The 72,089-nt window shown below is 36.4% G+C and overlaps 1 protein-coding gene across 1 annotated transcript; it reads right to left on the reverse strand.

Annotated features, from left to right (window-relative positions):
* Positions 1-28,668: 28,668 nt before the first annotated feature.
* Positions 28,669-32,937, reverse strand: LOC149139047 (uncharacterized). Its single transcript, XM_089450568.1, has one exon. The coding sequence runs from the start codon at positions 32,935-32,937 to the stop codon at positions 28,669-28,671; it is 4,269 nt and encodes a 1,422-aa protein (XP_089306694.1).
* Positions 32,938-72,089: the final 39,152 nt, after the last annotated feature.

The following is a 72,089-nucleotide window of genomic DNA, read 5'->3' on the forward strand; positions in this document are numbered from 1 at the left end:
GAACTTCTAGCCACATGCACCACCCTTGGTCCGCGCATCAATGTCAGTGCCATGCTCATCACCACACTGAATGTCCACCAGCGGAAGCAGAGGAGTGGCTCCATAGAAATTCAGGCCCAACATTGATGCATCCAGCTACTTGGTAGACAGCCTTTTTCTCAAGAAATCGACTCTCCTTGTTTTTTGCAATACGTTTTAATACATATTAGAAAGTTGTTAGTGTATGCTAATGGAATGATTGTCTGTGCATAAAATGGAAATCAGTTAATAGTAGAGGATAATCAGAAAGTCGATAGGATAAATGGATCATTATTTGTTGCAGTGTTGGTGTGCCTAAATGTTGGTTGTGCTCCAAATGGATTGGAACTTGGTTGTCTGACGTGATATTATTCATTATTTTCCAAAAGAAGCATTAGAATATCTGTGCAGCTTATTTCTTGGTTTTCATAAGAATTCAGAATATTGATAGTACAATGCATTTTTTCCCATCAAAAGCAGAAGCATTTTTTTTACAGTATTCATTCAATCATATTTATTGTGGGAATAGTTCTCACTGGCATGGAGAACTATCCTAAGTGGTCCAGGATGATAAAACAGACCCTCATTTTTAATGAGTTGTGGAAAGGAGTGGGTATTGGACATAGAGACAAACAGCCAGAACAACCTACCTCAGACAAAGAGCTCGCCATTTAGGAAAATAAGAACAACAAAGCCTATGCATTAATTGTAGCATCTGTAAGTGAAGAGGTGAGTCGCCATATTTCGTCGTTTTCAACTGCTTTCGAAGCCTTACAAAAGCTGAAAGAACTCTATGACTCACATTCTGCACTTGAAGTTGTTCAACTCATGATTAAACTCTTCACTCTTAAATTGCAAAATAATGATCCTCTTGCTCTTGCATTCGAAGTAAAGTCTATAATGCATGATATCAAAGCCACTAAGGTTGAATTCAATATTACTCTTATCACTTTCCTCAAGGCACTTTATCCTAATTACTCCAATTATCTTGAGTCATTGCAAGCAAATGGAAATCTTAAAGATATTACCTTTGACTCTCTTGTGAAAAAATTTGTTGAAAGAGAGAAAGCTTTTGGAAAGAAGACAGCCCATGAATCTTCTGAAGAGGCTATGTGCCTTGCTCATAAAGAAAAGAATCATGCTCAAGATTCTTCTAGAGGAAGAGGTGGTTGAAGAGGAAGAGGAATATATTTCAGAGGCAAGGGGGCAGACACTCTCAAGGAGAAACGTCAGATTTGCACTGCATATACTGCAAAAGAAATGGATCACATGATGCCTCTACATGCAAGTTACTTGAATCTGCTCACTATGTTGTGGCACAATGTAATATTGGAGTAAATGAAAATTTATTCAATGCTTCACTTGCTTCTTGGAAAAATGATTGGTTGCTTGATTCAGGAGCAACTTGCCACATGACTCATACAAAATATTTTTTTGAAGAATTTACTGACAATGTTGATGGAGCAGTCTACTTTGCAGACCAATCAAAAATCAAGACATCAGGGCTGGGCACAATCAGGCTTAAATTGCCTAGTCTTCCAAACTTTCTTCTGCATCATGTTCTATATCTCCCACAGCTGAATAGAAACTCGCTATCCTTGGTCCACATCTGCCAACAACATCACTACATTCATATGTTTGATGGAAAGCTTGAGGTGAGAAAATCATCTGACCACTCACTTTTCGTGAGGGGAATAGAAGAAGAAAGACTTCCCAAGCTGCAAGGTACCACTGCTCGTGCACAACATTTCTCATACAATTCTCATTATGAAGAAGGTACACTTCCATCAAGTTTATTATGGCATGCTAGATTTGGACATTTGAACTATGACAACCTCCACTTGTTGAAGAAAAATGGTGTTGCTAGTTTACCTACAATTCCTAGGAAATTTAAGCAATGTGATGCTTGCATTCTAGGAAAGCATAGAAAACAATATTTTCATGATACACATTCAAGAGCACATAGAAAACTTGAACTCATTCAATCATATTTATGTGGTCCAAATCCTATTCCTTCTACAAATGGAAATAAATATATGATGACATTTATTGATGACTACACCAAAATGTGTTCAGTTTATTTATTGAAGAACAAATCTGATGCTTTTCAAATGTTCAAGAACTTTCATAAATGGATTGAAAATGATGCACAAGCTCATATTGGGTCTATTTGCACTGATAATGGAAAATAATACACATCAAATGAATTTGAAAACTATCCTCGCCAACATGGGATCAAACATCAAACAACTGTGCCTTATAATCCCCAACAAAATGGTGTAGCTGAAAGAATGAATAGGACAATCTTAAATATGGTACACTCCATGCTCTTCTTCAAAAATGTAAAAATAATGTTTTCGGCTAATGCTGTTCTATGTGCTGCATATATAAAGAATAGATGTCCATCTAATGTTTTTAGAAACAAGACTCCATATGAAATGTGGTATGGGCACGTTCCTTCGGTAAAGCATCTCAGGGTCTTTGGTTCCACCTGTTATGCCTTGATTCCAAAGGTACATAGAAACAAAGTTGGTGCAAGAAGTCGTAAGTGTATCTTCCTGAGGTATTCAAACACCTCCAAAGCATACCATCTCTATGATGAAGTCAATAAAAAGTTTGTTGTATCTAGAGATGTAATCGTTCTTGAATCATCCAAAACTGACAATGTTGTTGAGCGGCAACTTGATCGCTTGGATAGATTCGAAAATGAAAAATCATTTGAAGAATTTGATAATCAGATTCCACATCTTGAAGGGGGGATTCCTATACTAGATCAACATGTAGAATCTTCTTCTGAAGAACTCTCTCCCCTACATGAAACTCCAACAACAGATGATGCTTTAAGTGATGTGATTGATAGAATTGGGAGACTCAATCTTGATTCAGTCCCAACTCAATCAATGGAGTAGCCTGGACCATCTAAGAAAGGTCCCCCAAGGTGGCTGACAAAGACACTTGAAAGTGTTAATTCTGATGAGGTTGGAAAGACAGGAACTAGAAATTCAAATCAGCAAAATGGAGGTGATGTAGATGACTCTAATTCACCTATTGATATGGAAGTTTCTTATGGTTGTGAATTGAATTTGTCTACAGATTTTGAACCAACTTCCTTCAAAGAAGTTGCTTCTCATGATGAATGGAAAGAATCAATGCAAAAGGAGTATGATGCCCTCATAAAGAATGGCACTTGGAAGTTGGTTGATCCTCCATTAGGAACCAAACCAATTGGCTGCAAGTGGGTCTACAAGAACAAGTATAAAGCTGATGGCTCACTTGACAAGCACAAAGCTAGGCTTGTGGCAAAAGGTTTTGCATAGAAGGAAGGGGTCGATTATGAGGAGACTTTTGCCCCCACAGCAAAATGGGCTACCATCCGGACACTCTTTGCCCTAACAGCTCAGAACGGTTGGAAAGTCCATCAAATAGATGTAAAAACTACTTTCTTGAATGGAGATCTAAAAGAGAATGTTTTTATGTCCTAGCTTGAAGGATTTGCTGTGAAAGGACATGAACATGAAGTATGCAAACTTGTGAAATCCTTGTATGTCCTCAAACAAGCACCGCGAGCCTGGTATGAAAAACTAACTGAGCATCTTCTGAAACTCAATTTCAAACATTATGATCTTGATGATGCAACTTTATTTGTCAAGAAAGTTGGCAAAACAGTTGTATATCTTGTGGTATATGTAGATCATCTTTTGATGACAAGGAACAATGAAAGCTACATTGCATCCATAAAGAAGGAATTGGGGAAAAGTTTTGAAATGACTGATTTGGGCTATGTTCATTACTATCTTGGTATTGAAGTAACTCAAAATCCGAAGTCTGTATTTCTTTCTCAAAAGAAGTACATTGGAGATCTGTTGAACAGGTTTGGCATCACGGAATGCAATCCTCTTACTACTCCAATGGAACAAAACTTAAATCTCACATCTATTGAAGGAAAAGAATTTGAGGATGCAACAAAGTATAGATAGCTTGTAGGAAGTCTCAACTACCTAACTACTACCAGACCAGACATTTCGTTTGCTAATCGAATCCTCTCCAGGTTTATGCAAAAGCCTTGTGAGGGACATTGGTCGGCTGCAAAAAGAGTTCTAAGGTACTTGAAGGGAACTCAACAATTTGGAATCAAGTATACACAGGTAAGCGACTTCAGCTTGATTGGATACTCTGATTCAAACTTCTATGGAGACAAAGAAACTAGGGTATCTACTTCAGGATATGCTATGAGTCTTGGATCAAGAGTTGTCTCCTGGAGGTCACGCAAACAATCAGTGCAAGCAGATTCCACAACAGAAGAAGAATACGTGATAGCAGCTGAAGTAACAAAAGAAAATTCTTGAAGATTTGCAGGTAAAACAAGTACAATCAACTCCACTCATGATTAACAACACCTCTGCAATAAAGTTGGCCAAGAACCCAAAGTTCCATGAACAAACAAAGTACATCAATACTAAATATCATGTGATTCGACATCATGTTGTGGCCAAAACAATCCATCTCCGCCATTGTTCCACGAATGAGCAAATTGTAGACATCTTGACCAAAGCTCTTGGAAGAGAAAAACTTGAAAGATTCAGAACGATGCTTGGACTCACCAGCATCACTTTAGATTAAAGGGGGGAATGTTGACACCCAATCATCAGGATTGTGTGAATCACTGAAATTGATGCAAATAAATAATGGAGAATATGAATAATCACTGAAATTGATGTAAATAAATAATGGAGAATATTAATAGTCACCAGGAGATGAAATGAAGTCTCTCCATCATATATATAATAAGCACCAGCCTAAATGAAATAAATGAATTGATTTGGTGAAGTTACTTTGTGGCCTGACACCCACACACATATGTATGTCTATTACGTTTTCTATATCAAGTTATCCCCTATATCACTTCTTCCCATCAGCATAGGATCTCTACCTCACATGGCACGCAATGTATCTTCACCTTAAAAACCCATCAAATTAGGTTTCCGTTTGTCAAAACTTGGAAATCTGTACGTTTTGAAAATTTAAAATAACAAACAATTATGAAATATTTTCCTTGGTAACTGCATGTCAAAGGACATAGCCATCGCTAGCGCTAAAGCTGTATTGAAATTTCCTGTCTCACCGTACAAAAATTCATGAAACGATACAATGAGAAAACCTGCATTCTCCACATAAATCCGACTCTGCTTCGACGAACTTCCGACAGACGTAGATAGATCACTTTCTAAAATATTAAACAATTAAAGAAACGCCGCAAAACACCTCTTCTTCCTTCATCCCTTTCGCCCGACCCTCGATCCGAAACAGAAACAATAGTATTTTTAACGTGAAGCCTTAGTTACAGCCCATGGACAACTTCGATCCTGGTGCCAATCGAGGTCAAATTGGAATCTCTATTAATGTTCCCACTCGCTTCACAAGGTCAAAATCCTAACAGCTAGTTTCGATGCAAATAATAATCTATTTAATATGAAGCCCTAGTTACAGCCCGTTGTACCCTAATTACCAGCTTCGACCCTCGTCCCAATCGAGGGGAAATTGGATTCTCTTTAAATATTCCCACCACTTCAATTGAATTTTTCACTGCGGGCTACCTGAAGCTTCGCAAACGCGAAACGTAATACACAATTGTCTCTCAGTCAGGCTACTGCCGAGGAGACCGCGTTCAGGATTGAGGCACTTCTTCTAAGCTCGACTGGTCAACCGAAAACTCTAGTTAACATCCTCATCCGCCTTAGACAACTAGTATACAACGAGATTTTCGAAATGGCCTTTCTGGTTCGGATCCGGATAGGTAATTCTGTGAGAGTCCCATGTCTGTTCGATGCATAGATTTTGATCCGAATTACAACGCGTCAAATCTTCATTCGATACTTGGCCATCAACGGGCTGATACCGAAGTAGTAATGCCTTCAGCAATCCCAAAACCAAAGGCTTCTTGGCTTCCTGTCCTAAATGGACGCAACTTTTTTTGTTAATACATCATAATTTTTTATTTTTATTTCAGGCTCATAAACATCATTGCCAATCATATTCCATATTCCATTTTATTTCGCGTTATACTCATTTTCCCGCTATGATTTTTGCCACGATTTTTATGTTACTTTGTTGTGTATCAATTCTACAACAACGAAAAACAAATTCCTTTTTTAATTCAATATTAGGCTAATAAACTGTAAAAACCAAAAACAAGAGGACAACTCAAAAGATGAGAAGGGCCAATTAGTCCCTTACTCTTGCTCGCTAAAAAGCTCAACCCTAAAATGATATGAAATAGTCTCCAGACAGATCCTTAGCGATTTGAGTTTCACCGATGCTTGGAATTGTGAGTAGTCTCAAATACATCCTTAGCGATTTGAGTTTTACCGTTTCTTGGAATTCGGAGAAGTTAACCGTTGCGTACATGAGGAGGGAGAGGAAAAAAATATGAACAACTACAAATGACCCACGACCAACGGATATTTAGTTATCGAAACTACCGCTACCGTTGCCCATCCCAACTAACAAATTGTTACGGCAGGCTACTTACATTGCTATCGCCCGATAGCTACGCTACGTTAAGCTCTTACCTGTTTGGGATAACTCGACCACTTCACTTTTATACGGTTCATGAAACAAATTTTTATATTATTTCGTGTTAGTTAAGACTCTACTTTTGATTTGTTTTTTGTTCCAAATTTTCCTCCATATAGTTGCGTCTATATCTTTTATTTTAAATATACAGGTTATATATTGAGATATAATATGTTTTCCCTATTTATATGCTTATTTATATCTTTTATTTAAATATATATATTATAAAGTGAAATAATTTATTTTTTTAAATAATATATTTATGTGTAATAATATTATAAAATGTTTAGAATTTAAAAAACTATTATTGATAGTTTATTTCAACATCATTTCAAAGTTTCTTTGAAAATACAGATTTTCCAATTTTCAATTCTATATTTGAATTTGGTTATATTTATTTTGTAAAGAATATGTTAATTTAATAGGAGACATAGGTATGAAGAAGAATACTAGAAATTTTTGGGAGATTATTGAGTTTAAAATATTTCTTTTCATTATTAAATACAAATATATATTAATAACATAGGTATAATGTATTCAAATATTAAAAACAATTTAACTTATAATTTTTTTAATTAATAATTAATACTAAAAATTCAACTAACTAGTCACTCGGACTACATTAATAAATGACACTGTATGTTTTTAACACTAACCATTAATATCAAATATTATAATCTTTAATTTTGACAAACTCTAATGTTGAGATATTAGTCTTACTATCACTTAGTTGTTGGTCAGGTATCGTAACATTTGATTATGTCAAGTAAGTGTCATAGACAACTCAATTTTACTTGAGTTTTACTTTGAGGGTGTAGAGGTTTACTTCAGTTATATATTATTGATGTTTGTAATGTAATCTATTTAGCCATTTTTGAATATTGAGAAGAGCAATTTGTGTTCAAATTTTGAGTTTCATTCATTGTCATGGTATTAGATCTTAAACTGAGTAAGACTCTTTGAAAGAGCATGAGAGATAAAGTGAGATTGCATAAAACTCTTTGAGAACAGCATTTCATATGTGTGTATTCACAAAAGAAAGCAGAAAAGTTAAGCGGGCTGTGAGACTCTTCCTAGTACAGAAAAGAAAGCTGATGCGAAGTCATTAAAGAAAATGAATAAATCAAAAATGTAGATTATGAGAAGCCTGCAATTTTTTTTCATTGAAGAAAAAAAAAAATAATTCAAAAATCTACATTATAGGAAAAGATGCATTTTCTTTGGGAAAATAAAACAGTCCAGCTATCAAACGAGAGCGTTATAAATGCTCACCGGAAAGACGAGACGAGCGTTAGCGTTACAAACACCCAAGTCCATTGCAAGCCGACAAAATCCATTGCAAACGGACGCGTTAGTCTCAATTGAGGTAACGCCGCATAACATTGAATGCTGTTGCGTTAAAGAATAACGAGCTGTCAAAAGTCAAATTTCGAAATAAAGTTAAGTCGTAAAAAGCTTTTTATACCGTTCGATCGTATAAATCGTCGTATGGTCCTTCGTATTCGAAAGCTTCATGCCATTCTTTTGGGAAATAAAAAGAAAGTTTGTTATAAAAATATTTTCAAAGTTTGTCTTAATAAAAAAATTAAACAAAAAGAGTTTTTTTTAAAGAAAGTGCTGGTTATAAGAAGAATTTCTGGTAAATCACATATAGAAAGACCTTTGTCGACGCGTTTCGAACCAATTAGTGTGGTTCATCGTCAGGACAAGTTGAAGAAACAGAGCCAGTCTAGCATGTTAAATAGTCATAGTCTAACCAGAGACCCCAACGGCTACAAAAGATTAACGGTTAATTTTTGACTCTAGGACCCAGGTCAAATTTTCATTTATTAATTTAATATTATTATTATTATTATTTATTATTTTATTTATGGAACCAAGTTAAATTAGGTAAAAATAAATAAAATAAATTAATGGTTAGTTTTTTTAAAAATTCATTTATTTCTTTAAATTATTACTTATTCATATATATATATATATATATATAAATTAAAATAATAATATTCGGTAAAAGGTTAGGATTAATAAAATTATATAAATAAATACCAGGTTAGTATAAAAAGTTAATTTATTTGTTTATTAAATTATTCATTAATTATTATTTATTAATTATTATTATTATTATTATTATTTATTATTTTATTTATGGAATTAAGTACAAATTAATAAAATTTAATAAAAAAATTTTTTTTTTTTTTAATTTATTTATTTAAATTATTAATTATATATATATATATATATATATATATATATATATATATATTAATTAAAATAATAATATTAGGTTGTTAAGAGAAAATTAGGATTAATAAAAATAAATACCATACTTATGATGGTTAGTTTAAAAAGTTAATTTATTTGTTTATTAAATTATTTATTAATTATTATATATATATGTATGTATATAATAATATTATGATGTTAATAAAAATAAATAAATAACATAATTTTAATGGTTGGTATAAAATGGTAATTTACTTGTAAAAAAAAAAAACGAGGAATAATAATACTAATAATAATAGTAATAATAAAACATCAATAAATCAATAAATACTAATAATATATATATATATATATATATATATATATATATATATATATTGGTTAAGATTATATTTACTAAAATCAATTAGGAAAAAAATCAAACGGGAAGAGCGACATAGAAGCAAAGAAGGCGAAGGATTGGAAAAAATCCAATAGAAAACCAAAGATCAAGGAGGAAAAGGAATAAAGGAAGGCACCAGGGGGAACGACAAAAGCACAAAAGATAAAAAGGGGGGGGGGGAGGGGAAGAAACACTAAGACGAAAGGGCAGGGATCCAACATCTACTGATCTTCCAGCCGTCATCTCTGTTGAGATTGTTAGGCCTTCTTTCAATTTCAATAGCTTCCCTGAATTTACGATGACGGAACAGAGCAAATTTGGCAACAACCTTGGCCTCCTCTATACAGACTTGATGCTTTGTCTTATCCACATGCTCTGCTAATGCTGACGACTTGGTTCTCCCATGTCTCAGGTCAGTTGCATGTTCGCAAATTCTCTGATGGATGGAGCGCCATGTTTCCCCAATATAGGGTGTCCCACAAGAACAAGGGATCAAATACACACCCTTCATGTCTTTAGGGTCAACAGGATCTTTCACCGATTAGAGGGAATTACGAATGGTGCTGAGGGGCCTGAAGGTTGAGGGAATATCAAACCTCCTAAGGATTCGAGCAATCTTGTCCGTGGTTCCCTAGACATAGGGAAGATGGACACCTAGTCGGTGCTCCTTTGGTTATTTAATTTTGTTATAAAAAAAACAATGGAGATTTTTTTAAAACACAAAAATGCGTGTAAATTTGTATTTTAAGAAATGGCTTTTTTTAGGGCTTTGTCACATATCCCAATTCTGCTTGACAAAAATTATGACTTTTGGTTTCTGAGAATGAAGACATTTCTACAAGCCCAAGAGTGTTGGGATACACTTCAGACTGCCTATGTAGAGTCGACTCAAGAAACATGGATGACTATGTCCAATAATCAAAGGAATGTAGCTATCGAACTCAGAAAGAAAGAACACAAAGCTAAATGTTGGATACAAAACTCAACCGATGACTCTATTTTCGACAAGATAACTAGCACATCCACAACACATGAAACTTGAGAAATATTGAAAGTTGTGTATCAAGGTAATGACACAGTGAAGACAGTGAAATTATAGACATTCATATCATAGTTTGAAACCCTAAAGATGACTCACACAGAAAATGTGGAGCAATTCATGAACAAAGTCATGGGAATAGTTAGTCTGATCAAGCTTATCGGTGAAGTCATTTCAGATAAGCAAATTGTTCAAACTCCTTAAGAGAGCAGCGACATGAGGAAGTGATAGCAGTAGAGAGAAGAGGTGAGCCTGCATAAGAATATTTCAAAGAGAAGTAGAAGTTTGAAGAAGGTTGAATAAGTCTATGAAGAAGAAACAAGAGAAAGAAGAAGCCAACTACGACTATGCTAGAGAAGGCGATTGAAGAAAGTTCAGGTCAAATAATTTTTTTTAATTATTTTGATAATGATTTGTGTTATTTGGATACAGTGTGTTACTAATGTAGTTGATAAGTTTGAATAGTTGCATTGGTTTCAATGTCTCGCACACGTTTTTCCCACACATAGCTCCTCTTCACTAAACCAGTGTTCGCCGAATTATGTTGATGCCACTACAAATTCCGTTCAAAAGAACAAAGGCCTGAAGACCTGTCTTCATACAGAGGAGTGCACATAGTAATTTCTTTTTGTGGTTCCAAAGATCAACTAGTAGATATTTTCACAAATCCATTGGGCAAGAACGTATTCGAATTTCAAAGAGAAAAGTTAGGCAATCTAAGTGTTACTACATCTAACAGTTGAGACTAACGGGGGATGTTGAGTTATTAATTTCACAGTCATTTAGTTGTTGGTTAGGTGTCATCACATTTGATTCTGTTATCTCGTAGGTGTCATAGACAGTTCAATTTTACTTGAGTTTTACTCCATAGGTTTTGAATTTTACCTCAGTTATTTATTATTGATGCTTATAATACAGTCTATTTAGCCATTTTGAATATTGAGAAGAGAAATATTTTCTCGAACTTTCAGTTTCATTCTTTGTCACCTAAGCATTGTCTCTGAAATTAAAAATATATATACTATTAATTGGTTGGTAAGGATATTTGGTAGTTGATCTTTAGATCCACAAAATTGAAAGGAAATGTCACTGTTGTTGACAGGCTTGTGAATGAAGTGATAACGAGTATTAAGGTGCTTTCATTTTTTATGAAATGAATCTTTGATAATGTAATTTTTTTAACTATTGTCACAAAATATATAAGTTAGTTGCTTCTCGACATTTGCAAAATCTTTCAAGGTTCGTGAACCAAACTACATGACATGATGTTATAGTAGTTATTAAATTAATATGGTTATGTGGAAAATTTTGAGATAGCGGTCTACATCTTATATGCCCATGGGATCAAAATTGTGCGTAAATGAAAAGAAACTCCTCAAGTGATTTTCGTATCATTAATTGTACTACCAAACTCACTATCTACATAATCAAATCTACCTGCAACACACATCAAAATTCTTTGTGAAAATTTTGAGTGATAGTAATTAAACGAGACCATAAATATGGAAATATAAACATACATAACATTAGGTCTAGTTGCAGTAAAGTATACAAGGTTTCCTACAAGACTCTTATACATTAATGAACCAACTACTTCTCCTTCATCCTAGCTATCTAATTTTGTTCCTATTGCAATAGGTATTTCTACTAGTTTTCATTTTCCCATCATGAACCTATTTAAGGTATCCATGGTACTGAGTTGGTTTCTTGATTTTGAAATCTAAAATGTACTTTGTGAGACCAATATATGCCAGTTAAAACACTCTTTTCAAAATCCTTGAATTCATGTAACATCAAGTTTCGAGTATATATCATATCATGAAGATTTCAATAGACTATCAAAACCTTAGCTTGCTGATATGATTTTGTGTAGAGAACAAGCTCATTACTTCTCTTGTTGAACACATTTATTGGAAAATAAGAGTTAATTTGACTCTATCAATATCCTAGAGAAGGATTTCTTCAACTTGTACACATACTCTTGACTCTTGACTTCAAATGTTCTTGGATAATCTACATATTCCTATTCTCCTAATTTTCATTTTGAATGGATGATTTCATATCCATCTGATAAATTTTCCATTTGCTCTACGATGCCATAGAGGAAGCATTTCTATAGTATCCAACCTTGCTATTAGATCAAAGGTTTCACCATATTCAATAACAAGTTATTGATAAAACACTTTGGAGGCTAACCTTTATTTATATTTTCTTATATTGCCTTTCTCATCCAGTTTTTTCTTATACATTGACGTAAAACCAATGATAATCGTATATATTATGACATAAAAAAGATCTTGTATTGTATTCCTTTCAATAGCTTCAATCTCTTCATCCATGGCTTGTACCCAATGGTCTTCTTTTATTTACTCTTCAAACTAAGTAGATTGATAGGAAAATAAAGAAATGTGAGACTTCTAATCCATTGCATCACACTTCTCGTAGATTTCCCTCAAGATTCATCTCTTCTAATTTTTCATCGGGGCTACAAACTCACTATGAGAAGGAGGATAATTTATCTACTTTCACACTAAAGGTACTAACTCAGAACTAGAAGAAGAACCATTTTTAGCATGTTTTCTTTTTTCACATGTAACCTTGGTAATCCTGGTAGAATGACTTCATGGGAAAAACATTCCACCTACTCATATATTTTGATAGATGGATATTTTTTGGTCAATGTTTCATTTTCTCTATCAGTTGAATAATTTTCCTTGAAGATTTTGCATCTCTACTAGCAACAATTTTCTTAGTGACTTGGTAATACAATATGTAGTCTTTACATTTTTCATAGTACACAATAAGGATGTTGCTTTCAATATTTATATGAAAAATTCTTCTAAGTTGTTATGTGACATGAAAATAGGCAATAAAACAAAAAATTCTAAAATGAGAGACACTTAAACTTGTGTTACTCCATGCTTTTTGAGGTAGTTTAGCTTTCACACTCCTTGCTTAATATGTATTCAGTATATATACTAAACAAGGGACAACTTCAACCCAAACTCATTGGATAACTATTTATATTTGATCATGCTCCTTGTCATATTCATGATGGTGTGATTCTTGCATTCAACCACTACAGTCTACCAATGAGTATATTTGGTGGAGAACTACCTCTTTTGCAAACTCCTTTTAGTGATACTCTCCTCCTCCATCTCATCTAAGCACTCTAACATATTTTCCACATTTATTTTCTACCCCAAATTTAATTATTTAAAGTTTACGAATTTTTTGAATTTGTTCTTGAGAAAATATGTCGAAACATTCCTACTACGATCATTAATAAACATTATAAAATAAAGATTCCACCAATAGACTATTTTTTATGGTTTCACGTAGATTTGGCTGGAGAAGTTCTAGATGTTCCTTGTATGAGGTTTTATGGTGATTAATCTCTTTAATTTTTTTCCAAGGATCAAGATTTCACGTGTTGGTTTGTTCATTCAATATAGGCACTCCTTTAACCATTAAATATTTTTCAAGATATTAAGACTCTGAAAAGGTAGGTGACTATAATGAACATACCATAACCTAGTCTTGTTTGTGCCTAATATTTGTATGCATATGGCTATGACATGTTTTCCTTTCACATATTCAATTGAAATATTGGATATAAGGTTATTTAAACCTTTTCAATCAACGTTTTTCTAGGTCATTTATCTAGGATTGTGCATGTGGACTCCTTGAATCTAACATCACAAACATTCTGAATAAATTGTCCTATAATTATTATGCTTAACGATAAGTACATAAAAGACATTAAGAATATATTTCTTCCATCTTTCCTCGATAAGAAAAACACAACACCTTTACCAAACGCTTTGACATAATCATCCCTAATGTGATTTTAAACTTAATAATCTTATCAATACTAGAAAACAAATTCTTGTTACCTTCATTATGATTTTTATAGCTACAATCCAACAACAAAAAAATCCATATTGTTATCATCTTTAGTGATTTGATATGAGATGAGCATTATATTGAATGCCACTTATTGAGTATTTCATACATTATGTTTTCTCTTGTTCCAATATAAATATTTATCCCTACATTCTTTGTCCTTATTCCAACATGACTGCTTATTTCTACATTCATTTTCATAGTGTCCTTGATTATTATCTCTATTTTTTAAATGTTGACTTTATTTCCTTACCTCTCCTTCTTTAAATGGATGTGTGAGTTTGGAATGGATGATCAAAAAATTCCTCTTCCATGTTGATTTTTTATTCATAAGATAAAAGAGATCCATTTTTTTCTTCTACTACTCTTTGGAATATTCCATGGACATAATAACCTTTTCAAATTTCATAGATATACTTCTGAGAACTTTTAGTTATCTTCAATCCACTCTATATGAATTCTAAGATGATTCCTAGCTCCCAATCCTAAGATCAGTCGTAAACTACCCAATTCTCTTTGTATCTTTCATGTTCAATGTCTAAAACACTCTCCTTAGATTTTGAAGCTCCATTATGTTCACTTGGTCATTACTTTGATATGTTATCTCCATCATATCCCATGCTTGTTTTGCACTATATGATTGTTGGAAAAATCTACTATTATAAATACAATGCTAGGTTGTTTTCTTTTTTTCCTTAATTCTACAAGTTGATTTATTTGAGCATTAATAATGGGTTAGATATTCACCTCATTTATCAAAATTCTCATACTTGCAAGCAAAGTCTTCTTCCTAAAACTAATATATCTTTCTAACAAGAACTTGTACCTATTTCTACCTTAGCCGACTAAAACTCATATTTCTTAGCCAAAAAATATATCTATGTTTTCCTTAGATTACTTGTATAAGCCATTAACAAATCCAAAAATATAAATAATTTATTTATCTCTATTATTATCATAAAACATTTAAAAAATAACCCTTTAATAAACGAAATTAACTTTCAACATAATTCTTCAAAATTAATAATAAAAAAGGCAAGTAGAGAATTATATCGAAACTATCTATTGCAATAGTTCTCCGAGCATAAAAATATCACTACACATTCATCCCAAGATTTCTTCTAATATCCACCTATGGAATAAAAGACCGAGATATGTTCTAGAGCCATGTGGTTATATGCAGACCCTCAGCACACTCTAACGATGACTCCCACATGTCTTGTGATTGAAATTAATCGTAAATGGACTTAGACATTGTAAACAGTATGAACACATGAACTATGGAATCACCTGTGACCATATGTATTCCTTATTATGAGGTTGTTACAAGTCAAACAAATGATATCCCTTATGCCCACTGGAATGGACACATATATTTAATAGTAAATATTATGGTGGCTCAATTAACATGGATAATTGTTTCTCAATGATGAGTGTATTTAAAACTCATGTATTTGGATTTCCATATTTGTGATGAGTGTAGCTAGAGTGTCTTTCACTACTCGATCAATGCTCATCACATATCAAGTTTCCATTCACTTGCAATCCTTTTTTTACACCCTCTAAGGTTAGATGCGCGATATGTGTCTCCAACTTTATGGTGGTTTGATCCCTCATCACATGGAATTCTACAAGAACCCACATTCTTAGTAGCTCCTCATTGTCCTAGGGTAACAAGATTGATCTCAATAGATTTTCTTCTCACGACCACATACCTTGGGACTTTAAACATACTTTTGATCTAAGTCACCTGACACAGGGACACGGGACATGAAGGACATAGGGATTCGAGTGTCGGATACAAACATGTTGACCGCCCGAAACAGGACAAGTTTGGATACATTATATATATATATATATATATATATATATATATATATATATATATATATATATATATATATATATATAGATATAGATATATAGATATATATAGATATTTCTTACAAAAATTCCCATTCATGATACCAATTCATTGATTCAAACATAGATCTTCATGTAGATGTAAGTTTTACAAAGTAACATTATGAATACAAATAATATTGTGACATCAATTATAAATCATAATACATATTCAATTCATTAATGGTCCAATAAGAGAAGGACGAGATAGTAAGATAGTTTTAATCTCCTTGAAAATTTTCCCACACGCTTTTCTCTTTTCACTCTCACACCCATAGCAAACCCACAAAAAACAAGAGAGGTAATTATTAAATTAGAATGGAAAAAACAGCCTTTTAAATTTGCGCAGAGGTTCAAAAATTAGGATTTGTGTCCTAGAATCAGGACACGATCGTGTCCGATTAGGACATGATCCGAACACGACCATGTACGATTAGGGCATGGTCCAGACACGATCATGTCCCGATTGGAAATGACCAAACACGATCGAAGGGACACGAATCCAACCAAATTGTGTTTGATTCACCCAATTCAACACACGATGGGCTAGGGGAACGAATACAATTTCATAGCTTTTGAGCAATCTACTCTCCCACGATATATTTATGAAATTAATTACTAACATGTTATACCATGTTAATCCAATGGGTATAGACATATAGAAAATACTTTTTCCCATTATTAAACATAGAAATAGAAATCAATAATGTAAGTTTGATGGTCTCAAATGTTAATAACAGTTTAGTTAATTTATAATAAAATTTTATCTAGTTATTAATATTGAAAAATTAATTAATTGATGACCTAAACTAAGTTAAAAAAATAAAAAGAGAAGTTATATACTTTAACAGAATAAAAAATTTGGATACGTATCAATACACCTTTCTCCATTTAATATCCTCAATGACTATTCTAATCAAATTCGAGACAAGAAATTAAAAGTCAAAGCTACCTCCAACTTGACATGAAAATATATTTTATATGAACTATTTATCTGTATAACCTGTTTTTATCATATTTTTATCCTTCAAATTATACATGATATTTTCCTTAGGTCCCACTATAAAGAATCCCTAACTTACCACTATCTCTCATGTTGATTCTGCAAACATGACTAAGGGAGGGAGTTACACCCCCTCCTATAGCAACATAGTTATATGTGAAGGCCGTTTCAAAGACATTAACCTCTTTTGGGTAAGAATATCTCCAATATCACACCTCAATCAACCATCAAAATATAGCTCGATCCTTAGAGAATCATGTCAGTGATAAAATCATGAGAAGACCCAAAGAAAATTGTCTCACCAAAGCATCAATGGATCCTGAATTTCAGGTTTTCTCAAATTGTACCAGTGACTATATCTAATATATGAAAAACCATGACCTCATAGGAAATTTTTTGGGACTTTTCCCTTTAGAAAGATCCCTCCCTCTCTTGATCCACAAAAAATGGGAACCTAATGCCCAAGTCGAATTAGAGCCAGGAGCCAATGGTTTCTTCACCATCATTTTCACTAGATTAGAGGACATATTATGAACTTTGAGAATAACTCATAATTTTACAACTCTTATAAGCTTTGTATACATTTCTTGGTAGAATATTTGATTTTGGAAAAGGAGTATTTCATGGCATCCGATTTTATATACGAATGTATTTTATACCCTTAGAGTTTTGGGATCAACAAATTGTTGGTAACTTTGCAAACTCCCTAGGTCATTTTATTAGAGCCCATAAAACTACAAATCAAGTGAGGTATACTTCTTACACCCAAATTTGTGGTTACATGAATATATTTGAACCTTTGGCTGAATCAACATATATCTACTACCAAAAAAATCTTTGGATGTAGCCACTTAACTATGGGCACATCCCACTCATATGTTTCCACTGCCATGAATACAAACATATCTACTAGAACATACCGATCTTCTCACATGATCCAAAATCTAATCCAACCATTGAAAAATATGAATGGACATTCCAAACCCACTTCTATATGAAGGAATATCAAACCCCCTACACTTCCCACCACCAATAACTTTTAGCCCCTCTTTGTCCTTGAACAAGATCCTTCTCCCTCTAATACATCCCCTTTTTCTCCTGATATTCCAACTACAAATGTTCATGGAAAATCAAGACATTCCATTAAGATAAATATTGTCTCCTGAACAAAAAATGAGAAGTCAATATACATGAAGTTCACATCATAAATCTAGAGGAAAATCCGAAAAATGAAGGGAGCCAAATACATGGACTTAGATTCCTTGGATGTCCAAAGTATATCCAAGGCTTGGAAGGGAAAGGACCCATACACCATTCCCTAACATGAATTTAAAATCCTAATAAAGTCCTTTCCCAAATCTCGGTCCTATTCTTAGAAATATTCAATGGGAGCTACCAAAAATGTCTCCCTAGGGGTCCAAAAAGAACCATTAAAATACACTTCAAGGTCCTACAAAGAAGAAAAGAGGAAAGATTGCAAAAGTGATCAACAAATTAGTGAAGAAATAGGTGAAATTTTGGTCAACTTAGGAAAAATCAATTTTAACCCAGAGGTTTATCCCTCCACCAATCCCTCTCTTAATTGAAAGTAACCGCTTGAAACATTAGGTACCTTAGATACAAAGGAAAACAATGGATCCTCAAAGAAAAAAGAGAGGTAAAAAAAAATCTTGTTCCTAATTATCCAAGAAACTAGATCCTTCCCGGGTGGAATCGAATTGATTGTCTCTAAATGGTGGAGATATTTCCAAGCAACTACAATTGATTCTCAAGGATAATTAGGGTGTCTTTCTATATTTTGGAATGTTGTGGGTTTATTATCATCAATGTGTTTAAAAACTATAGAGTGTTAATGGTGAAATCCCAACTCATCAAATCCACATAAACATGTTTTTCTTCAAACACATGTGGGTCAATAACCCCTTGTGACAACATCAATTTTGTAAACTATGTCAACAAATATAATTTCTCATATTGCAGGGATCATGGATCATAGGGATGATTTCAATATCATTTGCTCCTTAGATGAAAAAAAGGAGATGAATGCATCATTTTGAAGAATAATCGATCCTATTCCAAGAGCTCCTTACTTCATTGCATCTTCTCAACTTGCACACCATCAACAACCTCCATACATGGAACAACTAATGGGGTGGGTGTAGAATGTTGCTTTCAAATTATAACAATTTATCATAGTTGAAATAAAAGTGGCCTAAAACATCTTTATGGATTCATGAATCCTTCCAACTTTTGGCTCTGATCACTAGCCTATTATCCTGGACATCAAGGTTAAAGTCTAATGCAAGAACAAGCCTTTTTGTGTTGAACACTTTTGGCTATCCCCTCCTGAATTTCTAGATAAAGTCAAGAAGTGGTGTTTTTAGGTGAAGATATTGGAGGGATTTGTGATGTATTAATGACAACAAAAATTGAAGCATGTGAAGGCCCAACTCAAAATATGGAACACATAAGACTTTAGAGACATCCATCAGGAAAAATACAAATTGCAAGCTCAAATGGAAGTCATCAAAATAGAAGTGATATATAAAGTTTTATTAGAAGAAATAATTTAGGAAGAGGGTAACCACCTCATTCAATTGGAAAATCACCAAAAGTGGAAGGATATTCGGTGGAAACAAAAATATTTAATCCACTTGCTAAATAAAGGAGAAAAAATATAGCATTTTTCCACAACTCCATGTTGTAGTACAAACACAACAACCATATTTTATTCCTCAAAAATAAAGAAGAGATGAAACTACACGACCATAAAGACATGGAATAGGAATTAATGTGCTTCTTTAGAAGCCTCCTCATAGATTCCCAACTCCAAAGAAGAGGCACCTTATAGAGAACCACTCAACATGTTCCTTCCCTCTTTATCCCAACTCAAAATGAAGCCCTTCTCTAGGAAATCACATATCTTGAAGTGGATACTTTATTGAAATCCATGCCCAAGGACAAAGCTCTAAGACTCAATTGTTTCACCTCATAATTTTTCCAAACTTGTTGGTAAATCATGGGAAAGGATATATGGGAGGTAGTGGATAAATCATCCAAATATCACCCCATACTTCCACCCTTAGATGAAACCTTTCTGACTATGGTCCCGAAGAGAAAACACGTGGACGGTGCGAGTGGATTTTGGCCTATATCTCTCTCTAACACAATATAGAAGGTTATCAACAAGGTAATAGCTAATCTCCTTAAGATTATTCTTCCTCACTTGATCTCTCCTTATCAAACTGTATATGTTGAGGGCTATCAAATCCCAGATAGAATCAGTGTGTCCCATGAGTTTATTCACTCACTGACATTATTCTCAAACTCAACCTCTCTGAAGCCTTTGATAAACTAAATTGGTCCTATATTTTTAACATCCTCTTTGATTTTTATTTCACCCATGGATGGATGGCTTGGGTGACAACGCTATTATCTTTCTGTCTCATTTTTATTCTCCTTAATGGTCCCCATCCCAACCGCTTATTTCTTCTCGGGGAGTCTACCAAGGCGATCAAATCTCCCATTTCTCCATCATTGTAGCCACTGAAGTTATTTTTAAGGATTTCAAATTTCCTACATTGGCACACCCACATTTCAAGAATCCAGAGGAATCCATAGAGTTTTAGAGGACTTTTTCCAAGCTTGTAGCATGGATATCAAGAATTCCAAATCTGAAATATTATTTTCAAATACCCCCATGCCTAAGAAAAACCATATTTTTAGATTACTAGGCTTCCAAAAAAGTAGGGGGAAACCATGATGGGTAGTTCTATTTTCTGCAACACTTGGCAGATCATTTAGGTTAATTCAAAAAAACCTCTTGCACGTTCTTCTCCCTTAGTATTGCTAGGAATTTGTTCCTCCTCAAATCATTTATCCAAGCTCTTTCTTTATATTAACTCTTTGTGCTCATGCCTCCTTCTATAGCCTTAAATTAAATCAGATGTATTCTGTGATTCTTCTTTTGGGAAAGAGACAGATAAGAGAAGAAATATGATTTAGTTTCTTGGGATAATATCTATAACCCAAAGTTAGGGGAGGTATGGGTTTGAGAGACTATCCACCTGAACCACCATTCTAGGAGCCAAACTATAATTATGTTGGATCAAAGGAAGAAGTGATACCTGGAAACACACATGAACAAGAAAATATGCTACTCAATCCATTTTACTTAGCTCATTCACACAACCTCCCATTATGTGAAACATTTTATATGGAACCTAGCTATCAAATGGATTCACATCATCCAACATCACTACTTTTGTGAAATTCATGATGGAAGAGCAACCTTTTTTTGTGCAGACTAATGGTAGCAGGGACCCAATCTAGAACACCATGAATGAATATTTTATATACATCAACGTATAATAAATTAAAGACATGTTAAAGTTTTCGATTATTGGGAAGTAGTCAAAAAATTCTAACACTAGAGACAGTGGCTTCCCTAAAAATCATGGCCAACAAGGCCAAATGATGAAACTTAGACAATTACCTTCTAGAATGAAGTCAAAAACCACTATATTTTGATATCTATCCAAACCAACAAGCTTCAATGGGGCTACAACACCTTAGGCTCTTTCACACTCAAATAAACCTAAAAAATACAATTGATTTTCCATGATATCCCGAAAGAATCCAAATGCAAAGAAATTTGGAAAAAACACTTGCAATGAAAAGTTCCTTTGTTATTTTGGATTTGAGTTCAAATAAAAGTACTCAAATGGGACAACCTTCGTAAATGAAACTAAAAGTACTCTTCTATTTTCTATTGTTGTAGAAACGAAGATGAAAACTCTAAACTTCTATTCCTTTGCTTTCCTTACTCTAAACATATTTGGACAACCATAGAAAGTTGCATACTATAATTTGTTAAAACCTCAACCAATGCCCCTGTCTTGATTGAGCATTGGTAATACAATGTATATAAAAATGTATGCTTAAATCACGTACGGGTTTTATCCCTTGGGATATATAGAAATAATGTAATAGGCATATCTATCATAACATTTCCATGACTCTTTAACCTCTTTAGACCCTCATTAGAAGAAATTTCTAAGACTCCGTTGTACGTTGAGCAGGGAATTCACTCGACTTGTTAGCTCATGGACAAGAATTTATCATTTTCTATGAATGGAATTTCTACTAGAGTCCTCTTCCCCCTTCTATCCACTTATAATTCATATCTTGTGTCCCTACTCTTAGCCTCCATCACTCCCTGCCTTCATAAAACTTAACTTCCATGGAGATTTTAAAGTAAATATAGGCCTTGCTAGATTTAGGGAATTTTTTATAGACTATCGTAGCTCTATTATTTACTTATTATTTATCCCTTTGGGGCTCACTAAAAACAATGCTACAGATATGAAGCCTTGGAGTAAGGCTTGCATATCAGTTGTTGTTTGGGTTTTTCCATGATTATCATAGAAGGGGACTGCCACTTGATCATGAACATGATCTCTATGATTCTCAATGGTACTCATCCAACTAAAGTCTCACACAACTGACATCTAGCCAACACTTTGTAAAAGGTCATCGATCTCTTCTCTCTCACTATGTTGATCATCCCCCTTCATGTGTGACAAATAATAAACAAGGTAGCTCATATTCTCATTAGCCAAGCCTGTAAAACTCATGCCACACCAATCTCCACAAGATGAAATTCGTTCCAAGAATCACCCCTAGAGCAAAGCCACTTCGACCATAACAAGAGGAAATCCACTCCCTTGATGGTGTGAAACATGGTAGCCACATGTGGGGAGGTTTTTCTCCTATCCCACCCACATATATAGGGGGTGGACATGGAAACACATCCCCCATTGATTAACCTTAAGCCCATCACTTCAAGCTTGATGTGGTTTCTCCCCTACTACATCACCCCCTATAGACTATAGATAAGAAAAATCATCAAATTCTCCATTCCTCAAAGTGCACTCAATGCACAAAATATTTTTACACCTTTAATCCTCACTAGTCGCTTGTCACATGATATGAGAAGCTCCTCAAGCATATTGGTCCTTTGGAGTGGTGGATAATTATAGTTATGTACAGAAACACATTCAATCAATCAAATTATAGAGCTCCTTGTTGGTTTACAAGCTTTTTACAATGGATTTGGACTTGTATTGTAGTCTACAACCTCAACCAACATTTCAAGCTTTAGGTATATATTCATTTTATACTTTGATTATTTGTCGCTTCTTATTCTGGTTTCTATCATTTCCTAGTTATTTTGAAGTGGTTAAGGGAATCCATAGTTGTTTCGCTTTGTATATGTTATTCTCCACTTCCTTTTTCATTCCTCTCGGTGTCTTGCTTTTGGCACTCCTAGTCCCAAGCCTCAATTTTCATCTTCCAAGATTTCTTTGCACAATTTTACTCCTCTCAACATTTTTCTCTCCATCTCCATTTTTCACCCTCTCGTTCCTATCTCCCCTCCCTTATCTTCATCCTCACCTTTTTCTTAGCCTTCGTCCTCCTCACCTTCGACCAAGCTTGCAGTTGCTCCCCCTTTCATCCCATATCTCCCCACTGATTATGCCACACAATGCCCCATCAACATGCTCATGTGAAGAGGGGCACCACCTACTATAGGGAAATGGGTGGTTTCATAATAGAACATAGAGTGGAAACTTTAGCCGTGTAGTTTACTTGTATTCGAATTGAGGAAGTGATTGTAACTACAGAATGAGAGATAGTATATGAGCACCAATGCCAAAGAGACTCTGATGTGATAGTGTAAATGAAATATTCAATTCTAGTCACAAGTCCATCACATGGTGGTTTCAATTATTATATGGCCAATTTGGACCTTTATTGGCATTTCTAAGCCTTGATTGGTAGAGTGACGATAGATTGAAATGAGACTCTAGTGGAAATTCTCCTCTAGTTGAATTAACTAAAGGTTCGCTCATGATCCATGGATGGGAGACTTGGAAAAATTGAGGTTCACCTAGGACTATCCACTAAACTGAGCTCCTTATCAAACGAAATAAAGAACCATATCTCAGTTGAAGCCTTTAACTGTGACAAATCCTAATGCACTCTTGGCCATCTAGGCTTTTTCTATCATAATTTTAGTTTTTTTAGTTTAGTGATGGAATATGGACCTCAGTGTGCTCTCTGTGCAAATAGTTTTGTTTTGTTTGGTACAAACATAATAAAATCTATACAAACACGAGAAACTCTTTATTTATTTATTTTTAAAAGTATATTTTATGTTAGGTCAAAATTCCCCATCAACAAAACAATATGAAACTATAAAATTTAAATATATATCTTTTTTCAAAATTATAAATTTAAAATTATGATCTTCTTTAAACATTAATTAAATACAACATAATACAACATTCTTTGGATAAATATAATTTTTATATAAAATTGTCAACCTCTTTTTTTGGTTAATACAAAATGGATAATGTAAAAATAATAAAAATGATGTACAGATTTCATTAACTAAATCATTTTCTTTTATACTATAAAACAATCAATATGTTCCATACTCTTTATGTAATTTTCCATGTGATAAATATAAGTGTGAGACATCATTTCAAATTAAAAACTATAAACAATCATACAAATAATAAATCGTTAGATATTATTATGATGCTTCTTACGTTTGCTTAAATCTTAAATCATTTTCTTCCTTTTCTTGGTAGCCAAATTTTCCATTCGCGTGTATCTCTACCTTTTATGATAATATTTGCAATATACCTTAACATTAAACTTGAATCGAACTGACCTCTCCCTCTTATATTCTGAAATTTTAAAACAACAAATAAATATGAAAATACTTTTTTGTGGGTGCAGATAATAATATGTTTTAACGGTATTTTTGGTTGGTTAAAATCGTCTTTCTAGAACATAAAAAAATGGGTTAATAGCTCAAGATACAAAAGTTTCAGCTAGCAATAAAGTTTATCTTCTCTCTTAACCAAAACTAAGGTAATTACAGGTCACTTAGTTTTTTTGAGTAACAATTTATAATTCAACTTGCATTAGCTAATAATAACTAATGATAATCGTCCCATTGCTAATTTCATAACAGTTTTTTTTCCCATATTTAAAACTTAAACAGAGATGGGCCATTACCGCTAGATCTGTGCTAATGTTTGGTATTTCACCCTACAAAAGCAAAGAACGAAAGGGCCTGGATTCTCCAGCTGAATCTGGCCATACTTCGGCCGTATCACGATGAAAGTAAACAGGTCTCATGATTAACGTAAAAATATGTATAATGTTCTAAAATAATAAAAAGTTAAAGAAACGTCGCAAACACCTCCTCTTCCTTCATCAGTTTCGCCAGTTTCGCCCGACCCTGATCAGAAGAATTTGTGCATATAATTGTCTCACAGCTTCATATATTTGAATAACTAAATGCATACGGCCCATATCTTGTTTACGTGACCCTGCTTCGAGACTCAGTCCAATTTGATCGTATACAGGTTGAAAAATGGCCCACAAGGTCAAAACCGTAACAATTGGGCTCCATGAAAATAATAATATGTTAATATGAAACCCTGATTACAGCCCATAGAACCCCAAGGTCAAAACCGTCACAGCTCGGTTCATTGGAAATAATAATATATTCAATATGAAATCGTGGTTACAGCCCATGGAACCCTAATTACCGGCTTCCACTTCGCTCGCAGGCGAGGGCAAATTCAATTCCCCGTTAAGTTTCACACTAGCTTCAATTCAATTTTTCACTGCGGGGATAGTCGAAGCTTCGTAAGCATGAAATGTAGTATAATTATATGGCAGTCAGCCTTTTGCGAAAAAGACCGCGTTCCACATTGAGATACTTCGTGTAACCTCGACTGGTCAACAGGACACCCTAGTTCACATCCTCGTCTGGTTTACAACCTAAAACCCCTAGTTTTTGACAACGATATACACAGTATACACCACTATTTTTTTAAATGATCGTTCTGGTTGGGATGCAGGTGGGGAAATCTGTGTTAGTTGCAAGTCAGTTCGACGCACAGATGTACAACGCGTCAAACCTTTAATCGTTACTTACCAATAAATGGGTTGATACCAAACTAGGAATGCGTTCTGTAATCCCAAAACTAAGGGCTTCTTTTCCTGAGAGTACACCTCTTATTCCATTGTCAATCATATTCCATTTTATTGGGTGAACATTTCATCTTATCACTATGTTTTGCCACGATTTTTTTATTATTTTGTTTGACATCAAATCTAAAACAATGAAAACAAATTCTCTTTTACTTGAAGAATATCTAATAAATTAAAAGAAGCTAGAGATGAAAAATGCAGATCTTCTCCGGCTCGATAATTTCAATGTTTCTTGGAGCTGAGTTTAGTTCAAAACTGCGTGCATGAAATGGAGAGAGCAAAGAGGGATGAACAACTACGACTGACCCACAACCAACGGTTATTTAGCAATTAAAAGTACCACTATCATTGTCGTTTCCAATTAATACATTATTACGCTATGTAACGTGCTTACATGTTAGGAATCATTCAATGACTACACGTGTTGACATGTTCAGTGCAAATTTCATATTTCTAATTGAATTTAATATATTTCGTAATAATGACCACTCCAAATTTGAATTGCAATTTTTCCTCTCTGTAGTTTCATCTCTATAGCTTATAAATTGGAATAATATTTTTTTTATTGATGTGTTTTCTTTTAAATTTAAACATTATAAATTGATCAGATTCTTTCTTTTTAGTATTGTTATCTTTATTTTTCTTAATAGGGTAATAACTAAAAAATTTATCTTAATTTTTAAATCTTTCAAAAATAATATTTAGAATCAGTTTTAATTTTATTTCAGGTATTTAAAACTACAAATTTTCCATATATAAAATAAAATCTTCTTTTCCACTTAATAATTATAATAATTATTATAACCGAACTAAAAAATAAAAGACTTACTAAAAATCACTACCAACTGAGCACTATTCCATCAGAGTAATAAAATTATTATTATTATTACATTTATTTTACTTATATTGGATTTTATAAAAACAATTAAAATAATTACATAATTATTCTTTTTACGCATCATAAATCCAACCTCATTTTCATAAATTTAATTTTCATAACAAATTTCCAACCTCTCTTTTTTAAGCAAAAACTATATGAGTAATGGGAAGAATAATGAAAAATTAAAACAATCCTATTATATAGATTATTATTTTTTAACCTTAAAATATTTCAATACAATCTGTTATTCTTTACATAATTTTACAAATATATCATTTCTTTTTTTTTCTACGTAAAGACTAAGCTAATATATTAAGAAAAAAGGAAAATATTTACATAGAGGAACTGGCCTCTGAGGATGTATAGAGACACCCTCCATCTGAAAAGCATTGCAGGTGCATAAGGCTGCCTGATTACAGAGATAGATACAATAGAGATAAGCATGGACAACTCAGCAGCCTGTAGTCCTCTGACTTACAAGAGAAATTCCTCCAAAAAGAACAACCGCAGCATAATTATGAAACCAAAGAGCCTGTGCATGTCTCTCGCACCTTGCTGCTGATATCATTGTGGCATTAGAGGGTAGGAAGACAGGTGATTCCAGAGATCTGGACACCCTGCGAAATCTGGGCATTCCACTACCCCTAAAGCAAAACTTGACATCTCTGAAAGAAAGAGACCCCTCCAAAACTCCAAAATTTGATCATAGTGCAGCAACAAAAACAGTAGTTTTAGCCTTCGAAGGCTCACCTTATGCGTTGTTGTCAGAATCTGGAAGATTTGCATCTTCGTTCACTGGCTGGCGGGAACCCGGAAGGAATTCTGGCGGTTGAAGCAGACCCGGAACACGAGCAAGCTCCTCAGGATTGACAACGCCTGGAGGAGGATTAGCATTGCCAAAATCCGCCCTCTCTGGTGTCATCCCAGCCTGAGCCAGCTCCCCAACATCTTCCTCCTGACTGTCAGAGTCTTCCTCATCCTCCTCTGTCGCAATGACAGTGATCAGCAGAGACACTTTAGAGCGATTTTTCCGACATCTGAATGTGAAGCTGGAAGTGTGCATTTGACTATCTTGCGGGTCCGATTCCTCAGAAGGAGAAGACGGAGGCTCTACCATAGCCAATGGTTGAACTTCCCGTGCTTGGACCTCCTCCCTTCTGCGAATACCCCAGACCCCTCCTCTTCGCGGGACTCCACGCTGTCTCGGCGCCATGAGCTGTGATGCTTGAGGGCTATGAACAGTATGAAGCCGAGATTGCCCAAACCGCACTTGAACGCCCTGAACCACCCCAATGGAAGGCTGAACCCGATAATGAATTCTCACTGCAGATTTCTCCGTCTTAAAACGATGGAGCATCCACTGAGCAAAGGTATGGCCTCTGCCCCTTCTCACATTTCCAGAACTCGCACCTTCTCCTCTTTGCTCAGAGCAGAGCAATATAATACCGCTCATATACCCAATCTGGAGCATAGAAACATTAATGTAATTCCCTGAGCGCCATTCTCTGGAAACCTCCATTCCGAAACCCAACCAAAATGCGTACAGAACAATTACATTCCCTCGCGCGAACCCATCGCCCCTCTGCCATGACGTTCCCTCGGCCTTTAATATCATTAACTCTTGGCAGAGCCACCTGGTATGGCCGTCCTGCCAAGTTTCATTGTCATGCCAGCTGCCCATTGCTGGTAGTCGAATTGCCACCCGCATCCGGGTGAGTATCATCTTGTAGTTGCAGATCTCGTTCTATCAGTGCTTGGAAGGTGGATAGATGATCTGTCGACATTATATCATCTAGAGAGCCAACGGAGAGGTCTTTTTCGTTTTCCACTCCCAGATTAGCAAGGAAATCAGCTGGCTTATTCCCATCCCTTTTTATATGTTGGAAGGAAACTGCTTTATTCTCTTGCAACCAATGTTGAATTTGTTCCAGTCTGGATGCCAACCGCCAGCTGCTGCTGATTTTATGAACTTGGGAGCCCTGTTGGAGTTTTAAGGCCATGTTTATTAGGAGTTGGGAATCCCCTTCCACAATCAGTGGGAGATAATTTCCCTGCTGCGCTAGAGTGAGACCTTTCCATAGCGCCTCCAGTTCCGCCGCATTATTAGTGTTCCACCCAATGGTTCCATAATAGATGAGATGAGATTTACCCTTATGGTCTCTGATAATGCCACCGTAACCTGTCTGACCCGGATTACCTTTCGATGCGCCATCGAAGTTCAGATGGAACACATTGATGGGAGGTGGCTTCCACTTTACTGAATCAGTTTGGTGCTTTGCTGAGCTATCCTTGACAGGAATCTGATCTTGTATCGTTATCTGCCAGTTGTTCCAGATAGCCAGTTCCTGAGATTGCTTTGGGTAGTCATCTTGGGACCATTTCTTTGTGGTGAGAGTTTCTCTGATATTATTATGAATTCCCTTCCATACCTGTTCCAGTGTCATTGTTTGACCTTTGAAGATCCTCCTGTTCCTTTCCTTCCAGATATTCCACATCACGAAACCCGGAATAGTTTGCCAAAGGATATTTAGAATTTGACTCTCGTATGGTGACTGAGGCCATTGACGTATTGTATTTTTGATATCCCCCATAACTCTGCCTTCCTTTTGACATCGAAATGCCACCTTTTCCCAGATTTTTCTACTCAGCGAGCAGGTCTGCATTAGGTGTAGGGCGGTTTCTTCTTCCTGATTACAGATGAGGCATATGGATGGACCAAAGAATCCCCTTCTTCTGAGATTATCCCAGGTAAGAATTCTATTATAAGAAAGGAGCCAGAGGAAGGTGGATACCTTCGGCCATATTGGGGGTTTCCATATTTTGCTCCATATCTGATCTTTGACCATTCTGTCTTTTATAATGATTCGGTAGGCCTCCTTTGTGGTGAATGTACCCTTTTCCTCATAACCCCATCTCAATGTGTCCATACCTGCTTGCTTTAATATCCTGCGTTTTTTTAACTCGGTGTTGAGAGTGAGTTGGTTTTGATGTGAGCTGCGTGGAAGAATAAGGCTGGTTTCTTTCCACTCCCTCTGCTCTAGATTACTCGGTTCTTTCCAGCAATTGTTTATTTTCTCTTGCTGGGTTATCTCCCACTCCTGAATTGTTTGCATACAGTCCTTAAGATTTGGTAGCTGCTGCCAGGAGTCTTCCCAGAACCTGGCAGTTTGACCATCCTTCACCTCCCAAAAGCTATGTTTTTGGATAAGGTCTCTATGCTGAATAGCCGAGTTCCATATTAACGATCCTTTACTTGTTTCTGACATTCTTATCCTTTCTTCTAAGGGTAAGTTCCTTGAGTATTTTGCTGTCCAGAGACACGCCCAGGGGGTATTGCAGTTTGAAAGCCACCGCCACCATATTTTCGCCCCCATGGTCATATTGCTTAGTTCTGGATCTCTGAGTCCTAATCCTCCTGCCAGCCTCGGAAGACAAACCTTTTCCCAACGAAGGAGAGCCCATTTTCTGTTTGGGCCAGAGCTGCCCCATAGGAAATTCCTCTGTAATTTTTTAATTGCCTTAAGAACCCATTTTGGCGCTGCTAAAATGGAGAATAAATACAACGGCATAGATTGCAAAACTGACTTGATAAGCACAATCCTACTGGCCATGTTAAGCGCTCTGTAGGTCCAGAGGAGCAATTTGGCTTCAAGTTTTTCAAGGAGAATTGTCCACGAAGAATGCTTGAGGGCTGAAACAATAAGAGGAGCGCCAAGATAAGAGGAGGGCAGAGAAGCCTTGGAGAAGCCAAGAATACGCGCTATAGCTCGTTGGGTATAGGGAGGGGTATTAAAGAAGAAAACTTGGGATTTTGCATTATTTATGAGGGCTCCAGAAGCTTTTGAGAAAGAGTCCAAAATGGATTTGAAAGTGCGAGCTTCTTGAACAGAGGAGTGGCCGAATAACATATTATCATCAACAAATTGTTGATGAGAGACTGCAGGGAGATGGTGGACGGCTATACCCTTGAGCTTATGCTCTTGAATGGCTGCTTTTATACTTCGCCCCAAACCTTCAGCCAGAATTACAAACAAAAAGGGGGACAAGGGATCTCCCTGCCTAATGCCCCGAGAAGGACGAAAGGTGGAAGAAGGAATCCCATTGATGAGGATAGAGAAGAATGAAGAAGAGATGAGACTACTTACCCATCTGACCCAAGGGGGAGCGAATCCAAAAGCCAGGAGGGTTTTTTGCAAATAATTCCAGCTAATACAGTCGAATGCTTTTGAAAGATCAATTTTTAGGAGCATCCCCGGCTTCTTTAATTGTTTGAGGGAATGCAATACTTCATGGGTAAGGATAATCCCATCAGTTATTTGACGCCCTTCAACATACCCGGATTGTTCAGGAGAGATGATGAGGGGCAGCAAGGGCTTCAACCTAAGGGCAATAACCTTTGAGACAATTTTATAAATGATATTACATAAAGCAATGGGTCGATACTTATCTGGAGTGCTTGATTCCGAAGACTTTGGAATTAAAGCTAGAAAGGTAGCATTCATGGCTGGATACATCCACCTAAGAGTCCTTGATTCCTCCACGACCTGCCATACTTCCCATTTTATTAGTTCCCAGAAATGCTGAAAGAAGTTCGACGTAAATCCATCTGGACCGGGAGCTTTTCCTGCCTTTAATTGGTTCACCGCTGATTCTACCTCTTGAAGACTGATCGGTTTAAGAAGCAGAGTATTCTGATCTTCCGTGATTATTCTTGGAATGTGCCTGGTGATGTTCTCAATAGCTGCGGATCTGTTGATATTTGGTTCTCGAGTCATCTGTTTAAAGTAGTTCACGAACTCCGTCTCTATTCCTTCATGGTTTTCGATCTTGATTCCTTGCTCATTATTTACGGAGGATATTTGATTGATCATGTGCCTTTGGACTGTTGTGTTGTGAAAGAACTTTGTGTTCTTTTCACCTTCCTTCAGCCACCGAATCCTCGACTTCTGCCTCCACAATATCTCTTCCTGCATCTCTCTGTCTAGAATTTGTTTTTCAATTGCTTGTTCTTGTAGTGTCAATTCCTCGGATCGGCCATGAGAAATTATTCTTTGTTGGGTATCCTTCATTTTTTGAAGTAGGATTTCTTTTGATTTGAAGATATTTCCAAATGTAGATTTATTCCAACGTTTTATTTCCTCTTTGAGATACTTCAGCTTCTTTTGAAATAAGGCCATTCTTGTCCCCTCCGTTGCTCTAAAGCTTGCCCAGGTTGTCTTTATGAATTCATGGAAGTCCGGATGTGTTAACCAGAAAGCTTCAAATCTGAATGGCCTCCTTAAACTCTGGCCTGGTCTACTCCAGTTTAAGGCAATGGGCCAGTGGTCCGATCCTGAATACGGTAGGATTGAGGCTGTAAATTCTCCACCCATGTACACTGCATTATCAGAGATTAGGAATCGATCCAGTCGCGAAGCCACCTGCATCGGTTCCGTCCTCTTGTTGTCCCAGGTATATATGCCATTTTCTGTAGGAAGATCAATCATCCAATTGTCTTGAATGAAATCTTTAAGTAGAGTACCATCTCTGTTTATTCTGCAACGTCCTCCTCTCTTTTCCTCCAGATTTGCAATCATATTATAATCTCCGCCTGAGATCCATAGCGGGTACATTCTGTTTACATTAAGTTGTGTTAATGCATCCAAAATATCAGCTTTTTGTTGGGTTTCTTGTGGGAAGTATACATTTGTAATATGCCCAGCAATATTTGTGCCTTGCAGATGAAACTTGGCTTGAATGAAGTTTCTATTTGCATGAATATTGTCCAGCTGTATCACCCTTGCGTCCCAGAGGATTGCCAAACCTCCTGAAGCGCCCTGTGCTTCCACTGCTGTGACTTGCCCCGCCGGCCACGCCTTAGCTGCTACTTTTTCTAGAACTACTTGTTTACATTTTGTCTCTTGCAGGAAAAGAATTGCTGGTTTTTCCTCCATTATCATGTTTTTGAGAAGTCTACCTTTCTTCTGGCCGTTAAGCCCTCGAATGTTCCATGATATCAATTTCATTGGGAATGTTTGGGGTGGATGTTAAAATACCTGGTAAGCTGGGCGTATCTGCCTGAATCGACAAGGACTTCTCCAACCTTGATGGTTCTCTCCAGAGCAGACTTTCTTCCACGCTTTTTGCTGTCTTTTGAAATAAACGTCCCATCCCATTGGCTGCCTGTTTGCACCCCTAGTGAATATTTCTTCTGGGCTTTATGCAAAACCGCCGCCAGTTTGTCCACTTGTGCTGCAGTTATCTTGTCGAAATTCTTAGTTTTACAAGCGGCCTCCAAACCAAGAATGTCCAGTTCTCCTATATCAAATGTTTCTGTATCCTCATCCATATTTTTGACTTCTTGATGGCTTGCTTCTTCTTCCCGTGCTTGTACTGAACCTGGATCCGTTGTGTCTATCTCCATCTCTGGTTGGCTCCAGATTTTCATTTTGGTGCTTTGGATGTTACTGTCCTGTACCTCGCTTTTTCCTTTCGATGACTCTTTGGGATCCTCCGACATGTTCGGATTTGATATACGCTCAGATGACATAGGATTTTGGACTGGTTGCTCTTCCTCAGCTAAAGCAGCAAAGCTATTACTCGTTGAAGGCTTTGTAGGATCCTTCGTGACCTGCCTGTTCTGAGACGGCTGTTTCTTATTTCCTCTTCTGCGGTTCGCTACTCTGGTGAACCCCTCGGTCGATTGCTTGTCCTGATCTTGTTCCGTGGGCTTATTATTTAACGGGCAATCTCGGAACAGGTGCCCTAAGGCATGGCATCTTCTACACCTAAAGGGAACATGTTCATAGTCTATTAACTGGATCCATTCTTCATCCTCATGAGTAAGTTTTACCTTATCAGGCAGGGGTTCCTTTAGGTCCATGTAGACGCAGATCCGGGCATATGAGGTATACTTCTTCATTTTCGTTTCTTCTGCAACCTTGACAAAATCCCCCAGAACCTTCCCAATCTCCTTAAGCGATTCTTCTTCCCAGTATTCCCATGGCAATGAGTATAACCTGATCCAAACTGGTGCCCAGCTCAGATCCTCCTTGTCTGGGTTAAACTTTGCTACCCATTCTCTAAGGAATAGACCCGCTGAGTTAAAGAAATAAGGTCCGTTCTCAAAGACTCTGTTTCTGTCCTCCAGGCAGTTGAAAACTGCTGTAAAGAAACCTTTTGGGCCTAAATGCAGGGATATATGCCCTTTCGGGTGCCATTTGACGTTGATCCAGGTCCTCAAGGCTCTCTCATTTGGCCAAATGCCTATAAATTTGCCAATGAGGGCGTGATCCTTCATATATTGGATTCTTGCATTGATCCTGTGACTAGGGAACTCTACTGTGGGCGTATGCTTAGCAACAGACTTGCATGTAGATGATCTCACTCTCTGGTCCTCTGGTTGAGCCTGGTCAGTCTGCTTATCCGGCGTTCCTTCGGTTTCGTTATCATTTGTTCTCTGTTCTTGCCCTGAGTCGTTTTGTTTTTCGGGCTGCCTTACATTGTCTGGGGAATCCCCTTCTGCCCCCTGGCGGGGGGTCATTTTCTCTGCTGCCAACGTTCTGCACCTGTGGTATGCAGCGATGCCGCCTTGGGGTGGGCTACTGCCCCTGCAGTCCGCCTGCCGCTGCAGGTCTGCAGCTAACCCTAGCCTCGAAACGCTGCTCCTCTGCTCATCTTCCTCCGTTCGCTCTCGCACCGAAAAACCGATTGATATTGTACAAATATATCATTTCAAGGACACAAAATATCATATATTATTACAAAATCAGAAATTATAAAAATTTATATGAGCAATATATTATTATTATTATTATTATTTTATATTTATTTAAATATTATTTATATTTATTTAAATATTTTTTGTTGGGTGAAGTAAATTTTGTTTTGTTTTCTGAATAAGAACGTATATGAAAACTTTAAAAAATTTAGGTTAGTTTTTCTGTGAAAAGATTGAACCATAACCAAACGTTAACTCTCCATGACCATACAATGACTAAAAACGGGCATATTTGACCCTGAAAATAGGTGGTAAAAAGAAGAAACCATGGAATCAAAGACATATTAGAAGACTAAGTGGAGGGATATGATTATGTATCTATGACCCAGAAGAGATCCTTATTCTTTCACGGAGTAGGATGCCAAGGTGTTGCTCTATATGATGAATCCTCTCGTCCACATCCTTAATGTGAATATTTGTGCTACATAGATTGGAGGAGGTATTCTTGATGCTTGAACCCGTCCATCAAAATTCTTCCAAGGAGGAATTTTGCATCCACATGTATGCCCGATATCCGACACGTAGTCTTCCATGTCAACAAGAACGTCACTTTGAAAATGTTGGTGCATGTGAGAGGCTCCTTGTCTCTCAACATGGGTGAGCTCATCCTAGATGGGGCTCACTGTAAGCTCGCAGAACCTAGTAGCAATTTCCTCTAGGAAGTTGTGTATACATGTATTTCTTTGATTGGACCATTCTTGATATGCGAAAACACATATGGAAATATACATATCCCTTTCACTTAACTCATTTGAACAAGCTTTCGTTAGGTAAGTTATTCTATATGGAACCTAGCTAGCAAAGGGATGAACATCATCCAACAAAACTACTTCTGTAAAATTCATGATGGAAGATCAACCTTTTTCTAGGAAGACTCAGGGCTCCAAGCACCCAATCTACAATAGTCATCATGGATAGTTGATCTACATCAACATATGATCAGTCAAGGACATATTAAAGTAGTTGATTAATTATAAAGAGTGGAAAAATACCAAAACTGGAGACAATAGCTTCCCTCAAGATTATGGACGCCAAATCCAAATGAGGAAACTTAGATAACCTTCTAAAAATAATTCAACAACCACTATATTTTGATATATATCTAACATGGAAAAACATTGATGGGGTAACTACATCGTAGGCTCCTTCAGACTCAAATACACATATAGAGAAGAAGTGATATTCCATGATATCCTCAACTTCCTAGAGGAAATTGCCACTAGGTTCTATGAGATTACCCTTAACCTTACTATAAACATTTTTGGACAACCATAGAAATTTGCATGCTCTAATTTGTCAAAACCTTAACAAATGTCCCAATCGTGATCGAGCATTGTCGATACAATTTATATCAAAATAATATGCTTAATCACAATTAGGTTTTATCCCTTGGGCTATATAAAAATAATTTAATAGGAATATCTTTCATAACTTTTCTTTGACTCTCCAAACTATTTCGACCCTCATTAGATCTAATTTATGAGAATTTATCGCAACTCAAGCACAAAACTCACAATTCTTGTTAGCTGATGTACAATAATCCACCATTCTATATGAATAGAATCTCCACATGAGTCCTCTCCCACCTCCTCCCCCCCAATCATGCTTATCTTGAGTCCCTCCTCTTAGCACTTGTCACTCCCTTGCCTTCACAAAACTTAATTTTGATGGAGATTCGAAAGGAAATTCAAACCTTGGTGGATTCAAGGAATGTTTTATGGACCATCATGAATATATTCTTTACTTATTCTCTAGCCCTTCAGGGCTTACTACAAAGAATGATATGGATCTAAAGGGCTTGAAGGAAGTACTGCATATCACTCACTCTCTAGGATTTGCCAAGTGTGGTATAACTAGTGGGGATAATATGGGGTATAGAGGAAGGTACCCAAGGAAATAATGTTATGTAATAATGTGATAAGTCTATTGTATTAGATGTGTGGTATTGAGATACCCATGCTAATTACCCATGGAATTGTATGTATGAAGCCTATATAGAGGGTATAAACTCTCTATTGAGACATGTCAAGTATTGTTTTGTATTGTCAAGCATATGTCTTGAGGAGTGATCTCCTTCCTTAAGAAGTAGCTATATGGTGTTTCCTTACCATAAGGGTTCGATTAATAAAGAGAAGAATTTCCATCTTATTTGTGTATTGGCCCTTGGATTTATTTTATCAGGTAATTTAATATATTCACAGGAAATATCCGTTATAAGTTGCACCAGAGCTCCTAGTTGGGCAAAGCGGGGATAATTTATTTATTTTTTTCTTTTTTTGCATGTTTTTTTGGAAAAAATCAAGGCGGGAAGTCTGTAGATCAGATATAGAAATTATAGTGAAAATTTTTCACAAATAAATTACAGATTTGAGTTCCTTACAAAAAAATACCCCAATCCAAAAAACATCATCCAAATCGAAGTCCAGATGAGGGAGATATGGCTGATTTAAAATAAGTTATTTTGCAGAATTTTTTCTAACAAAACATCGTGGACGACAGATCTCGAGTCACTTTTTGCAATATTTTGTGCAGAATTTCATGAAACTAATTGTATATATGAGCTCTTCTTAAAAAATCACCCCATTTAAAAAAAAAACTTGGTCGATTCAGGGTCTGTATGGGGGAGATATCGTTGATTTAAAATTAGTTAATTTGAAAAAATATTTTCTGACAGAAAATTTGGATGACGACTCTCTAGTCATTGCTTGCATATTTTTGTGTAGAATTTTAAAATACTAATTAATAATCTCATATCCTATTGAAAAATTATCAAATTTAAAAAAAAAAAATTGGTCAAATCGATGTCTAGATGAGTGATATATTGCTAATTTAAAATTATCTCATTTTCAAAAAAAAACTCTGACAGTCGGCGAGTTGCAGCGCAGATATGAGTTCACAAAGTTCCCAACACATGATTCTAGTCACATGGGAAGATGAAAAATGGTCATTTTGTTTCTAAAAATAGGTTATAGTAAATATTTGGAGCCATATTTACCAAGTTGTGGTGAATTTAAATTTGGCGCACAAAGTAGGTATTTCTTTTAAAAACCCTCACTCTATGTCATGGAGCTAATTTTTACTCATAAAGATGATGGCCATACTATTGAAGAATTCCTAAAATTGGCAAAGAAACGCCGCCCAAAGGTGTGGAGAGTGGTACTATGGTTCAATTTCAACGATGAGGCGGCTATATGGGTGGAATCACTTGACTCGAAGTAGATGGAGGCACTTTTCGATGAAGACTTCAAAAAAGTATTCTTGGACCAGTGGACTTCAGAAAAGAAAATAAGAAATAAAAAGGGTTATTTTCTACTAATATATCCATACTACAGGTTCATGGAAGTATTGGGAAAGAGAAGATCATTGTGTCTATTAATCCTAGTTGCCAAAATAATTTTACCAATGTCAAATTGGAAAAAAAAATGCAGTTCCAACAAAACATATTGAAAACACTTAGGTTGTTATTGAGGATGTCAAAATTTATAAAGATTTGAAGACTTCTATGGATAAGTATTTCTTACATTCTGATTTTTATGTTTCACATATCGATGATGTGGTTGTTTTTTTGCAATACCCTTTGGTGGAATGTGTTGGTACTATCAGTATTAATTTAAAGAAGAAATTCTTGAAGCTTTCGTCAAAAAACAAGAAAATTACATTACAAGATATTTCCATCAATAAATAGGTAGAGCCCAAGGAGGCCCAAGCAGAGAACTCTATTGGTACTAGCACATCAAAAGAGGAGTCTATAGTGGATGTAAGAATGGAAGATACGATACAAATGCAGGTACCACGAAAGGAACCCTATACCACTCAGGCACAATCAAGTGGAGAATTGAAGAAAGATACACCATCAGTTAACACTTTAGCATATTACCACCTCCACCACCCAGCAAGAAAATAAATAGCAAGGTGGAAATGAATTAGAAACAAGGATGACAACCACTATAATACACATAGAGGATCCACCCACAACACATCAACACAGAGGAACTACAAGAACCTACTTCCATCGCAAGAGAGTGAGGCACTGGCTGGATCAAGTGTTCACCTTTCTCTTTGATCCATGTGGATATTGGTGGCCAGCCGCCAATTCCACTTTGAACCCCACCATTGTTTCTTTCTGTTTTTTAGTTTCCTTAATTGTAGCACAATTTACTATTTTTAGCAGTTTTTTGGGTCTTGAACTTCCGAAGCCATTTTGAGGCCTTGAAAGATGTTTTTTTAGAAACCTGGGAGCAACATGGCCCCATGTTTCTCATTTAAAAGTTGTGGTCCTCAGATATATCTTTCTAGCGAGGTATTGTGCACATCAAACGGAGATCGTATGCCAAAGTTACGACCCCAGGAAGTTGATGTATCAATTTACCCAAAACAGGGCCCATAGTTTGGTGCTTCATCTCCTATGGTCAGGTTTTTGGATATTTATGGTTTTCCATTGTTTCTCAACAATAGATAGGCCTTCGAGCCTCATTGTAAGACAGTTCAGAGGCATGTACCCGCCACATCTCTTCTCAGAGATAATTTACCGTCGCCCTAGCTAGTTTATTTCCATACCTGTTTGTGAGCATATTTCGGTATTTTACAGTAATGAAATGAAGCATTATTTCTATTGCATCTCTGTATGTATGGTTATATCTATAACTTGTTGCATTCCTGTTTAAATTCGAATCAGTGGTATCAGAGGGGTCTGCTCTCTCTCTGTCTTTCTTTGGATGTCCCCAACGAGGTTGGGATATAAGGAGTTAGGGCTTGAACTGGTTGAACCTTTGCAAGACCAGCCTCACAAATCTTGACGGCCTCCCATGGCAGATGAAAAGAAAGACGAGAGGGCAGGAGATCCTATCAAAATATTGCTCAAAGAGGCCCTCGAGCGACAAAGGAGTGCGATGATGGACAGCTTTGCCTAGATCCTTCAGCAGCTACCCAGGGGCGACACATATACTTCCAGCAACTGCTCTGGAAGTGCCACACCCTTTAAGGTACAAGTTAACTTTGACATTCCCATATTTGAGGGTCAGATAGATGCAACCGTCGTAGATAAATTGTTAAATCTGCTAGAAGGTTATTTTTCTGTACATGACTTTTCCAGCCTGGAAAAGATTACTTTCGCTCTTGTCAAAGCCACCCCCCACGTCAAGGACTTGTGGGAAACCTACTGCAAGTAGAAGGATGAAAGTATAGCCTCACTGTTTTCAGCCGCACCCACTTGGAATTCATTCTGGGCTGCCATCAAGGAGCAGTACTACCCTGTCGGCAGTTATGAGGATCAATACATAAAGTGGACCACACTGCAGCAGGGAAGGGACCAAGACATGCTGGAGTTTACTAATATTTTCCATACCCTTCGCACAAACTTGGGTCTCAAGGATTCAGAGCAGGATTTGGTACTCAAATATTACAGTTCCCTGCACAGGAACATCCAAGATGAAATAGAATTCCTGAACATCTCCTCGCTCGGCAAGACATACCGATATGCCGTCAAGATCGAGAAAAAGTTTAAACAGAAGAAGCGAGACTTTGGATCTGCGAATCTGAAGTAAGGGAAAGGGGCCCCCAAAGCACAAAACAAGGGACAAAGCCAAGGCGGGGTGGCCCAAGATAACCCACCAAAGCCACAAGCAAAGAACAACACCGCGAAGCCAAAAAAGGACATGGGAAAGTGGTGTGAGTTCTATAAGAGCTTCACTCACAACACAAGTGAGTGTCAGGCCAAGCAGTCATTGGTGGTCGAGCTAAAGGTTTTAGAATCAGATGTGTGTTCTGACTCTAATTCAAAACCTAACAAGGGGAATGACAAAGGGAAGTAGATTATCGATGCGGAGCCCAACACCATCTTTGCCACCATGAAGATCCAGAAGGAGGAACCCGAAGATCCAAAGGAGGAGGAGTGCCTCTTCCACTCTAGATGTGGGTAAAGGGCTCCCCGCTACAGTTCATTCTTAACAGCGGGAGTCAAAAGAAACTCATTTCGGCAGAGGTCGTGAAGTCGCTGGGCTTACCAGCCATAACACATCCACAACAGTACACCATCAGGTGGCTTCACCAAGGACGGGATCTTTGCGTGAGCCAACAGTATTGCCTTCCATATAACATCAAGCCCTTCACGGATGAGGTATTATGTGACGTAGCTCCCCTTGATGTTTGTGATGTATTATTAGGCAAACTATAGTTGTGGAAGCAACATGCTGTGTATGAATCAAGGCCTCGTGTTGTTATTATTACTTTGGGAAATAAGTTGTACAGGATACCAGAGGTAGTACCTCCTACCACCATCTCTTTGGTTACTATAAAATAATGAAGTAATCTCATTTCCAAAACGGGGAAATTTGTTTTCCTGATGATACACCCTCAAGGAAAGAAGAAGACGGTGGCCACGACCTTCAGACAGGACCCCTCTGCACGACAACCACAGTTGGACAAGGTCATGGAGAAGTACGAGGACATCTTCACCTCCCTCGCAGGGGTTCCTCTGCACTGTCAGGTCAAGCACTCCATCGATCTAACCCCAGGTGCGCCACTACCCAATGGACCAATCTATCGGTGCTCCGTTCTCAAGAACGATGAAATCAAGAAGCAAATTCAAGAGCTACTGTAGATAGGTCACACTCGTCCAAGTTCATCGCCCTGTGGAAGTCCGTTCGTGTTGGTATAGAAGAAGGATGGGACATAGAGACCCTGTATTGGCTATCTGGCGTTGAACAAGATCACTGTCTGGAATAGGTACCCGATCCCACGGATTGATGACCTCCTCGACCAACTGAAGGGGGAAAATATTTCAGCAAGATCGATTTGAAGTCAAGATATCACCAGGTACCAATCGAATCCTCTTATGTGTGGAAGAATGCCTTCAAAGCCAAGGAGGGCCTTTTCGAATGGTTGGTTATGCCTTTCGGGTTAACGAATGCTCCTACAACCTTCATGAGGCTAATGGATGACATCTTGAGGCCATTCACCAACTCATCTGTGGTGGTATACTTGGATGACATCCTGATCTTCAGCCAGAGCTAGGAAGAACACCTCCAACACATCTGACAGGTTCTCCAAACACTACGGCAACACAAGTTATGTGCCAATTTAGAGAAATGCACTTTTTGCACAACACAGGTACATTATATGGGATACAATATTGATGAATGAGGGGTGCATGTGGATCCAGCTAAGATCCAAGTCATTCAGGATTAGCCATCTCCAACCACTCTGACAGAGCTTCGCAGCTTTCTCGGTCTTGCCAACTTCTACCACAGGTTCATGTTGGGATTTTCTCATATCACTTAGCGCTTGAGTCAAGTCACAAAGGGAGGAGTGAAACCAAAATTATTTTGGTCTGAATCTCAACAGAAGATACTGACAGAGTTGAAACATCGCCTCTGCTCGGCACCAATGCTCGCATTACCAGACTTGCAACAACCATTTGAGATTGAGACAGATGCCTCTGACTATTCTATTGGGGCAGTCCTTACTCAACAGTGGCATCGAGTGGCATGTCAAAGTGAGACACTTTCAAACACAGTCCGGAAGTATCCCACTTATGAAAAAGAGACGTATTCCATTGTGCAGGCCTACCGAAAATGGAAGCATTACATTTTGGGGAAGGAAACGGTCATCCACACAGACCATTGGCCCCTGCAGTTCATACATACCCAAAGGAAATTGCAGAATGATCGCCATCAAAAGAGGTCCACATACCTACAACAGTTCCATTTGAATATCAAGTATAAGAAGGGAAACACCAATAATGTAGCAGATTGCCTCAGTCGACCATCGATCATAGCGTTAACCACCGTGCTCAACTCTTGTGGGCACGCGACTTCTGATTGACCACTTCTCTACAAAAGTGACCCAGAATTCAGCCACACATGCCAAACACTCTTGGAGGGTCAGCATGTTCTAGATTTCACCTCCAGGATGCCCTGTTATGCCACCTGGGTCACCTTTGTGTTCCTTAAAGCGAGCGTTCCAAGATGATTTGGGAAGCACAATACAGTCAGCATGCTGGGCATTTTGGGGTCAAGAAAATGATGGTAGTACTGCAGAAGTATTTTTATTGGCCGAATCTTCGACAGGATGTCGGGAAGTACATCAGATCCTGCATTGCATACGCCATTGCCAAACCGACCATCAAGAAGCAAGGCCTCTATACCACGCTGCCTACACCTAGTCGACCTTGGGAATCCATCTCCATGGATTACATGTCGGGCCTTAATTCTAATAAGCATGGAAACGACTCTGTTTTTGTGGTCATCAACAGGTTCTCGAAGATGGCCATTATGGCAGCCTGTAAGAAGAATATCATAGAAGAAGCCACTGCACAACTCTTCTTTGAACAAGTGTGGGTACACTTTGGGATCCCATAGTCTATCATCTCAGATCGGGACAGAAGGTTCCTCAATACATTTTGGTCCAGTCTCTAGTCGATCCTGGACACCAAACTCACTAAGTCCACAGCCTTCCATCCCCAAACTGATGGCCAGATAGAGGTTGTCAACAGGATGATCGTACACATTCTACGCATGTACAACTCAAAGCATCCACGCATATGGGATGAGAGCCTACCCTATGTTCAACACAACTATAACCAGGCTCTCCACAGCTCGACTGGCCACACCCCTTTTCAGGTGGGCTTGGGATTCTAGCCACTATGTCCCATTTATGTGGCCATGAAATTTGCATCTACTCAGGCAGATTCGTCTCATGTATAGTCCGAAACAGATAAGGAAAACATATTCATTGAGCACATCCAACATATCCACCAGCAGGTCCATGACATTCTGGAGAAATCAAATGCCAAGTACAAGCAGCGACATGATCAACATCGGGTTCCACACAAGTTTCAGGTGGGCGACAAAGTTAGGTTGCATTTGCAACATGAACGCCCTACTGGAGCCTATCGGAAACTCAGACAACTTTGATATGGTCCTTACACCATTACCAAGGTTATGGGAGATAATACATTTGAGCTCAGCATTCCCCCATTCCTTGGCCTACACCCAGTGTTCAATGTGGACCGCCTTCGGCCATACTTTCCACCATTACTACACACATCCGACATTGCAAAACAGCTCACACCAACAGAGTTAAATGAAAATTGCATGGAACACGCTGCAATTGAAAGAATCATGTACACACAGATCAAGCACATTTGCCAGAAGAAGATCCAACTGTATCGAGTTGTCAAAGCATGCCAACTCCTTCACTAGGGCAAGTGGCTAACTAAGGACCAAGTTTAGCAAAAGTTTCCTTGTCTCATGGAGGAACTCATCGCAATGGGGACCTACTTCCTAAGGGGGGAGGAATGATCCAGGTGGATATTGGTGGCCACCCGCCATTTCCACTTGGATCCCCACCATTGTTTCATTCAGTTTTTTAGTTTCCTTAATTGTAGCACAGTTTACTATTTTTAGCAGTTTTTCGGGTCCTAAACTTTTGAAGCCGTTTTGGGGCCCTAAACGACGTTTCTTGGGAAACTTGGGAGCAACATGGGTCCATGGACCGCTGTTCTTCATCCCTAAGTTGATTTACCAATTTACCCAAAATGGGGCCCGTAGTTTCGCGCTTCATCTCCTAGGGTTAGGTTTTTGGATGTTTAGGGTTTTCCATTGTTTCTCAACAATAAATAGGCCTTCGAGCCTCATTTTAAGACAGTTCAGAGTCATGTAGCCACCACATCTCTTCTCATAGATAAGCTACCATCGCCCTAGCTAGTTTATTTGCATTTCTGTTTGTAAGCATATTTAGGTATTTTACAGTAATGAAATGAAGCATTATTTCTGTTGCATCTCTCTATGTATGGTTATATTTGTAATTTGTTGCGTTCCTGTTTAAATCCGGATCACTCTTGTATGGCTAAATGCACTTGCGTGATACCAATGGACTACTCTTTGAGTAGATATTATTATTTGTTTTCTTCACATGTTTTCAGGTTGAAACAATGCTTAAGGGGGCTGGAATGTAGTGTAGCTAGGGGGGATAATATGGGGTACAAAGGGAGGTACCGAACGGAATAATGTGAAGTAATAATGTAAGGATGATAAATAAATGAGTCATAGTTAATAAATAAAGAGGATAACCCACATTATGCAAGGGACAACACGTAGTTAAGGAATAATGTCATAATCCCATTGTATTGGATGTGTGGTATTGAGAGACCCATGGTAGTTACCCATCCTATTCTATGTATGAATCCTATATAGAGGCTAGAGACTCTATATTGAGACATGCCGTGTATTGTTTTGTATTTTCAATCATATCGCTTGAGGAGTGATATGCTTCCTTAAGGAGTAGTTGTATGGTGTAGCCCTACCTCAAGGGTTTGATAAATAAAGAGAAGCATTTCAATCTTATTTGTGTATTGGCACTTGGATTTAATTTATCAGAGAATTTAATATATTTGTAGGAAAAATCTATTACACAAATATTATCATAGAAGGGGACTCCCAAATTTTCATGAACATGATTTATAGGATTCCGAATGGCACCCATCCAGGTAAAGTCTCACATAGATGGAATCTACAGAACACTTTTGAAAGGGTCGCATATCTCCTCTCTCTCACGTTGGCCATCATCCTCCTTCATTTGTGACATAAAATGAATGATCTATTTAATATTCTCACTATGAAAGTCTGTAAAAATCAAGCCACATCAATATCCACATAATGGAATTCAAACTAGGAATCATTCTTGAATAACATCTACTTAGAACAAGCTCAATAGGACTTCCACTTCCGAGATGGTGTGAAACACAGTAGCCACATGTGAGGAGGTGTTTCCATTATCCCACCCATTGATATAGGGGTGGAAATGGCAACACCTCCCCCCTTGACTAACCTTAAAGCCATCACTTAAACCTTGAGGTGGTTGCTCCATTACTCCATCGCCCTAATTGAGAATGCACAAGAGAAATCATTCAATGCTCCATTTATCTTATTACAGTCAATCTCCACCTTTTATCCTCACCAGTCACCTTTCACATGATATGAGAAGCTCATGATGCATATTGATCCTTCGTAGTGGCTGAGAATTATAACTATGCACATAATCACATTCAGTCACGTGAATCACAACAGTCTTGGTTGATTTACAATATTTTTCCAATGGATTTGGGCCTCTGTTATAGTTTGGGACATCAACCAACATTTCAATCATGAGGTATATATTCAATGTAGACTTTGATTATCTATTGGTGGTTATTCTCGTTACTCTCCTTTCCAATATATATGGAAGTATTTCAGGAATCCATTGTTGTTTCCTTTCTTATTTGTTAGTCTCTCCTTCGCTTTCGATTTGTCCTCTTGTCTTGCCTATGGATCTCCTAATCTCAAGCTTCAATTTTTATTCAGAGCTGAGGGCTGTGAGGTTGGAAGCAAGTGAGTCTTTGACGCCATTGAATATGTTTTTAATTGTTCTTGGGAGAGGTTCAACCTTCTAGTAGAATCTGAGATCCTATTGTTGGAGAGCATTGTTTGATCATTGCTGGAGTGCAGAGAATTTGCTGTTTCATTTGGTGATCATGTCTTAACTAGAAGAGTTGTTAGTGGAGAAGGAGTGCACGGCCACAGGGACGTGCAGTGCTATGTAATTTAGGTCTGAAAGTGAGGACAAAGAGGCTTAAGATTGGTAGGCACTCATCTGTACTATGTGATTATTCGTGTGGTCAACCCTGCAATGTGAAGCCCATTCATTAAAAAAGGCGTGCAGCAAATCCTGAAGAGAAGAGTAGCTTCCTAGAGAAGCGAACAGCATAGAGTTTGAGAACTGGTTGAAGGACAAAAAGCTTGTATAGAAAAATGTGTATAGAAAGTTTGTATTGTTGAGAAAACATGTGCTGATTGAATGTGTGCTGAAAGGCGTAGTCCTCTTGTTTGTGATGTTGCATGATGGGGATTTGTGTAAGGAAGTTTGTCAAGGTGTTTTGAAAATCGAAGGGTGGAGCGATCCCCTGTAGTTGTGATTAAGCCGCAGATACATCGAAGCTTTATCCACTGTGAACGTGACAATTGACGTGTGGTAGCATTGTTGAAAGGCGTGGACCGAGAGGAATATTACTACTATGTGAAGGTTGTAATTGTGAAACGTAAGAGTCAACAATATTCCATTATGTCTAAATCTCCAACAATGTTGTTCTCGATGTAAAAGTGGATCAATCTTTGCATGTATGATGATCGTGGAGGAGCAAAGGAGCTTGCGTTGAGCGACATACAGAGGTGTATTTGTGTGTGTGGGAACTTGCGTTGAGCGACATTTTCTAATGGTGTCAAGCCTGTGTGGAGGTGCTCTTCCATTTATGGAATATTGAAGTGCCAATTCTATGTGATACAAGTGATGTGGCGAGGCCAACGCCGAAGTGAAGCGTGTGATATAGATATTTCCTTGTGTGTGAAGAGGCCAAGATGTTGGAAGAGATGTTGTCTCTTATGCCCTGGGAGTGTAATGTTGGATTTAGAGACGTCTAATTACAAATATTAAGTTGGACATACGTGCATTGTGATTATAATGTCAAATACTGTCAGCGAGATTACATTTATGTAATGATTAAAACATGCCAAATAATGTGATTAATTAAACCATGGCATTATACGTATTTAAATAAGGATTTGGATACAAATACATATAGAATAATGTTAATCAATTACAATTGTTAATGGACCGATTATAACTGATTAAAAATAATAGCAGTAATAAATTTGAGTTGAATAAGGAAATCAGAATCTATTCTGATTGATTGATTGATTGATTGATTGATTGATTTCAAAATCTGAAATTTCAGATTTCTTGACAGACTTGTTTCAGCTAAATTTTAGGCTGCCCTAGGATTGGGGTTTTGCACTGCTATAAAAGGGCTGAGTCTCCAAGGCTTGCAATCACTCAGAAAAATTGTCTGCTCCATTGAAGACTAGATACTCTGTCATTTAGGATAGCCAGAGAAAAGGATTGCAAGTTCTTGGAAGGATTTAAGAGCCAACAACTCAAGTAAAGCCCAGGAGCCTTTTGAAGATGGAAAGTAAGTTCCGCTGTGCATTGATTTTGATTTCTTACAAAGGAGTAGATCTTGGTTAAGGGGTTTAAAGTAATTAGGAAAACCCACAAAGTAAATCTTACAATTGGTATCAGAGCCACCCTTATGTAAGAACTGTCATCTCCCGTCATGTTTTCTGAGTTAATCTTGATTTTTATCAAATCCTGATATAATCGTTACGAATGAAGCCAAACTGATTTTTTTTTTCGGTTTTGTATAACAGTCTAATGTTTTGAAAAGGATTTGGTATTTTATTTTCTGACTGACACGATGAGTCTATTTTATTCCAATTCTTGCTCCTTTTGACTGTAACTCCATGGAAAAATTCTGCCACGTCTTGGATTTCGCCACCACAGAGAACCTGCAGCTTCCCTTTATGAGGGCCATCTTTATCCGTTCACTGAACCATGATTGATCTGTTTACAAAGGCAGATCGGAGATCGGATTTCGATTTCATGAATTTGTATCTTAAAAATTGCTTTTCCATAAATTTAAAGGTGAAAATTTAGTTCTTATAACTTTAAACTGCAAAGTTTAAGCTTTACTTTTGTTCCGAATCAGCTGTGGCCGATTGAATTGGTTTAGACGTCTTTTTCCAGTTTGAGAATAAAATGATCACAGTGAAATTGAGTTTGTTAAGGAGTTTAACGCTAAAAATTGGCGAAAAATGATTTTCCATGAATTTAAAGGTCAGAATTAAATTTTTACAACTTTAACTGCGAAGTTTGAGCTTTACTTTTGTTCCGAAGCAGCTGTGGCCGATTGAACTGATTTAGACATTTTATTCCACTTAGCAAGAAATATTTACGTTGTTTCTGTCGATAAGTTAAACTTTTAGCTCTTATCTGGGTACATTCGAGGATTTTGAACTTCTTTTGAAAAGATATTTGATTTCTTATTTTCTGGTCAGAATACGGCTAATGTTTTTTTTTTATTCAACGGCTGAGAATAAATTTGAAATTCTTTGGTGGCATTTGTAGTTTGAGATTGTTTCGGCGATGTTGAGTTCGAGGTTTATTTTAAACATTTTGTGATTCCCTTCTGATTAATCAGCTTTGAAGATTTTTGATACGGTTTAACAAGAACTTTCAAACCTTTCTGAATGATTTGAAATTTTTGTATATGGTTATTTTTTCCTAATTTGAGCTCTTGAACTTTGTTTCAATAAGGCATACATTGATTTTGAAGTCTGAAGCTTTTGAGCTTTATAGTGAACAAAGGGGATTTCTCCGGATGCAGTACACTAATTCGGAGTTATTTAATTGATGGAGATTCCATAAATGTTTAAAAACTTTTGGCTATAAGGGCGAAAATATGGTAGAGTAATTGTAAGTAATTGTAAGTGATTGTAATTTAGGTTATAATAATTATAATTACTATAATTACTATATATATTATGCTGTATTTAGGCTAATTATTAGAATTTAGATATTATTTAAAATTGGTATTAACACCAATTAAAGGGTATAATACTGAATTCTAAATTGATCACAATAATGCTGATTATGGCATAATTTTTTTTTTGTATTAACGTTAATTACTGATATAATACCAAATTCGGATTTTATCACAATAATGCTAATTATGGCATAAAATTTGTATTAACGTTAATTATTGATATAATACTAAATTCGGATTTTATCACAATGATGCTAATCATGGCAACCATAAAATTATTTAGTATTCTCTAAATAAATTATTGAAGCATTTCTAAAAGGTAATCATTGTAGAAACTGCTAAAGTTTTACTAAAACCTAATAATTATTTTGATGAATATAGTTGACATATTAAATTTAAAAGTGTTATAAGATACTGTATTCTATATAGGACGAATAGATTCTATAGGTACGTCCTAGATTAGGTTTTAGACATAATTTTGGAATCTAACTAAAGACGGTGTTTGGTATACATGTGTTGTTTTCGCATGAGTCAAGCATTGATGTTCGCAAACGAACCGCTCTCTGTAAGACAATTGCAAGGATGACTCATGACAAGTTGAAGTAACGTGCTGGCAATGGACGTGGGTGTTAGCTTTCCCAAAGGAGGGTTGGTGCCTGCTAAGTTGTTTGGTGCATAAGGGTTGCCTGAAGGTAATGATTGCACCCAAAGGTGTTTCATTACTGAATGGTGTTTTGGCTAAAGTTTTAAATTGAGCAAATAGTTTTACACATGCCTTTAGATAGATTTTAGAATTATGATTAAATCATGACGCATCGTATCTAAATTATTTCCTTGTTCTTGAATTTTTCAGATCCAAACATAATGTTAAGTCTAAGTCAGATTAAGCCCCTCATGGGGAACAATTTCAAACAGTGGGAGGAAAAGCTGAAATTAGTCTTAGGGATCATGCAATTGGACACAGCACTGAGATTTGATCGCCCCAAGCCTAATAAAGAGAGTGAGGTAACTCCTCAAGAGAAGGCTGATATTGCTAGATGGGAGCATTCAGATCACATGTGCATAATGGTGATGAAGCAAATGATCCATGAGACTTTTCGAGGCATCATACCTGATACAGAGACAGGCGCTATTGAATACCTTAAGGCCCTTGAAGAAAAATTCACAAAGAGTAAAAAGACTGATGTGAATACACTCTTTGTGAAGTTGGCAACAATAAAATACAAGGGAAAAGAAGGGGTTAGAGAGCATGTTATTGAGATGACAAGACTTCAACGTGCCTTGAAAGGGCATAATTATGACATCTCTGATGAGGTTCTCATTGAGTTCATTTTTCTATCTCTCTAGTCTAACTTTAGTCAATTCAAGATGACTTATAATTGTCAAAAAGAGACGTGGACATTACCTGAGTTTGAGGCTCGGTTGGTGCAGGAGGAAGAGAGACAGAAAATGACTAAGGGAGAAAGTGCTCATGTAGTAACATCTAATCCTAAGGGTAAAGGCAAGAAGCGCAAGTTTACTGCCAAGGAAAAGGGACCTACCAAGGTAGCTACAAACAATGCCACGCAGAAAAGCAAGAAGGAAGATACTTCTGCGAAAGCAGGAGAAAGGAACTGTTTTTTCTACAAAGCGCCAGGACATACAAAGAAATTCTGCACCAACTATCATGCATGGTTGGCAAAGAAAGGTATGTCTCTTGCTTTGGTTTGTTCTGAAGTTAATTTAAGTTCTGTATCTAGATATACTTGGTGGATAGATTCAGGTGCAACGACTAACATCAGTATGTCGATGCAGGGTTGCCTAAGCCATCGCAAGCCAAGTGAGGCAGAGCGCTACGTTTACGTAGGAAATGGCAATAAAGTAGAAGTGGAAAGCATAGGAAAATTTAGATTATTATGTAAGACAGGATTTTATTTAAGTTTTGATGCTTTAGTGGTTCCATCTTTCAGAAGGAACCTAATTTCTATATCTTATTTGGACAAAAATGGTTATGTATGTTCATTTGGTAATGGAAATTTCAGTTTGTGTCAAGATTCTAAGCTTCTTGCTTCTGGTATCCTATCTTCTTATGATAATCTTTATTTTCTAGATATAGACACTTCACATTCAGAGGCACTGCATATAGATAATAGAAAACGTAAATTAACTTGCGAGAAATCTGCAACATTATGGCACAAGCGATTAGGACATATCTCTATGAAAAGGATAGAACGTCTTGTGTCTAATGAAATTCTCCAACCTTTAGATTTTACAAACTTAAGTGATTGTGTAAATTGTATAAAGGGAAAACAAACTAATAAACGTAAGTATGATGCAAAAAGGTGTAATGATGTCTTAGAATTGATTCATACGGATATCTGTGGTCCTTTTCCAAAGGCTACAAGAAATGGTGACCATTACTTTATCACATTCATAGATGATTATTCAAGATATGGTCATATTTACTTAATAAAAGAAAAGGCGGAAGCATTAGACGTGTTCATAAAGTTCAAAACGGAAGTTGAGTTACAACTTAACAAACGTATAAAGTCCATTCGTTCTGATCGTGGTGGTGAATACTATGGTCGTTATGATGGATCAGGAGAACAACGTCAAGGTCCCTTTGCAAAATACTTAGAGGAATGCGGAATTGTGCCTCAGTATATGTTGCCAGGTTCGCCTGCAATGAATGGTGTTGCTGAGCGACAAAATCACACCCTTAAAGACATGGTGAGAAGTATGATTGCTCGTACAACTCTACCTGAGAATTTGTGGGGAGACGCCTTAAAGACTGCAGCATACATACTTAATAGAGTGCCTACTAAAGCAGCTAACAAGACCCCTTACGAGTTATGGGTTGGGCGCAAGCCTAGCTTGAATCATTTGAGAGTTTGGGGATGTCCATGTGAAGCTAGGCCTTATAAGCCAAGAAAAAAGAAACTGGACGAAAGAACCGTTAGTTGTTACTTTATAGGCTATTCTGAACGATCTAGGGGGTTCAAATTCTATAATCCAACAGAACATACAGTTTTCGAGTCAGGAAGTGCAAAATTTTTTGAGGATAATGAGTTTGTGGGGGGAGATATGACAAAAGATAGTTTTTTTGAAGAAGAAGAGACGAATGCGAATGAGACTATGGACCAAAGTCCTAGTTTTGTTCAAATTCCGATTGCGTTTAGAAATACATCTTTTGACAATGTGCAAACTTCATCATCCCAAACAACTCAGTTAGAAACTCAACATGGAATAGAGAACACAAATGGACCTGAACCCAACCCAAACCCTCACATTGACATGACAAATGTTGATGGCCTAGGGCCTGTGGGAGAGTCAGAAGTTGGTAATGATGTTCTTCCTCCTGTTGAAGATCAAGTTGTAAATGAACCTCAAGAAAATCTAGAGCCTGTGCCAATTAGGAGATCTACTAGAGAGAAAAGATCTACGCAATCAAAGGATTATGCATATCTTCAAGAACATGAGTTTGACATTGGCATGTTTGAAAATGATCCTGTTAATATCAAACAAGCTGTGGAAAGCTCTAACTCTCAAATGTGGATTAATGCCATGAATGAAGAGATGAAATCTATGTATGACAATGACGTTTGGGATATCGTTCCGTTGCCTAAAGACAAGAAACCCGTTGGTTGCAAATGGATATTTAAGACTAAGCGGGATTCTAAAGGCAATGTTGAAAAATACAAGGCACGTCTTGTTGCGAAAGGTTTCACACAGAAAGAAGGCATTGATTATAAAGAGACTTTCTCTCCAGTTTCATCGAAAGACTCTTTAAGGATTATATTGGCGCTTGTAGCACATTATGATTTAGAACTTCATCAGATGGATGTAAAGACGGCGTTTCTCAATGGTGACATTGATGAAACGATCTATATGAAGCAGCCAGAAAACTTTGTATCAGGTGATGCAGGGTCTATGGTTTGCAGACTTAAGAAATCTATCTATGGGCTAAAACAAGCATCTCGACAATGGTATTATAAGTTTCACCAAGTTATTAGCTCATTTGGTTTTGAGTCTAACATAGTAGATGAATGTATATACCTTAACATCTGTGGGAGTAAATTTATTTTCTTGGTTTTATATGTAGATGACATATTGCTTGCTAGTAATGATAAGGACATGTTGCATCAAACTAAGAATTTTTTATTTAAGAACTTTGAAATGAAAGATCTTGGTGATGCATCATTTGTTCTAGGGATTGAAATACTTAGAGATAGATCTCAAGGTATTCTGAGGTTATCCCAGAGGAACTATATCGATAAGATTCTAACAAGATTTGGCATGCAAAACAGCAAACCAGGAGATACCCCTATATCAAAAGGAGATAAGTTTAGTCTGAAACAATGTCCCCAAACTGACTTAGATAAAAACCTCATGAAAGATATTCCCTATGCCTCAGCCGTGGGTAGCATCATGTATGCACAAGTATGCACGCGTCCGGATATTGCGTTCATTACCGGAATGCTAGGGAGATATTTGAGTAACCCATGTATGGAACACTGGAAGGCAGCCAAGCGAGTGTTGAGATACCTAAAGAGAACAAGGGACTATATGCTCACGTATCGGAGATCGAAACAGCTCGAGGTCATTGGATACACCGATTCTGATTTTGGAGGATGTGTCGACAGCATGAAGTCAACATCAGGATACATCTTTATGATGGCAGGTGGTGCTGTGTCATGGAAGAGCGCTAAACAGTCATTGGTAGCCTCCTCCACTATGGCAGCTGAATTTGTTGCATGTTTTGAAGCATCTAATCATGGCGTATGGCTGAAGAACTTCGTCACAAGTCTGAAAATTGTGGATTCTATTCAGAAACCACTCAAATTATTATGTGACAACAATTCAGCAGTGTTATACGCAACCAACAACCGAAGTTCGTCAAAGTCGAAGTACATTGACATTAAGTTTTTGGTTGTAAAAGAGAGAGTGCAGAATAATGAATTATGTATAAAACACATAGGTACAGACTCCATGATTGCGGATCCTCTTACTAAAGGATTACCACCCAAGAAGTTTCACCAACATGTTTCTTGTATGGGTGTAATATCTGTTTAGGATAATTAGAAAAATGTGGGAGTCTGAATATGTTTTAAGTTCTGTTTTTGATGTTCTATGTAATGCAATTGTAAACAATTTTGATGATATATACAAGTTGCATTCAGTTTCAGTTTCATTATTTCTTTCTTTAAAGTTTAAATTTTTTGGCCTCATAAAGTAAAGTAAAGGTGACTCAATTAGAAATAGGCACGTCTAATCACACTTGCGTGAAATTTCTAAACTATATGTCCAAATCAGATTCATGTCATTCAGTTATGTTGGCAGCGTGATTTATGTCAGTTTAGTTGCGAATAAATGTGACAAATGCCGCTTAAGTCCTTTGTTAGCATAATTGATGGACGGAATTGTTTAAGAAATACGATAAGTAAAGACAGAAAAATTGCATGCAATAAAGTTAAGGATATATAATCAAAAGGGTACACTTGTCCATGTGGGAGATTGTTGGATTTAGAGACGTCTAATTACAAATATTAAGTTGGACATACGTGCATTGTGATTATAATGTCAAATACTGTCAGCGAGATTACATTTATGTAATGATTAAAACATGCCAAATAATGTGATTAATTAAACCATGGCATTATACGTATTTAAATAAGGATTTGGATACAAATACATATAGAATAATGTTAATCAATTACAATTGTTAATGGACCGATTATAATTGATTAAAAATAATAGCAGTAATAAATTTGAGCTGAATAAGGAAATCAGAATCTATTCTGATTGATTGATTGATTGATTGATTGATTGATTTCAAAATCTGAAATTTCAGATTTCTTGACAGACTTGTTTCAGCTAAATTTTAGGCTGCCCTAGGATTGGGGTTTTGCACTGCTATAAAAGGGCTGAGTCTCCAAGGCTTGCAATCACTCAGAAAAATTGTCTGCTCCATTGAAGACTAGATACTCTGTCATTTAGGATAGCCAGAGAAAAGGATTGCAAGTTCTTGGAAGGATTTAAGAGCCAACAACTCAAGTAAAGCCCAGGAGCCTTTTGAAGATGGAAAGTAAGTTCCGCTGTGCATTGATTTTGATTTCTTACAAAGGAGTAGATCTTGGTTAAGGGGTTTAAAGTAATTAGGAAAACCCACAAAGTAAATCTTACATGTAATTCTTGGAATTGTCATCTGTGAGATCGTGGGAGCATAAGAGCTATCATCTATGATATTGTGACACAATTTTTTTATATTAGGAGAAATTCTACACAAAGAGTGAAGGCGAAAGCACATCCAGAAGTGGAGCATGAAGACCTACGTGTGTAGAAGAGGAGTGTTTCGATGAAGAAGTTGTGCGGAGGAAAGACCCAACTAGTGTGGCACCCTGTCGTTTCAGAATTTTTGTTGAGCACCTGGTTCAAAAGATTTTATGGCACATGGAGGAGTTATCCAACCGATTGGTAAGAGTTGTGAATGTCATGTGAGATGTTCCTTGTGGCAAAGGAAACTTGCATGTTTGATTGTGTTGTAATGTTGGAATTGTACGCTGTGGTATATCGATGATATTCGACGATACATAGAGTTGTGTTGAGCGTGGAGTAAAGAGTCATCTTTGTCGTCGGGGTGGTTAAACAGTCAGAAGTGTGGGACCTAATTGGTGTGGTATGCGTATTGGAGCCTAGGTACTGCATACATGAATTTAAAAGTTGGAGAAAACTGATTCGATTGTGAACCTATTATCAAACGCACTGTGGGAGCTACCATGTAATGTGAATAATCTGTGGTGAGGAAGTCTGAGAAGCCTTGCATTGTTATGTTGTCATGAGGCTGCCACGTAATAGAGGAGTTGCCTCTTTCAACTCCACTCATGGATGAGGTTTCTTGAAGGTGAGCATGTTGTTGGAAAACGTTGTTCATAAGTGTGGAAGAGGTTTTGTAGCACAAAGAAAGGATGGTACACATCCAGGGAAGTGAGAGGCAGAGTCAGTCCTGGTGGTATTCTAAAGCAAAAGTTCACTAGAGTGTAAGGAAACGTTGAGCTTAGATAAGTGTCGTGTGGAGAAACATGTGTTAAGTGTGAAACAATTATGAGGGGGAGCAAGATGTCTGAAAAGTCACTAGAATAAATTATAGAGAAGGTTATAGAAAGAGTGAGTGAAAGAATTGAAAAACTTAAAGTGAAATATGGTAATGAACAAATTTCAAGAGAGAGTTTGTTCCAAATGTTGTAGGGAAAGAAAGTCATAGATAAATTACTCAATGGAGCAGTTACCAAGGTTGAAGATCAATTTGATGAGTGAGATGAAACTAAAAAGAAGGATTTGGGAGAAGAAGACAAAGATGAAAAGCAGTCAAGTTATGATTTTGTAAATCTCACCAATGTTTATGACTGTGCAAGTATTGGTAGCAACTAGGAAGAAGCAAAAGAAAAAGAAGAATATAATTTAGTTGTAATGTCTATTTTAAATCAAGACTTGGAATTTGTTGGAAACAACATGAATGAGTCAATTGAAAAATACTTAAATTCTCCCATAAGCGACCATGTTGAAAAAGGAGTTGAAATGAATTTTCATCATTCTAGTTTTAACGAGGAGCAATATCCAGTTTTCATGATCTGGAGTAAGAAGAAGAAGAAGTAAGTTGAACACATCAAAGTTTGGAACAAGAAGTTCAAGAACAAGTTTCATCAATATATTGTAGCAAGCAAAGTCAAAATGAAATAGTTAAGTCATGTTTGTAAGCTTAGCTGAGACTTAGACCAACATGCATGTTAACATATAGGTAGTGATTAAGAGGAGGTGTCAAAATAATAATCATGGAGGTGTCAAAATAATAATCACGCCCATTATTTCTACGATGGCGAAAGTACACGATGACTAGTCTATAGTCATCCGTGACAATTGGTAAAAGTTAATAGTTAGCAGGTTTAAGTAGAAAATAAATGAGAGTAAATGAAATCCATATAGATTTTTTGAGTAGCTTCATGTATAAATTGCAGCATTTGGGATTGAAATTGTCCAACTTTCTATGTGAGTTTTCAACTCTGATAGTTTATATCCAGTCCAATTCGATCCTATATAGCTTGAAAACGTTTAATATGAAATCCTAGTTACAATGCATATTGGAGCCCTAATTACCGACTTCCACTTCGTTCTCAGTCGACCTCAAGTTGGATTTCTGTGAATGTTCACATTAGCTTCAATACAATTTTAAACTGCACATTAGCCGAACCTTCGCAAACGTGAAATGTACATAATTATATCACAGTCAAGCCTCTGCACAGACTGCCATGTTACACATTGAGATACTTCGTCTAAGCTCGACTAGTCAACCATAAACCCTAGTTCACATACTCATATGGCTTACACCCTAAAATCCCTACCTCGTGATAATCATAATACCCAGTATACAAGGCTATTTTTTAAAATGATCATTTTGGTTGTAATTCTGGTGGGCAATTTGGTGCTAGTTGCAGATCTGTTCAATTCACAAATTTTGATCCAAATTAGAGTGCATCAAATCTTCATTCAATACTTATCCATGAATGTGTTGATACCAAACTAGCAATGCCTTCAATAATCCATAAACTAAGGGCTTCTTGTCCTAAGAGTACACCTCTATTTTGAATTAATAGATCTTATATGTTTCTTATTGGATCACTAATTCCAATGTTCCTTGGAGTTGAGTGTGGTTGAACACTGCTTACGTGAAACGTGGAGAGGAAAGAGGGATAAACAACTATGGTTGACCCGCAACCAACGTCTATTTGGCCATCAGAACTAGCCTCTACCATTGTCGTTGCCAACCAATGCATCATTATGACATGTTATTTGCATTGTTATTGCAAGATACCTACACTATGTAACGTTCTTACCTGTTAGGAATCACTCGATCACTACACTTTTCGACATGGTTCATTTCACGATTTTTTTTTTTAATTCAATTCAATATATTTCATAATAATGACAACTCCACTTTTGAATTGTAATTTTAATTGCAATTTTTCATTCTTGTAGTTTTATCTTTATACATGATCATTTATATAACATTGATTTTTACTTATATGTTTTATTTTATTTAAAAAAAATATATATTCATCTTATTCTTTTTTCTAATAATAATATATTTATTTTTCCTGAATTCTATTAAGAAAAAGTGTGTATTTTTCCTTGAATCCTATTAAGCAAAAGTTTGTATTTTAATTTTTAACTCAATAACAATTTATTCAAATATTTTGAAAAATAAACTTTTCAAATATATATATATAAATAATCATTACACTTGCAATGAAACTCAATAATAAGAAACTTATACCTCAAAACCACTTTCAACTTAAAAGGATTCTATATGTAACAAGAATCACAAAGTATCAATGTCAATACTCCTATTTTTTGCGCACATTCCCACAACGTGGGTTTTGTTTTTGATAGATTATCATAACTTGTGGTATGATACCTAATATTGTATACATTTCTTACCCAATATTATTGTCACACAACAAATTATTATGGCACACTATTATATAATAAGCTTTACTTTATGACTTGTGATTCTTATCGTCGATTATCCATACTTATTTATTAAATGATGTCCCAACTTGAAGATGATTTCTTGATACAAATCAATAACTTCAAGGCATAAGCATGATAACACATGCTTCTTAATTAGGGAAATCAATAACTTCAAGGCATAAACATGATAACACATGATTCTTAATTAGGGAAAAGGAATTCCACAAATAAATTCCCAGTGCGTGAAGTAGGGTGGCATACGACCCATGGTGTCACTTCTTAAGGTATAATTAGGCTATCAACATAGTATAAAAAAATTCATGATTCGAACACGTGTGCGCTTTTAGTTTAAAGTGGATACAACGCCCTTAATTTACACAAATGAAATGAAGGATTTTCTATACATAAACGATAACAAGGACAGATTAAAAAATAATTTGAATATATTTAAACATTATCAAAATAATCTCGACGGATTTTCTATACATAAAGGATAACAAGGACATATTATAAAATAATTTGAATATAATTAAACATTATCAAAAGGATCTCGTTATCAAATTTATCAAATTAAGATACTTGATTACCCAGCAAGGTTGCTGGGTAATTTATCAAATTTATCTAAGTATTAGTTATCAAATTTGATTTGGATTCTTGAAAAACTTGATTATCTAAAATTCAATAAGGAAAAGATTAGCTTACAAAATAAGGTTTTTCTGAAATTTTAAAAAACTTTTCTATATTTTTACTATCTATTTTTATCAACTAGCTATTTATAAATTAAAGCAATTAAAAATATTATAGATGTATTTAATATTATACAATTTTATTAAAAGAAAACCTAAAACAATATATTTTTAGAAAAGAGTAACAACTTTAAATCATAAATTTTAATATAATCCTTAAAAATGAAAAATAACAATATTATTATAATAACTAAAATAACCTAAATCTATTTTTGTAGATTTCGTTATCTTGTTGAAGCATACTTTCAAAGAGTTGTTTACCCATTTGAAGGTTACATATTCCACTCAATCCAAAATAGACAGCAAGAGAGAAGCACACCCAAACTTTAATTCATGGCTTTAGATGTCATTAAAGGCTGCGAAGAGAGTTAGAGTGTAAGAAGCATACTTACCAAATTTGAGAAAGAATACTAGTGTATAAAATTCAATATGGAAAAAGGTGTATTAAATTTAATATGGAAAAAATTGGAGATTACAAATATTTATAACAAATATACTTACCAATTTTGAAAAATTAGAGATTATATATTTTTCAAATATTTATATAAATAAGAATTTATTATTCTTTGTTATAGGAATTTATTATTTTTAGCAACTATAAACTTACTATTTTCTACTATATTTTAATATGAAATTTACTATTTTTCACTACTATATTTTTTTTGACATATAATTTACTGTTTACCATATTTTTTAATATAAAAAGTTTTGTTTTTTAATATAAGAGTTATAAATTTTTTAATATAAAATTTTTTATTTAAAAATTTTTAAATATTAAATATTATATTGACTAAAAAAATTACATAATTCTATCACAATTGTTTTTAAAATGTAATTTTTAATTTATTATAACATTCTTTTAATATAAAAAAACAAAAAACAAAAACAAAACAAAATTTTTTAATATTAAATTTTATAAAAACAAATCTCATACTGAATTTGAATTATCGAATTTTCAAAATTTTATGGCCAATACGGCGAACTTGGTAACTAAATATAGAATCATAGCTAATAGCTAATTACCAAAGTGAATCGAACGACCGTATTTCCAATTTTTTGTGGCCAATACGGCCGAACTTGGTAACTAAGATAGAATCATAGCTAATTATGAATTGAGTACTTCAGGCAGGTATGGAAAAATTAAGTTGACGTCGTGCCTCGGTCATTGGAGCCCTGGAGGTGGCGAATGTCACCACATGAGACACTGCAAACTCCAATATTTAGCTTACAAAAGCGAAAACTTTACCACAAAATAAATAGCCTTAGCCAGCATGATCGCCATGTGTCATTGCATGAACATAATGACCTAATAATATTTTATGAAAATGGTTTTCATCATTACCTCTATTTTACTTATATTAAATTTTATGAAAAGTACTTTACAAATGGTTAAACTATTCTTTATACATATTATAAGAATATAACATCATTTTAGTAATTTTATTTTTTATATAAAGATTTCAACCTCTATGTAATTCAAATAATAATTAAAACATAATAACAATCCTTTACTATTTACTATTTATATATATATATATATAAATATATAATAATTCAATACACTCCATATTTTGCAAATATATTTTTTAAAGGAAATAAAATGTGACTTATTATTACAGATCGATAACTCTAAAAGGTTAGATAAGTAATTGATGCTTATTTACTATTATTTATTTAAATAATTTTTTTGGTCTTCTAAATAAGAGTGTATAAGAAAATTCTAAAAATTTTGTATCATAATTCTTTAGGAAAATCAGACTATAACTAAAATTTCTCTCCATATAGAAGTACATGATAGGAGAGTACTCAAAAAACCGAAATTGATAATAAAATGACTAAAAAGTACTTTAGTTAACCTTGAAAATTGGTAGTAAAAATAAGAAATTGTGGAATTTGGGACATACCTGGTGACTAAGTGGAGGGACCATAATCTGTAGTTGTAACATGGGTGCGATCCTTGTTGTTGACATGTGATGCCTCTAGTTTAGGTCCTTTATGTGATGATGCATGAGCTTCATAGAGTGGAAGAGGTATGCTTGACGCTCGAACCTATCCATCAAAATTCTACCAAGGAGGAATTTTGAATGCCAATATAAATGAACAATGTACATCTAATGGTTGAAGTGTCTACATGGATTCCCTATATTCGACACCTAGTTTCCATCTTATTAAGAACATTTGTGTCGAAGAGTCCATGTATGTGGGGGGTTCCTTTCTCTCAGTATGGGTGAAATCATCTTTGATGGGGCTTAGGGTAAGCTTGCAGAACCTAGCCAAAATTTCATCACACAATGGTCTATATAGACATTTCTCCCATTGGATCATTCCTGATAGTAGGATGCCCCTCTACAGATGTGAGGACACTGACAAGGCATGGTGGAGAGACCAAGAAAGAAAAGGAAATAAAGGGTCAAGGGCGAAGTGATGCAAGAAATGCGCACTAGGTAGTAAGTCATGCATAAGAGAATATGAACTAGAATGTGGCAAAGGGGAAAGCCAAAATGAAACCTTGAAATCGAATCAGAGCCCAAAAGTCAAGATGTGCCGCTCTAACCAGAATCAGTCGAGTGCACAGCTACAAAAGACATCCAACAACATAGTGAATTGTAGTCTTGCATGCAAAAGAAGCCAAATATAAAAATTGCAACATACATGCCAAACTTGAAAAGAAAGAGAGAGAATAGGGAAAAACTAGTGTTATGAGTTTTCAAATGGAAACTATCATCACCATTGTAGTTCTAGTCGACAATGGTGAGAATTTCCATTCTAAATCCATAGAGGATTACCAAAGATAGCAAGTCAATAACAAGCTAGGGCATGAAGGTATGGGCCAATAAGAGACCCTAATTGAATTTAATGATAGCTAAGGCCATGATGTTGGAGATAAATATCTAGCATTTAAAAGCGATGAAGCAATACACAATTTGAGCCATAGTAAGGAATATAGTAAACAACAATAAAGCTAGATGATGCTTTCCACGAGTGAATTCTCATTGAAATGTTTGGATGATTGACTGGTAATCAATAAAAAAGTGTGGAGCTTATGGGAAGTGAAGTACAATGATTGCAATATGCTTGTGCAATAACCTTGGGATTGTTGGTTCCTTAAACATTCTCTATGAAGGAAGGTTTCCATCTACCCTAGTCTCTTGGCTAGGTAGAGTAGTTGCAACCCCCCCCCCTGCCTCCCACACCTCCACTTGCTCCAAAAACACCCCATCTATGGTTTAAAATATTACAATTACTACTATAATATTTTCATCTTTATTTAAATCTTAAAGCATTTTTTCCTTTCATTTTCTTTGTATCAAATTCTGAAGTTAACATACATATGTTCAATGGGCCGAAGCATTAAACATTTATGGGAACTACTTCTCCCACTTATACAAATTTTGAAATATACTCACACGATATATATAACTATAATCTTGAGATATGATTTGAAATTTTAAACTAATAACTATGAAAATATTTTCCTTGTGAGTGCACATCAAAGGACACAATGGCCATTATATCCCAAACTATATTAACCTTTAGGATTGTCACATCCCTCCATGAAACAATACTAACAACCACATACTATGCTCCAATTAGTAATATTAACTTCAAATAAAGTTATGGTCAACAGTGGTCACATACATAAGTAATTGATCATCTTATAGGCAACCATATCACATGAAATTATATTCATATGCTAAAATAATCAACAACATAAAGTGTAAGGAGCTAAAAACATCTAAAACATCCTATGAAATTGAATCAAACCAGATTACTTAAAAGATTGTCACTTCTAAAATCAAGCATCGCCACCCAACCTAGAACTGGCTTCCTCCAGTTCACCCCCTTGCCAAGAGTTCTTGCCCACTGATCAACAATCTCTTGTTGATCTCTTAAATGGGTATTTAATTCCCTCTTTCATGATATGGTTTCCTTTAGTAGCGTCACGCTTTTTCGTATCCTTTTATCCACTTGCCTAGGTTTTTCCCATAAAATCTCTCCTTTCTCTCCCGCTAGGCTTTTATGTTTTTCCTAAACTTAGCATATTTCTTGAGCTAAGAAACTTAATGGATATTTATCTCTCATCCATTAATCTTATCTAGAATTTGATCTATAATCCTTATCATGAAATAATTATCCATTCTCATTCACAAATGGGATTCCGTTTGGAAAGAATCTCATCTCTAGGTGTCTCATTTTACAAGCATTTAAATTCACTTTATTTATAAAGTATTTACTCTCATTTTCTTTACCCCCCTAGACCTAGATTTTCTAATATAACACAGTCTAGATTTGGTCCAACATGATAGAAACGGAGGGGTATTACATACTCCCCCCTTCAATTCATACCTTCCTTGGTGTATTTTTGCATCTTGCAATTTATTTCCTCGTTCTCAGGTAGCCTTCTCTTAAATTGCAGGTTCCCACAACATTGCCACCTGAATACGATTTTCCTAAATGTAGGTTACGAAGGAGTTCTACCATCAAATCTCCTTTAATTTCTACATCTAACATCTGTTTCAATCAAATTTTTTGAGAGACTTCATATGCCTTCTTCTATATTCTAGTTTACCATAGTTAATATCATAACCTAATATAACAGTACTACTATTTGAGTAACTACGAGTTTAATGTTTCCCGCCATTTAACTATGATTCCTCATTTTCAATTTCAATGTATTTAAATAATATGAAGAATTGCATGTTCTTCCAATGCATTTGTATTCTTGTCGAACACTTTCTTCCTACAGTCTCCCTGCATCGTTCACATTATTCATCTTTTTTTCCAAACAATGTTACTATTATTAACATAACATCAAGTCAACACCAAAAGTTACCTTAATTATTTATTCACAACTATATTTAGTCAAGTCCAATGAAACCAAGCTCAGTTTGTCAAAGGAAGAATAGATAATTAAGGGACCTGTTCAACTTCTGCAACCAGATCTTAACTGAAGAAATTCATATCAAAGTATTTAAGCGCTTATATTGAGCTAATCTTGGTCATATATCTTGTTTTTTCGGTAAAATTCAATACAATGAGAGAAAATGATAACATAGAGGTAATCACGCATAATACAACTTTACAATACCAATTAAATTGGATTTTGAGATTGAATCTATCACCAGACAAGGTCTTAAACACAAAAGAAATATGACCCCCATCCAATCATAAAGTAGGCCATTGTCCATGATAGTTAATCAACTATGGATTTCAATGTTATATTTGAAGTTTAATAAAAACCTTAACCTTGTCCTTAGCCATGAAAATAATTGATTGGTACTCAAAAGTACCTCACCCATAGTCGAGTTATGCCAGATGATTTCATCCCCTTGGAATGGTTTATTTTCATGAATTCATGTTTTCTCTTTCTAATCCCACTCCAACGCCTGGTTGGGCCATGAACAAATCAAACAATCAGTATTCATGTACATAAGCCTTTACATGAATCATAAGCAAAGGTTACAATGTTCTCAACTCCACACCCACTTAATTTCCAAGCACTATGTGTATCAGAGTGTGAACCTAGGTCATTAACATGTTGACACCCCATCTTAAACACTAGATCACGACCTCGTAGAATATAATTGATTTTTTCGAAGAAAAATCAATTATCAAATTCATTAAAATAAATTCCATTGTAGTTTATGCAACAATTGTTATGTTTCCATATTCAAAACCAGACAACACTATCAATGCAATCTGACATGTAAACTTCTCCAATATTGCTTGGTAGGAAATAGTGGTACAAAATATGCATCCCAGATTGTACGATTGTGAATTAATTTGAATAGATTTCTAGATATCGTTTCATCGAAAAGAAATTATCCTTGTGCACCACAATCTTAATTACAAGTACCACTTAACTCCTTTTTACATTAAACCCCTTTATAACTTAGCAATTATACACCTTATACCTTAACAAGGCCCATGAGAAACATAGATATCTAAGTTATCAATTCAAATATCACCATACTATTTTTCTCACATTACCAAATAAATGTTATTTTTAATTTAAACTCCACCCTTGGACGTACCCATTCTTATCTCGTATAGATGGTATTAAAGAGCGGCCTTATATTATACTTGGCACTATGGCTTGATGCCATGACATCCATTGCATGTGATGATCACATGGTTTGAGGGCCTTTGCACCAGTAATAGTTTAAATTTTAAGGAAGAGGATTGATTAGGGTCCTCAAATTTCAACCTCATTTCATTTTTTAGTTTGGTTCACATGGTCAAGATGTCCTACTGAAATTTTGTAGCATGTCTCAACCCTTCGCAATGTTATATTTTAGCTTACATAGATTTTCACCTTCACTTTCGTAGCAAAGTTATTGCAATAACATCTTTATTATAATGTGATTATTTAATTATCATATTTAAGTTTTTTTTTCTTTTTCTCTTTCTATTTCGTTTCAATTTAAAGTCTCCCATATTTGTATTTTTTTCTCCACTAGTACACATAGGTACTCCAAACAAATTCTTGTATGGTTCTTTAATCCGCTTCATCTTGAATAATAATCCCATGGTTTGGATACTTAACATGTTGACATGAAGTAATTTTCCTAATTACACTAACCATTCCTTATATTCATTAAATATTTTACTGTATTAGTCTCATTATGACTTAAATCTCGACCTTGGTTGCAAAGGAGTGATTTCTATTGGAATTTGTTCCTCGATACACTAACTATACTAACTGGAATAATATTTATTTTCTTATAGTTTAGAAGAAGATTCATTCAACATTTTCATTCAGGTCTCCTTCTTCATATCCTGTAACTTTTATTCAACTATTGCCTCATACTGGCATTAATAGTGCACTAACTATGAGTTACCATGATGTTGTTTACCTTAATGTCGTGGAAGTTTATGTGGGTGCAGGATTGATTAGGTTGTCTTTACTTAAATGTTAAGTACATTAGTGATATTTATGTTTGGTCAATGTTGACAGTGCTGGACCCGCCAACATTCAGGGGATCTCCCCAGTATGAAGTCCCAACTAGACCTCACACCGTTTGGTGTAGCAGTCCTTTCCGATACGATGGACCGGTTGCCATTATCTTAAAGATATGCCTAAGCTCTTGCTTGTTAGCACATGAGAGTGGTTTTCTTTGTCTTCAAACAGTGAGGTTCACGTGCCTAGTGAGTGCTTAGTGTCACTTGTGTCAAAGTTCTTTCACTGCAGAGGGGAACTATAACAAGTTTACAAGAATGAATTTTTTGAGTGTCCGGCGGGATATCCCACAAGGTCGATAAAACATTAGAAACTGATACAACACATTTCCAATAGAATATGTACTAAAACAACCGAAATGGTTCAATTGTCTTAATACAATTTAAATAAACATATATTACAAGCGTCTAGAGAATAGTCTTACAAATGAATACAATACATGTGTCAAAATATGTTGGCCTATTAACAGGCTCAAGCATTAAGCGAAAGTTCAAAGATACATCCGTACACCATTACATCATTAACCCCAATAGCGGGGTAGTGGAGCCACTCCTCGCTCCTCAAAGAAAAAATTATAGATTCTCAAGGCTATCTGGGAGGAGCCATGGTGAAAAAGTCCTTTGCATGTAAAAATGAGGGGTATGTATAGCCAAGGGTAAAATTGGCCCTTGTGACTGTTCGACTTCCCTCATGACTATTTGACTTACAAGACTCCTCAAATTTACATGACTCTTTAGATTTACATGTGGATCTCTTGGAATTCCACATTACATTACATTGATTACAATAGTGTGGCCCACAATAGTGATGTGGCCAAGATGACTCATGACATGACTCGACACGACAAAGATGATATGTTCATGCTGGTGGTGGTGTGCATGTCAAGTTGTGGTGTTGCCAAGTGATGGATGTGCACTTGGTCTATCATAGCTTCACCTCCGCATGCGAACGTGTGCAAAGTCTTTGATGGTCTTGGTGTTCGCTTGACGTTGCATGCCAATTTCTCTCCTTTGCTTTTACTTGGAATGCTCCATGTGCTCGTCTGTTCGCGAACAAGTATCCTTGCATGTACTCCTTATCCTATGTTCATCTCATTCGTCATCATGCCATGTATCATCTATGTACTTGTATTTGAAATTAGTCGTGATGAGACGATATGAAATCGAGAAATCTCCTAGTCCACCATTATGCATTATTTTTTGCTTTCAGGTCAGGATGCGGGCTCCAGGCAGTGTCCATGAAAATTGCGCAGAGGTCATTGGGAGGCTAAGATGGAAAATCCAGATCGACAGTGACCGTCCACGAGATGTGGCCTGGTTGCAGGGAATATCTATGTAATTTTTTTAGGAAGACAGTGTAGGCAGCAAGGGGAGACTGGTAGTGAAAACTGCGTAATTTCTCCACGGAGGCTGGCTGTTGGAAAAAACTATGCAATTTCTCCAGGGAGCTGGCAGCGGGCTACGGAAGGCTGCTAGAAAAAACTGAGCAGAGTCAGGCCTAGTGGACATCACTGCGCAATTTCTGAGCTGAGCTGGATGATGGATAGCTGGGAGACTTCTCATGAAAATTGCGCAGTTTTCAAGAGGAGCAACAAGTCGGATGAAGGGTGACTAGCTGGAAACACTGCACGATTTTTTAGGGCAGAGGACTGGCATGAAGCGGGTGTCTGTCTGACATGTTTGTGTAGTTTCTTCAGTTAGCGGAAGCAGTTGTGCTTGGCAGCCTCTGTGCAATTGTTAGGGGAGTGAGGCTTGGGGTCACTGCCGGTCAAACTCTCCGGTTGACCAGTTGTAGGCTTGGTTGATTTTCTTGTGGGCAACAAAGATTGAGATGGATTGTTGGGAAACTTCTACATTTTTCTGGGCATTAATCAATCAAGTTGATTGTAGGATTGTGTAGTACAGACTGCTTGGGAGGCAGCCTCAAGCTCTGCGCAATTTTGGGCAGCAGTACATGTTCATTGAGAGCTGAAACTATGTAGTGCAGCTCAATGGAGGTCTTACTGTTGGGGTTGGTCTAGTCAATATAGCTTCAACAAAATGATTAAGTGTGTGAACGAGTGAATTCGTACATGCATGACCTTTAAAACACACACTCAAGATGACTTGACGACAAGACGCCTCGAACCACCAACACAACATACACTCAATGTGACTGACCAACGGTGTGAGCAACAAGTGCGACACTTGTGATAGATCATTGAATGAATGCGACGACACTTGTGCGACATTGCATACAACCTCGTGTGTGGGTGTGACAGATGTTTACATAGCAAATACAACTTGCACACATGAGGACGCACCATATGCATAACCAGAACATGGCTACAAGCACAACATTATGACCAACATGCAAAAATATGTCTGATGAATGGTCAAGTGAGGAGTGTGCAAAGACTCAGCACAGGCTCATGGGATGAGCCCGAGTGCTTGCAAAAATCAAGGAAAAATCCAAGGCAGGCTATGAAATTGGATGCAGGCCAAAATTTTGGAGGCTGTCCCAACCGCTACAACACTTGGTGACACACTTGTTGAACTCCAGCTTCTTTGTTTTGGTTCATTGACAACATAGGGCCTGGGTCGTTCAAGGAATATTAAATCGTTGTGCGGGTTACTTCGGCTTCCCCACTTACCCCATGGACAGATTTGGTTCACCTTTTGCCAACTTAGTCGAGCACAACAACTAGTTTCAACTTAATCACAGTGCTTTGAAATAGTGAAGGGTAGTTTGGCTCGCGAGTTAAAAAAATTCAGAGTATAAGTTTTCATTTCTAGTGTTTCTCCGCTGCCAGCAGGCCTAGACAGTACCTCGGTGGAGTCACACTGGAACACATCCATTGCTCCACTTCCAGCGAGCCTGGTCAGTAGCCCGATGGAGTTGCATGCTTCACCTCTCTTCGCATGAAGCCTTTCTCTTCTTTCACCCTTGTATTTTTTGAGAGGACTGTGCATAGGCACTTATTTATTTTTGGGGCGGAAGAGGGATCCCAACTTATTGAGAGCAGAAAATGTTTCTCCTTCAGAGAAGCATGTAAGACCTCTGACATAGGTTTGCTCATTTAGATTTCCCCCTTCTCCTTTTCTACTAGTTGGATGAGCTTGATCACACACAAAAAAAGACTGAGTATAGGCATGGTTTTTCCCAGTGTTGACATGGTTTCATGGTTGGACCAGAGCTTCCCTTGTAGATGACTTGTATTTTCCATCAAGGCTTCATCGGCTGAAGGTTACAACTAAGCACAAAGAAGACGGACACAGGACTGGCCAAGTGTTGTAGTGTCACAAGACTCCTTAGATCTCAGCCACATACTCATTCAATATCCAGAACTCACTAGAGGGCAACACTTATTGGAAAAACAAAAACTAGCATGATATTAAGCAAATAAAACAAAGCGAAGGAAAAATGGCAAGGTAAAGTGAAAAGAAAACAAGTAAGAAAACAAACCAAACCAAGTCATCAAGAAAACAATCATGCAAACCAAAAAGAAAAGACATGAAAGAAACCAAACACTACTCATACTCCTATGCTAAACAGTCAGGGTTACATTAAATGAAATTTCCAGTGAAGCCATCGTAGGCATACCCGACTTGCAACCACAAAGATGCAAGCGATTAAAACAGATGAAAAATAGTGTGCAATAGAAAATACAAAAACTAGACAAGCTTGCACATTGTTGATGCCTAAAAATAGGGATTGGGTGAACAATTGTAAATAATGTAAATAATTAATAAGAGAAAATGAAGAGTCATTGGGAGATGAAACTCAACAGTCACTCCCTCATGCATATAACTATGAACATCCACAATGAATAAATAGAATATCATTTGAGGAGTTACCTCCTGGCCTAACATGGTATCAAAGCTAGCTCCATTTTTGGCATTGCAATCTACCATTATAAATCCCTTTTGCCATTTTTCAGAAATTTGTCCTGCATTTCCTCCAGTCTGCCATATTCTTCATATCTGTCAGGCCAGGGTAACTCCAAAATAGACAGAAGAAAACTGACTGCTTAATTCATTAGCTAACTATCATTTATATACAGAAATAGGACGGATCAGTTCATCTTCTTGATGACTGATCGCGTTCCAATTCACCCATCCGTTGAGGATTAGGTGTCAACATTCCCCCCCTTAATCTGAAGGGATGTTGGTGAGTCCAAGCATCATTCTGAATCTTTCAAGTTTTTCTCTTCCAAGCGCTTTGGTGAAGATGTCTGCAATTTGCTCGTTTGTGGAACAATGACGGAGATGGATTGTTTTGGCCTCAACATGATGTCGGATCAGATGATATTTAGTATTGATGTGCTTAGTACGATCATGGAACTTTGGGTTCTTGGCCAACTTTATTGCAGAGGTGTTATCAATCATGAGTGGAGTTGATTGTATTTGTTTTACCTGCAAATCTTCAAGAATTTTCCTGAGCCACACAATTTCTTTTGTTGCTTCAGCTGCTGCCACATATTCTGCTTCTGTTGTGGAATCTGCTGGTACTGATTGTTTGCGTGATCTCCAGGAGACAGCTCCTGATCCAAGACTCATAGCATATCCTGAAGTAGATACCCCAGTTTCTTTGTCTCCATCGAAGTCTGAATCAGAGTATCCAATCAAGTTGAAGTCGTCCACCTGTGTATACTTGATTCCAAGTTCTTGAGTTCCCTTCAAGTACCTTAGAACTCTTTTTGTAGTAGACCAATGTCCCTCACAAGGCTTTTGCATAAACCTGGAGAGGATTCCAACAGCAAATGAAATGTCTGGTCTAGTAGTAGTGAGGTAGATGAGACTTCCTACAAGCTGTCTATACTTTGTTGCATCCTCAAATTCCTTTCCTTCAATAGATGTGAGCTTCAAGTTTTGTTCCATTGGAGTAGAAAGAGGATTGCACTCTGTGATGCCAAATCTGTTTAACAAATCTCCAATGTATTTCTTTTGAGAAAGAAATATGGATTTTGGATGTTGGGTTACTTCAATGCCAAGATAGTAATGAACATAGCCCAAATCAGTCATTTCAAAAAATTTTCCTAATTCTTTCTTTATGGATGCAATATAGCTTTCATTGTTCCCTGTCATTAAAAGATCATCTACATATACCACAAGATATACAACTGTTTTGCCAACTTTCTTGACAAATAAAGTTGCATCATCAAGATCAAAATGTTTGAAGTTGAGTTTCAGAAGATGCTCAGTTAGTTTTTCATACCAGGCTCGTGGTGCTTGTTTGAGGCCATACAAGGACTTCACAAGTTTGCATACTTTATGTTCATGTCCTTTCACAGCAAATCCTTCAGGCTGGGACATAAAAAAATTCTCTTTTAGATCTCCATTCAAGAATGCAGTTTTTACATCCATTTGATGGACTTTCCAACGGTTCTGAGCAGCTAGTGCAAAGAGTGTCCGGATGGTGGCCCATTTTTTTGTGGGGGAAAAAGTTTCCTCATAATCGACCCCTTCCTTCTGTGCAAAACCTTTTGCCACAAGCCTAGCTTTGTGCTTGTCAAGTGAGCTATCAGCTTTGTATTTGTTCTTGTAGACCCACTTGCAGCCAATTGGATTGGTTCCAAATGGAGGATCAACCAGCTTCCAAGTGCCATTCTTTATGAGGGCATCATACTCCTTCTGCATCGCTTCTTTCCATTCATCATGAGAAGCAGCTTCTTTGAAGGAAGTTGGTTCAAAATCTGTAGACAAGTTCAATTCACAATCATA

The sequence above is a fragment of the Pinus tabuliformis genome, chromosome X, assembly GCF_031772625.1.
Source record: "Pinus tabuliformis cultivar Carrire ecotype Pingquan chromosome X, CPIR1, whole genome shotgun sequence".
Lineage (NCBI taxonomy): Eukaryota > Viridiplantae > Streptophyta > Pinopsida > Pinales > Pinaceae > Pinus > Pinus tabuliformis.

Bases quoted from the DNA above. Each gene is read 5' to 3' on its own strand.
- LOC149139047 (XM_089450568.1), bottom strand. From the start codon at position 32,937: ATGGAGGAAAAACCAGCAATTCTTTTCCTGCAAGAGACAAAATGTAAA.